Raw genomic sequence first — 72,089 nt, forward strand, 5'->3', positions numbered from 1 at the left:
CTATGGGCTGCCAAATATCGCTTTCCCAATTCCACAAGAACAGCCTTAGCGAAAGGTTTCTTGAAGGGAAAGATGTAACTCTGTGAGATGAATTAACATAACACAGAGCAGTTTCTCAGAAAGCTTCTTTCCAGTTTTGAACGGAAGATATTTCCTTTTTCACCGTAGCCCTCTAGGGTATTCCAAATATCCCTTTTCCAATTCCACAAAAACAGCCTTAGCGAAAGGCTTCTTGAAGAGAAAGAAGTAACTCCATGAGATGAATTAACAGAACACAGAGGAGTTTCTCAGAAAGCTTCTTTCCAGTTTTGAAAGGAAGATATTTCCTTTTTCACCATAGCCCTCTATGGGCTTCCAAATATCCCTTTGCCAAGACCACAAGAACAGCCTTATTGAAAGGTTTCTTGAAGGGAAAGATGTAACTCTGTGAGATGAATTAACATAACACAGAGCAGTTTCTCAGAAAGCTTCTTTCCAGTTTTGAACGGAAGATATTTCCTTTTTCACCATAGCCCTCTAGGGTCTTCCAAGTATCCCTTTGCCAATTCCACAAGAACAGACTTAGCGAACGGCTTCTTGAAGGGAAAGATGTAACTCTGTGAGATGAATTAACAGAACACAGAGCAGTTTCTCAGAAAGCTTCTTTCCGGTTTTGAACGGAAGGTATTTCCTTTTTCACCATAGCCCACTATGGGCTTCCAAATATCCCTTTGCCAATTCCACAAGAACATCCTTAGCGTAAGGCTTCTTCAAGGGAAAGATGTAACTCTGTGAGATGAATTAACAGAACACAGAGCAGTTTTCCAGAAAGCTTCTTTCCAGTTTTGAACGGAAGATATTTCCTTTTTCATCGTAGCCCTCTATGGGCTTCCAAATATCCCTTTGCCAATTCCACAAGAACAGACTTAGCGAAAGGGTTCTTGAAGGGAAAGATGTAACTCTGTGAGATGAATTAACAGAACACAGAGCAGTTTCTCAGAAAGCTTTTTTCCACTTTTGAACAGAAGATATTTCCTTTTTCACCATAGCCATCTAAGGGCTTCCAAATATCCCTTTGCCAATTCTACAAGAACAGCCTTAGAGAAAGGGATCTTGAAGGGAAAGATGTAACTTCGTGAGATGAATTAACAGAACACAGAGCACTTTCTCAGAAAGCATCTTCACTGTCTTGAACGGAAGTTATTTCCTTTTTCACCATAGCCCTCTAAGGGCTTCCAATTATCCCTTTGCCAATTCCACCAGAACAGCCTTAGCGAAAGGCTTCTTGAAGGGAAAGATGTAACTCTGTGAGATGAATTAATAGAACACAGAGCAGTTTCTCAGAAAGCTTCTTTCCAGTTTTCAACGGAATATATTTCCTTTTTCACCATAGCCCTCTATGGGCTTCCAAATATCCCTTTCCCAATTCCTTAAGAACAGCCGTAGCGAAAGGCTTCTTGAAGGGAAAGATGTAACTCCCTGAGATGAGTTAAGAGAACACAGAGCAATTTCTCAGAAAGCTTCTTTCCAGTTTTCAACGGAAGATATTTCCTTTTTCACCATAGCCCTCTATGGGCTTCCAAATATCCCTTTGCCAATTCCACAAGAAGAGCCTTAGCGAAAGGCTTATTGAAGGCAAAGATGTAACTCTGTGAGATGAATTAACAGAACACAGAGCAGTTTCTCAGAAAGCTTCTTCCCAGTTTTGAACGGAAGTTATTTCCTTTTTCACCATAGCCCTCTAAGGGCTTCCAAATATCCCTTTGCAAATACCACCAGAACAGCCTTAGCGAAAGACTTCTTGAAGGGAAAGATGTAACTCTGTGAAATGAATTAACAGAACACAGAACAGTTTCTCAGAAAGCTTCTTTCCAGTTTTGAACTGAAGATATTTCCTTTTTCCCCATAGCCCTGTATCGGCTTCCAAAATCCCTTTGCCAATTCCACAAGAACAGCCTTAGCGAAAGTCTTCTCGAAGGGAAAGATGTAACTCTGTGAGATGAATTAACAGAACACAGAACAGTTTCTCAGAAAGCCTCTTTCCAGTTTTGAACGGAAGATATTTCCTTTTCCCCATAGCCCTCTATGGGCTGCCAAATATCGCTTTCCCAATTCCAGAAGAACAGCCTTAGCGAAAGGGTTCTTGAAGGGAAAGATGTAACTCTGTGAGATGAATTAACAGAACACAGAGCAGTTTCTCAGAAAGCTTCTTTCCAGTTTTGAACGGAAGATATTTCCTTTTTCACCATAGCCCTCTAGGGTCTTCCAAATATCCCTTTGCCAATTCCACAAGAACAGCCTTAGCGAAAGGCTTCTTGAAGGGAAATATGTAACACTCTGAGATGAATTAACAGAACACAGAGCAGTTTCTCAGAAAATTTCTCTCCAGTTTTGAACGGAAGATATTTCCTTTTTCACCATAGCCCTCTATGGGCTTCCAAATATCCCTTTGCCAATTCCACAAGAACAGCCTTACCGAAAGGTTTCTTGAAGGGAAAGATGTAACTCTATGAGATGAATTAACAGAACACAGAGCAGTTTCTCAGAAATCTTCTTTCCAGTTTTGAACGGAAGATATTTCCTTTTTCACCATAGCCCTCTAAGGGCTTCAAATATCCCTTTGACAATTCCACAAGAACAGCCTTAGCGAAAGGCTTCGTGAAGGGAAAGATGTAACTCTGTGAGATGAATTAACAGAACACAGAGCAGTTTCTCAGAAAGATTCTTTACAGTTTTGAACGGAAGATATTTCCTTTTTCACCATAGCCCTCGATGGGCTTCCAAATATCCCTTTGCCAATTCCACAAGAGCAGCCTTTTCGAAAGGCTTCTTGAAGGGAAAGATGTAATTCCGAGAGATGAATTAACAGAACACAGAGCAGTTTCTCAGAAAGCTTCTTTCCAGTTTTGAACGGAAGTTATTTCCTTTTTCATCATAGCCCTCTATGGGCTTCCAAATATCCCTTTGCCAATTCCTCAAGAACAGCCGTAGCGAAAAGCTTCTTGAAGGGAAAGATGTAACTCCGTGAGATGAGTTAAGAGAACACAGAGAAATTTCTCAGAAAGCTTCTTTCCAGTTTTGAACGGAAGATATTTCCTTTTTCACCATAGCCCTCTATCGGCTTCCAAAAATCCCTTTGCCAATTCCACAAGAACAGCCTTAGCGAAAGGCTTCTTGAAGAGAAAGAAGTAACTCCATGAGATGAATTAACAGAACAAAGAGGAGTTTCTCAGAAAGCTTCTTTCCAGTTTTGAAAGGAAGATATTTCCTTTTTCACCATAGCCCTCTATGGGCTTCCAAATATCCCTTTGCCAATTCCACCAGAACAACCTTAGCGAAAGGCTTCTTGAAGGGAAAGATGTAACTCTGTGGGATGAATTAACAGATCACAGAGCAGTTTCTCACAAAGCTTCTTTCCAGTTTTGATCGGAAGGTATTTACTTTTTCACCATAGCCCTCTACGGGCTTCGAAATATCACTTTGCCAATTCCACAAGAACAGCCTTAGCGAAAGGCTTTTTGAAGGTAAAGATGTAACTCTGTGAGATGAATTAACAGAACACAGAGCAGTTTCTCAGAAAGCTTCTTTCTAGTTTTGAGCGGAAGATATTTCCTTTTTCACCATAGCCCTCTATAGGATTCCAAATATCCCTTTGCCAATTTCACAGTAACAGCCTTAGCGAAACGGTTCTTGAAGGGAAAGATGTAACTCTGAGAGATGAATTAACAGAACACAGAGCAGTTTCTCAGAAAGCTTCTTTCCAGTTTTGAATTGAAGATATTTCCTTTTTCACCACAGCCGTCTAATCGCTTCCAAATATCCCTTTGCCAATTCCACAAGAACAGCCTTAGCGAAAGCCTTCTAGAAGTGAAAGATGTAACTCCGTGAGATGAGTTAAGAGTACACAGAGCAATTTCTCAGAAAGCTTCTTTCCAGTTTTGAACGGAAGATATTTCCTTTTTCACCATAGGCCTCTATGGGCTTCCAAATATCCCTTTGCCAATTCCACAATAACAGCCTTAGCGAAAGGCTTCTTGAAGGGAAAGATGTAACTCTGTGAGATGAATTAACAGAACACAGAACAGTTTCTCATTAAGCTTCTTTCCAGTTTTGAACAGAAGATATTTCCTTTTTCACCAAAGCCCTCTATCGGCTTCCAAAAATCCCTTTGCCAATTCCACAAGAACAGCCTTAGCGAAAGTCTTCTTGAAGGGAAAGATGTAACTCTGTGAGATGAATTAACAGAACACAGAGCAGTTTCTCAGAAAGCCTCTTTCCAGTTTTGAACGGAAGATATTTCCTTTTCCCCTTAGCCCTCTATGGGTTGCCAAATATCGCTTTCCCAATTCCACAAGAACAGCCTTAGCGAAAGGCTTCTTGAAGGGAAAGATGTAACTCTGTGAGATGAATTAACAGAACACAGAGCAGTTTCTCAGAAAGCTTCTTTCTAGTTTTGAACGGAAGATATTTCCTTTTTCACCATAGCCCTCTAGGGTCTTCCCAGTATCCCTTTGCCAATTCCACAAGAATAGCCTTAGCGAAAGGCTTCTTGAAGGGAAAGATGTAACTCTGTGAGATGAATTAACAGAACACAGAGCAGTTTCTCAGAAAGCTTTTTTCCACTTTTGAACAGAAGATATTTCCTTTTTCACCATAGCCATCTAAGGGCTTCCAAATATCCCTTTGCCAATTTCACAAGAACAGCATTTGCGAAAGGCTTCTTGAAGGGAAAGAAGTAACTCCGTGAGATGAATTAACAGAACACAGAGCAGTTTCTCAGAAAGTTTCTTTCCAGTTTTGAACGGAAGATATTTCCTTTATCACCATACCCTCTAGGGGCTTCCAAATATCCCTTTGCCAATTCCACAAGAACAGCCTTTGCGAAAGGCTTCTTGAAGGGAATGATGTAACTCTGTGAGATGAATTAACAGAACACAGAGCAGTTTCTCAGAAAGCTTCTTTCCAGTTTTGAACGGAAGATATTTCCTTTTTCACCATAGCCCTCTATGGGCTTCCAAATATCCCTTTGCCAATTCCACAAGAACAGCCTTAGCGAAAGGCTTCGTGAAGGGAAAGATGTAACTCTGTGAGATGAATTAACAGAACACAGAACAGTTTCTCAGAAAGCTTCTTTCCAGTTTTGAACGGAAGATATTTCCTTTGGCCCCATAGCCCTATATCGGCTTCCAAAATCCCTTTGCCAATTCCACAAGAACAGCCTTAGCGAAAGTCTTCTCGAAGGGAAAGATGTAACTCTGTGAGATGAATTAACAGAACACAGAGCAGTTTCTCAGAAAGACTCTTTCCAGTTTTGAACGGAAGATATTTCCTTTTCCCCATGGCCCTCTATGGGTTGCCAAATATCGCTTTCCCAATTCCACAAGAACAGCCTTAGCGAAAGGCTTCTTGAAGGGAAAGATGTAACTCTGTGAGATGAATTAAGAGTACACAGAGCAGTTTCTCTGAAAGCTTCTTTCCAGTTTTCAACGGAAGATATTTCCTTTTTCACCATAGCCCTCTAGGTTCTTCCAAATATCCCTTTGCCAATTCCACAACAACAGTCTTAGCGAAAGGCTTCTTGAAAGGAAAGATGTAACTCTGTGAGATGAATTAACAGAACACAGAGCAGTTTCTCAGAAAGCTTCTTTCCAGTTTTGAACGGAAGATATTTCCTTTTCCTCTTAGCCCTGTATGGGTTGCCAAATATCGCTTTCCCAATTCCACAAGAACAGCCTTAGCGAAAGGCTTCTTGAAGGGAAAGATGCAACTCTGTGAGATGAATTAACAGAACACAGAGCAGTTTCTCAGAAAGATTCTTTCCAGTTTTGAACGGAAGGTATTTCCTTTTTCACCATAGCCCTCTATGGGCTTCCAAATATCCCTTTTCCAATTCCACAAGAACAGCCTTAGCGAAAGGCTTCTTGAAGGGAAAGAAGTAACTCCGTGAGATGAATTAACAGAAAACAGAGCAGGTTGTCAGAAAGCTTCTTTCCAGTTTTGAACGGAAGATATTTCCTTTTTCAACATAGCCCTCTATGGGCTTGCAAATATCCCTTTGGCAATTCCTCAAGAACAGCCGTAGCGAAAGGCTTCTTGAAGGGAAAGATGTAACTCTGTGAGATGAATTAACAGAACACAGAGCAGTTTCTCAGAAAGCTTCTTTCCAGTTTTGAACGGAAGGTATTTCCTTTTTCACCATAGCCCTCTATGGGCTTCCAAATATCCCTTTGCCAATTCCACAAGAACGGACTTAGCGAAAGGCTTCTTGAAGGGAAAGATGTATCTCTGTGAGATGAATTAAGAGAACACAGAGCAGTTTCTCAGAAAGCTTCTTTCCAGTTTTGAACGGAAGATATTTCCTTTTTCATCATAGCCCTCTAGGGTCTTCCAAATATCCCTTTGTCAATTCCACAACAACAGCCTTAGCGAAAGGCTTCTTGAAGGGAAAGATGTAACTCTGTAAGATGAATTAACAGAACACAGAGCAGTTTCTCAGAAAGCTTCTTTCCAGTTTTGAACGGAAGATATTTCCTTTTCACCATAGCCCTCTATAGGCTCCCAAATATCCCTTTGCCAATTCCACAAGAACAGCCATAGCGAAAAGCTTCTTGAAGGGAAAGATGTAACTCTGTGAGATGAATTAACAGAACACAGAGCAGTTTCTCTTAAAGCTTTTTTCCAGTTTTGAACGGAAGATATTTCCTTTTTCACCATAGCCCTCTAAGGTCTTCCAAATATCCCTTTGCCAATTCCACAAGAACAGCCTTAGCGAAAGGCTTCTTGAAGGGAAAGAAGTTCCTCCGTGAGATGAATTAACAGAACACAGAGCAGTTTCTCAGAAAGCTTCTTTCCAGTTTTGAACGGAAGATATTTCCTTTTTCACCATAGCCCTCTATGGGCTTCCAAATATCCCTTTGCCAGTTCCACAAGAACAGCCTTAGCGAAAGGCTTCTTGAAGGGAAAGATGTAACTCTGTGAGATGAATTAACAGAACACAGAGCAGTTTCTCAGAAAGCTTCTTTCCAGTTTTGAACGGAAGATATTTACTCTTTCACCATAGCCCTCTATGGGCTTCCAAATATCCCTTTGCCAATTCCACAAGAACAGCCTTAGCGAAAGGCTTCGTGAAGGGAAAGATGTAACTCTGTGAGATGAATTAACAGAACACAGAGCAGTTTCTCACAAAGCTTCTTTCCAGTTTTGAACGGAAGGTGTTTACTTTTTCACCATTGCCCTCTACGGGCTTCCAAATATCACTTTGCCAATTCCACAAGAACAGCCTTAGCGAAAGGCTTCTTGAAGGGAAAGATGTAATTCTGAGAGATGAATTAACAGAACACAGAGCAATTTCTCTGAAAGCTTCTTTCCAGTTTTGAACGGAATATATTTCCTTTTTCACCATAGCCCTCTATGGGCTTCCAAATATCCCTTTGCCAATTCCTCAAGAACAGCCGTAGCGAAAGGCTTCTTGAAGGGAAAGATGTAACTCCGTGAGATGAGTTAAGAGAACACAGGGCAATTTCTCAGAAAGCTTCTTTCCAGTTTTGAACGGAAGATATTTCCTTTTCACCATAGCCCTCTAGGGTCTTCCAAATATCCCTGTGCCAATTCCACTGCAACAGCCTTAGCGAAAGGATTCTTGAAAGGAAAGATGTAACTCTGTGAGATGAATTAACAGAACACAGAGCAGTTTCTCAGGAAGCTTCTTTCCAGTTTTGAACGGAAGATATTTCCTTTTTCACCATAGCCCTCTATGGGCTTCCAAATATCCCTTTGCCAATTCCACAAGAACAGCCTTAGCGAAAGGCTTCTTGAAGGGAAAGATGTAACTCTGTGAGATGAATTAACAGAACACAGAGCAGTTTCTCAGAAAGCTTCTTTCCAGTTTTGAACAGAAGATAGTTCCTTTTTCACCATAGCCCTCTATCGGCTTCCAAAAATCCCTTTGCCAATTCCACAAGAACAGCCTTAGCGAAAGTCTTCTTGAAGGGAAAGATGTAACTCTGTGAGATGAATTAACAGAACACAGAGCAGTTTCTCACAAAGCTTCTTTCTAGTTTTGAACGGAAGGTATTTACTTTTTCACCATAGTCCTCTACGGCCTTCCAAATATCACTTTGCCAATTCCACAAGAACAGCCTTAGCGAAAGGCTTCTTGAAGGGAAAGATGTAATTCTGAGAGAAGAATTAACAGAACACAGAGCAGTTTCTCAGAAAGCTTCTTTCCAGTTTTGAACGGAAGATATTTCCTTTTTCACCATAGCCCTCTAAGGTCTTCCAAATATCCCTTTGCCAATTCCACAAGAACAGCCTTAGCGAAAGGCTTCTTGAAGGGAAAGAAGTTCCTCCGTGAGATGAATTAACAGAACACAGAGCAGTTTCTCAGAAAGCTTCTTTCCAATTTTGAACGGAAGATATTTCCTTTTTCACCATAGCCCTCTATGGGCTTCCAAATATCCCTTTGCCAATTCCACAAGAACAGCCGTAGCGTTAGGCTTCGTGAAGGGAAAGATGTAACTCTGTGAGATGAATTAAAAGTACACAGAGCAGTTTCTCACAAAGCTTCTTTCCAGTTTTGAACGGAAGGTATTTACTTTTTCACCATAGTCCTCTACGGGCTTCCAAATATCACTTTGCCAATTCCACAAGAACAGCCTTAGCGAAAGGCTTCTTGAAGGGAAAGATGTAATTCTGAGAGAAGAATTAACAGAACACAGAGCAGTTTCTCAGAAAGCTTCTTTCCAGTTTTGAACGGAAGATATTTCCTTTTTCACCATAGCCCTCTATGGGCTTCCAAATATCCCTTTGCCAATTCCTCATGAACAGCCGTAGCGAAAGGCTTCTTGAAGTGAAAGATGTAACTCCGTGAGATGAGTTAAGAGTACACAGAGCAATTTCTCAGAAAGCTTCTTTCCAGTTTTGAACGGAAGATATTTCCTTTTTCACCATAGCCCTCTATGGGCTTCCAAATATCCCTTTGCCAATTCCACAAGAACAGCCTTAGCGAAGGGCTTCTTGAAGGGAAAGATGTAACTCTGTGAGATGAATTAACAGAACACAGAGCAGTTTCTCAGAAAGCTTCTTTCCAGTTTTGAACGGAAGATATTTCCTTTTTCACCATAGCCCTCTATGGGCTTCCAAATATCCCTTTGCCAATTCCACAAGAACAGCCTTAGCGAAAGTCTTCTTGAAGGGAATGATGTAACTCTGTGAGATGAATTAACAGAACACAGAGCAGTTTCTCAGAAATCTTCTTTCCAGTTTTGAACGGAAGATATTTCCTTTTTCACCATAGCCCTCTATGGGCTTCCAAATATCCCTTTGCCAATTCCACAAGAACAGCCTTAGCGAAAGGCTTCGTGAAGAGAAATATGTAACTCTGTGAGATGAATTAGCAGAACACAGAGCAGTTTCTCCCAAAGCTTCTTTCTAGTTTTGAACCGAAGTTATTTACTTTTTCACCATAGTCTTCTACGGGCTTCCAAATATCACTTTGCCAATTCCACAAGAACAGCCTTAGCGAAAGGCTCCTTGAAGGGAAAGATGTAATTCTGAGAGAAGAATTAAAAGAACACAGAGCAGTTTCTCAGAAAGCTTCTTTCCAGTTTTGAACGGAAGGTATTTCCTTTTCACCATAGCCCTCTAAGGTCTTCCAAATATCCCTTTGCCAATTCCACAATAACAGCCTTAGCGAAAGGCTTCTTGAAGGGAAAGAAGTAACTCCGTGAGATGAATTAACAGAACACAGAGCAGTTTCTCAGAAAGCTTCTTTCCAGTTTTGAACGGAAGATATTTCCTTTATCACCATACCCTCTAGGGGCTTCCAAATATCCCTTTGCCAATTCCAAAATAACAGTCTTAGCGAAAGGCTTCTTGAAGGGAAAGATGTAACTCTGTGAGATGAATTAACAGAACACAGAGCAGTTTCTCAGAAAGCTTCTTTCCAGTTTTGAATGGAAGATATTTACTTTTTCACCATAGCCCTCTACGGGCTTCCAAATATCCCTTTGCCAATTCCACAAGAACAGCCTTAGCGAAAGGCTTCGTGAAGGGAAAGATGTAACTCTGTGAGATGAATTAACAGAACACAGAGCAGTTTCTCACAAAGCTTCTTTCCAGTTTTGAACGGAAGGTGTTTGCTTTTTCACCATTGCCCTCTACGGGCTTCCAAATATCACTTTGCCAATTCCACAAGAACAGCCTTAGCGAAAGGCTTCTTGAAGGGAAAGATGTAATTCTGAGAGAAGAATTAACAGAACACAGAGCAGTTTCTCAGAAAGCTTCTTTCCAGTTTTGAACGGAAGATATTTCCTTTTTCACCATAGCCCTCTATGGGCTTCCAAATATCCCTTTGCCAATTCCTCATGAACAGCCGTAGCGAAAGGCTTCTTGAAGTGAAAGATGTAACTCCGTGAGATGAGTTAAGAGTACACAGAGCAATTTCTCAGAAAGCTTCTTTCCAGTTTTGAACGGAAGATAGTTCCTTTTTCACCATAGCCCTCTATGGGCTTCCAAAAATCCCTTTGCCAATTCCACAAGAACAGCCTTAGCGAAAGGCTTCTTGAAGGGAAAGATGTAACTCTGTGAGATGAATTAACAGAACACAGAGCAGTTTCTCAGAAAGCTTCTTTCCAGTTTTGAACAGAAGATATTTCCTTTTTCACCATAGCCTTCTATCGGCTTCCAAAAATCCCTTTGCCAATTCCACAAGAACAGCCTTAGCGAAAGTCTTCTTGAAGGGAAAGATGTAACTCTGTGAGATGAATTAACAGAACACAGAGCAGTTTCTCACAAAGCTTCTTTCTAGTTTTGAACGGAAGGTATTTACTTTTTCACCATAGTCCTCTACGGGCTTCCAAATATCACTTTGCCAATTCCACAAGAACAGCCTTAGCGAAAGGCTTCTTGAAGGGAAAGATGTAATTCTGAGAGAAGAATTAACAGAACACAGAGCAGTTTCTCAGAAAGCTTCTTTCCAGTTTTGAACGGAAGATATTTCCTTTTTCACCATAGCCCTCTAAGGTCTTCCAAATATCCCTTTGCCAATTCCACAAGAACAGCCTTAGCGAAAGGCTTCTTGAAGGGAAAGAAGTTCCTCCGTGAGATGAATTAACAGAACACAGAGCAGTTTCTCAGAAAGCTTCTTTCCAATTTTGAACGGAAGATATTTCCTTTTTCACCATAGCCCTCTATGGGCTTCCAAATATCCCTTTGCCAATTCCACAAGAACAGCCGTAGCGAAAGGCTTCGTGAAGGGAAAGATGTAACTCTGTGAGATGAATTAAAAGTACACAGAGCAGTTTCTCACAAAGCTTCTTTCCAGTTTTGAACGGAAGGTATTTACTTTTTCACCATAGTCCTCTACGGGCTTCCAAATATCACTTTGCCAATTCCACAAGAACAGCCTTAGCGAAAGGCTTCTTGAAGGGAAAGATGTAATTCTGAGAGAAGAATTAACAGAACACAGAGCAGTTTCTCAGAAAGCTTCTTTCCAGTTTTGAACGGAAGATATTTCCTTTTTCACCATAGCCCTCTATGGGCTTCCAAATATCCCTTTGCCAATTCCTCATGAACAGCCGTAGCGAAAGGCTTCTTGAAGTGAAAGATGTAACTCCGTGAGATGAGTTAAGAGTACACAGAGCAATTTCTCAGAAAGCTTCTTTCCAGTTTTGAACGGAAGATATTTCCTTTTTCACCATAGCCCTCTATGGGCTTCCAAATATCCCTTTGCCAATTCCACAAGAACAGCCTTAGCGAAAGGCTTCTTGAAGGGAAAGATGTAACTCTGTGAGATGAATTAACAGAACACAGAGCAGTTTCTCAGAAAGCTTCTTTCCAGTTTTGAACAGAAGATATTTCCTTTTTCACCATAGCCCTCTATCGGCTTCCAAAAATCCCTTTGCCAATTCCACAAGAACAGCCTTAGCGAAAGGCTTCTTGAAGGGAAAGATGTAACTCTGTGAGATGAATTAACAGAACACAGAGCAGTTTCTCAGAAAGCTTCTTTCCAGTTTTGAACAGAAGATATTTCCTTTTTCACCATAGCCCTCTATCGGCTTCCAAAAATCCCTTTGCCAATTCCACAAGAACAGCCTTAGCGAAAGTCTTCTTGAAGGGAAAGATGTAACTCTGTGAGATGAATTAACAGAACACAGAGCAGTTTCTCAGAAAGCCTCTTTCCAGTTTTGAACGGAAGATATTTCCTTTTCCACATAGCCCTCTATGGGTTGCCAAATATCGCTTTCCAAATTCCACAAGAACAGCCTTAGCGAAAGGCTTCTTGAAGGGATAGATGTAACTCTGTGAGATGAATTAACAGAACACAGAGCAGTTTCTCAGAAAGCTTCTTTCCAGTTTTGAACGGAAGGTATTTACGTTTTCACCGTAGCCCTCTATGGGCTTCCAAATATCCCTTTGCCAATTCCACAAGAACAGACTTAGCGAAAGGATTCTTGAAGGGAAAGATGTAACTCTGTGAGATGAATTAACAGAACACAGAGCAGTTTCTCAGAAAGCTTCTTTCCAGTTTTGAACGGAAGATATTTCCTTTTTCACCATAGCCCTCTATGGGCTTCCAAATATCCCTTTGCCAATTCCACAAGAACAGCCTTAGCGAAAGTCTTCTTGAAGGGAAAGATGTAACTCTGTGAGATGAATTAACAGAACACAGAGCAGTTTCTCAGAAATCTTCTTTCCAGTTTTGAACGGAAGATATTTCCTTTTTCACCATAGCCCTCTATGGGCTTCCAAATATCCCTTTGCCAATTCCACAAGAACAGCCTTAGCGAAAGGCTTCGTGAAGAGAAATATGTAACTCTGTGAGATGAATTAGCAGAACACAGAGCAGTTTCTCCCAAAGCTTCTTTCTAGTTTTGAACGGAAGTTATTTACTTTTTCACCATAGTCTTCTACGGGCTTCCAAATATCACTTTGCCAATTCCACAAGAACAGCCTTAGCGAAAGGCTCCTTGAAGGGAAAGATGTAATTCTGAGAGAAGAATTAAAAGAACACAGAGCAGTTTCTCAGAAAGCTTCTTTCCAGTTTTGAACGGAAGATATTTCCTTTTCACCATAGCCCTCTAAGGTCTTCCAAATATCCCTTTGCCAATTCCACAATAACAGCCTTAGCGAAAGGCTTCTTGAAGGGAAAGAAGTAACTCTGTGAGATGAATTAACAGAACACAGAGCAGTTTCTCAGAAAGCTTCTTTCCAGTTTTGAACGGAAGATATTTCCTTTATCACCATACCCTCTAGGGGCTTCCAAATATCCCTTTGCGAATTCCACAAGAACAGCCTTAGCGAAAGGCTTCTTGAAGGGAAAGAAGTAACTCCGTGAGATGAATTAACAGAACACAGAGCAGTTTCTCAGAAAGCTTCTTTCCAGTTTTGAACGGAAGATATTTCCTTTATCACCATACCCTCTAGGGGCTTCCAAATATCCCTATGCCAATTCCAAAATAACAGCCTTAGCGAAAGGCTTCTTGAAGGGAAAGATGTAACTCTGTGAGATGAATTAACAGAACACAGAGCAGTTTCTCAGAAAGCTTCTTTCCAGTTTTGAACGGAAGATATTTCCTTTTTCACCATAGCCCTCTATGGGCTTCCAAATATCCCTTTGCCTATTCCTCATGAACAGCCGTAGCGAAGGCCTTCTTGAGGTGAAAGATGTAACTCCGTGATATGAGTTAAGAGTACACAGAGCAATTTCTCAGAAAGCTTCTTTCCAGTTTTGAACGGAAGATATTTCCTTTTTCACCATAGGCCTCTATGGGCTTCCAAATATCCCTTTGCCAATTCCACAAGAACAGCCTTAGCGAAAGGCTTCTTGAAGGGAAAGATGTAACTCTGTGAGATGAATTAACAGAACACAGAGCAGTTTCTCAGAAAGCTTCTTTCCAGTTTTGAACAGAAGATATTTCCTTTTTCACCATAGCCCTCTATCGGCTTCCAAAAATCCTTTTGCCAATTCCACAAAAACAGCCTTAGCGAAAGTCTTCTTGAAGGGAAAGATGTAACTCTGTGAGATGAATTAACAGAACACAGAGCAGTTTCTCAGAAAGCCTCTTTCCAGTTTTGAACGGAAGATATTTCCTTTTCCCCATAGCCCTCTATGGGTTGCCAAATATCGCTTTCCCAATTCCACAAGAACAGCGATAGCGAAAGGCTTCTTGAAGGGAAAGATGTAACTCTGTGAGATGAATTAAGAGAACACAGAGCAGTTTCTCTGAAAGCTTCTTTCCAGTTTTGAACGGAAGATATTTCCTTTTTCACCATAGCCCTCTAGGGTCTTCCAAATATCCCTTTGCCAATTCCACAAGAACAGCCTTAGCGAAAGGCTTCTTGAAGGGAAAGATGTAACTCTGTGAGATGAAATAACAGAACACAGAGCAGTTTCTCAGAAAGATTCTTTCCAGTTTTGAACGGAAGATATTTCCTTTTTCACCATAGCCCTCTATGGGCTTCCAAATATCCCTTTGCCAATTCCACAAGAACAGACTTAGCGAAAGGCTTCTTGAAGGGAAAGATGTAACTCTGTGAGATGAATTAACAGAACACAGAGCAGTTTCTCAGAAAGCTTCTTTCCAGTTTTGAACGGAAGATATTTCCTTTTTCACCATAGCCCTCTATGGGCTTTCAAATATCCCTTTGCCAATTCCTCAAGAACAGCCGTAGCGAAAGGCTTCTTGAAGGGAAAGATGTAACTCCGTGAGATGAGTTAAGAGAACACAGAGCAATTTCTCAGCAAGCTTCTTTCCAGTTTTGAACGGAAGATATTTCCTTTTTCACCATAGCCTTCTATGGGCTTCCAAATATCCCTTTGCCAATTCCACAAGAAGAGCCTTAGCGAAAGGCCTCTTGAAGGGAAAGATGTAACTCTGTGAGATGAATTAACAGAACACAGAAGAGTTTCTCAGAAACCTTCTTTCCAGTTTTGAACGGAAGATATTTCCTTTTTCACCATAGCCGACTATCGGCTTCCAAAATCCCTTTGCCAATTCCACAAGAACAGCCTTAGCGAAAGTCTTCTTGAAGGGAAAGATGTAAATCTGTGAGATGAATTAACAGAACACAGAGCTGTTTCTCAGAAAGCCTCTTTCCAGTTTTGAACGGAAGATATTTCCTTTTCCCCATAGCCCTCTATGGGCTGCCAAATATCGCTTTCCCAATTCCACAAGAACAGCCTTAGCGAAAGGCTCCTTGAAGGGAAAGATGTAACTCCGTGAGATGAGTTAAGAGAACACAGAGCAATTTCTCCGAAAGCTTCTTTCCAGTTTTGAACGGAAGGTATTTCCTTTTTCACCATAGCCCTCTAGGGTCTTCCAAATATCCCTTTGCCAATTCCACAACAACAGCCTTGGCGAAAGGCTTCTTGAAGGGAAAGATGTAACCCTGTAAGATGAATTAACAGAACACAGAGCAGTTTCTCAGAAAGCTTCTTTCCAGTTTTGAACAGAAGATATTTCCTTTTTCACCATAGCCCTCTATAGGCTTCCAAATATCCCTTTGCCAATTCCACAAAAACAGCCATAGCGAAAAGCTTCTTGAAGGGAAAGGTGTAACTCTGTGAGATGAATTAACAGAACACAGAGCAGTTTCTCTTAAAGCTTTTTTCCAGTTTTGAAGGGAAGATATTTCCTTTTTCACCATAGCCCTCTAAGGTCTTCCAAATATCCCTTTGCCAATTCCACAAGAACAGCCTTAGCGAAAGGCTTCTTCAAGGGAAAGGAGTTCCTCCGTGAGATGTATTAACAGAACACAGAGCAGTTTCTCAGAAAGCTTCTTTCCAGTTTTGAACGGAAGATATTTCCTTTTTCACCATAGCCCTCTATGGGCTTCCAAATATCCCTTTGCAAATTCCACAAGAACAGCCTTAGCGAAAGGCTTCTTGAAGGGAAAGATGTAACTCTGTGAGATGAATTAACAGAACACAGAGCAGATTCTCAGAAATCTTCTTTCCAGTTTTGAAAGGAAGATATTTCCTTTTTCACCATAGCCCTCTATGGGCTTCCAAATATCCCTTTGCCAATTCCACAAGAACAGCCTTAGCGAAAGGCTTCGTGAAGGGAAAGATGTAACTCTGTGAGATGAATTAACAGAACACAGAGCAGTTTCTCACAAAGTTTCTTTCTAGTTTTGAACGGAAGGTATTTACTTTTTCACCATAGTCCTCTACGGGCTTCCAAATATCACTTTGCCAATTCCACAAGAACAGCCTTAGCGAAAGGCTTCTTGAAGGGAAAGATGTAATTCTGAGAGAAGAATTAACGGAACACAGAGCAGTTTCTCAGAAAGCTTCTTTCCAGTTTTGAACGGAAGATATTTCCTTTTTCACCATAGCCCTCTATGGGCTTCCAAATATCCCTTTGCCAATTCCTCATGAACAGCCGTCGCGAAAGGCTTCTTGAAGTGAAAGATGTAACTCCGTGAGATGAGTTAAGAGTACACAGAGCAATTTCTCAGAAAGCTTCTTTCCAGTTTTGAACGGAAGATATTACCTTTTTCACCATAGCCCTCTATGGGCTTAAAAAATATCCCTTTGCCAATTCCACAAGAACAGCCTTAGCGAAAGGCTTCTTGAAGGGAAAGATGTAACTCTGTGAGATGAATTAACAGAACACAGAGCTGTTTCTCAGAAAGCTTCTTTCCAGTTTTGAACAGAAGATATTTCCTTTTTCAACATAGCCCTCTATCGGCTTCCAAAAATCCCTTTGCCAATTCCACAAGAACAACCTTAGCGAAAGTCTTCTTGAAGGGAAAGATGTAACTCTGTGAGATGAATTAACAGAACACAGAGCAGTTTCTCAGAAAGCCTCTTTCCAGTTTTGAACGGAAGATATTTCCTTTTCCCCATAGCCCTCTATGGGTTGCCAAATAACTCTTACCCAATTCCACAAGAACAGACTTAGCGAAAGGCTTCTTGAAGGGAAAGATGTAACTCTGTGAGATGAATTAACAGAACACAGAGCAGTTTCTCTGAAAGCTTCTTTCCAGTTTTGAACGGAAGATATTTCCTTTTTCACCATAGCCCTCTAGGGTCTTCCAAATATCCCTTTGCCAATTCCACAACAACAGCCTTAGCGAAAGGCTTCTTGAAAGGAAAGATGTAACTCTGTGAGATGAATTAACAGAACACAGAGCAGTTTCTCAGAAAGCTTCTTTCCAGTTTTGAACGGAAGATATTTCCTTTTCCCCTTAGCCCTCTAAGGGTTGCCAAATATCGCTTTCCCTATTCCACAAGAACAGCCTTAGCGAAAGGCTTCTTGAAGGGAAATATGTAACTCTGTGAGATGAATTAACAGAACACAGAGCAGTTTCTCTGAAAGCTTCTTTCCAGTTTTGAACGGAAGATATTTCCTTTTTCACCATAGCCCTCTAGGGTCTTCCAAATATCCCTTTGCCAATTCCACAACAACAGCCTTAGCGAAAGGCTTCTTGAAAGGAAAGATGTAACTCTGTGAGATGAATTAACAGAACACAGAGCAGTTTCTCAGAAAGCTTCTTTCCAGTTTTGAAAGGAAGATATTTCCTTTTTCACCATAGCCCTCTATGGGCTTTCAAATATCCCTTTGCCAATTCCTCAAGAACAGCCGTAGCGAAAGGCTTCTTGAAGGGAAAGGTGTAACTCCGTGAGATGAGTTAAGAGAACACAGAGCAATTTCTCAGAAAGCTTCTTTCCAGTTTTGAACGGCAGATATTTCCTTTTTCACCATAGCCCTCTACGGGCTTCCAAATATCCCTTTGCCAATTCCACAAGAACAGCCTTAGCGAAAGGCTTCTTGAAGGGAAAGATGTAACTCTGTGAGACGAATTAACAGAACACAGAGCAGTTTCCCAGAAAGCTTCTTTCCAGTTTTGAACGGAAGATATTTCCTTTTTCACCATAGCCCTCTATGGGCTTCCAAATATCCCTTTGCCAATTCCACAACAACAGCCTTAGCGAAAGGATTCTTGAAAGGAAAGATGTAACTCTGTGAGATGAATTAACAGAACACAGAGCAGTTTCTCAGAAAGCTTCTTTCCAGTTTTGAACGGAAGATATTTCCTTTTCCCCTTAGCCCTCTAAGGGTTGCCAAATATCGCTTTCCCTATTCCACAAGAACAGCCTTAGCGAAAGGCTTCTTGAAGGGAAATATGTAACTCTGTGAGATGAATTAACAGAACACAGAGCAGTTTCTCTGAAAGCTTCTTTCCAGTTTTGAACGGAAGATATTTCCTTTTTCACCATAGCCCTCTAGGGTCTTCCAAATATCCCTTTGCCAATTCCACAACAACAGCCTTAGCGAAAGGCTTCTTGAAAGGAAAGATGTAACTCTGTGAGATGAATTAACAGAACACAGAGCAGTTTCTCAGAAAGCTTCTTTCCAGTTTTGAACGGAAGATATTTCCTTTTTCACCATAGCCCTCTATGGGCTTTCAAATATCCCTTTGCCAATTCCTCAAGAACAGCCGTAGCGAAAGGCTTCTTGAAGGGAAAGATGTAACTCCGTGAGATGAGTTAAGAGAACACAGAGCAATTTCTCAGAAAGCTTCTTTCCAGTTTTGAACGGCAGATATTTCCTTTTTCACCATAGCCTTCTATGGGCTTCCAAATATCCCTTTGCCAATTCCACAAGAAGAGCCTTAGCGAAAGGCCTCTTGAAGGGAAAGATGTAACTCTGTGAGATGAATTAATAGAACACAGAAGAGTTTCTCAGAAACCTTCTTTCCAGTTTTGAACGGAAGATATTTCCTTTTTCACCATAGCCCTATATCGGCTTCCAAAATCCCTTTGCCAATTCCACAAGAACAGCCTTAGCGAAAGTCTTCTTGAAGGGAAAGATGTAAATCTGTGAGATGAATTAACAGAACACAGAGCTGTTTCTCAGAAAGCCTCTTTCCAGTTTTGAACGGAAGATATTTCCTTTTCCCCATAGCCCTCTATGGGCTGCCAAATATCGCTTTCCCAATTCCACAACAACAGCCTTAGCAAAAGGCTTCTTGAAGGGAAAGATGTAACCCTGTAAGATGAATTAACAGAACACAGAGCAGTTTCTCAGACAGCTTCTTTCCAGTTTTGAACGGAAGATATTTCCTTTTCACCATAGCCCTCTATAGGCTTCCAAATATCCCTTTGCCAATTCCACAGGCACAGCCATAGCGAAAAGCTTCTTGAAGGAAAAGATGTAACTCTGTGAGATGAATTAACAGAACACAGAGCAGTTTCTCTTAAATCTTTTTTCCAGTTTTGAACGGAAGATATTTCCTTTTTCACCATATCGCTCTAAGGTCTTCCAAATATCCCTTTGCCAATTCCACAAGAACAGCCTTAGCGAAAGGCTTCTTGAAGGGAAAGAAGTTCCTCCGTGAGATGAATTAACAGAACACAGAGCAGTATCTCAGAAAGCTTCTTTCCAGTTTTGAACGGAAGATATTTCCTTTTTCACCATAGCCCTCTATGGGCTTCCAAATATCCCTTTGCCAATTCCACAAGAACAGCCTTAGCGAAAGGCTTCTTGAAGGGAAAGATGTAACTCTGTGAGATGAATTAACAGAACACAGAGCAGTTTCTCAGAAATCTTCTTTCCAGTTTTGAACGGAAGATATTTCCTTTTTCACCATAGCCCTCTATGGGCTTCCAAATATCCCTTTGCCAATTCCACAAGAACAGCCTTAGCGAAAGGCTTCGTGAAGGGAAAGATGTAACTCTGTGAGATGAATTAACAGAACACAGAGCAGTTTCTCACAAATCTTCTTTCTAGTTTTGAACGGAAGGTATTTACTTTTTCACCATAGTCTTCTACGGGCTTCCAAATATCACTTTGCCAATTCCAGAAGAACAGCCTTAGCGAAAGGCTCCTTGAAGGGAAAGATGTAATTCTTAGAGAAGAATTAACAGAACACAGAGCAGTTTCTCAGAAAGCTTCTTTCCAGTTTTGAAAGGAAGATAATTCCTTTTTCACCATAGCCCTCTATGGGCTTCCAAATATCCCTTTGCCAATTCCTCATGAGCAGCCGTAGCGAAAGGCTTCTTGAAGTGAAAGATGTAACTCCGTGAGATGAGTTAAGAGTACACAGAGCAATTTCTCAGAATGCTTCTTTCCAGTTTTGAACGGAAGATATTTCCTTTTTCACCATAGCCCTCTATGGGCTTCCAAATATCCCTTTGCCAATTCCACAAGAACAGCCTTAGCGAAAGGCTTCTTGAAGGGAAAGATGTAACTCTGTGAGATGAATTAACAGAACACAGAGCAGTTTCTCAGAAAGCTTCTTTCCAGTTTTGAACAGAAGATATTTCCTTTTTCACCATAGCCCTCTATCGGCTTCCAAAAATCACTTTGCCAATTCCACAAGAACAGCCTTAGCGAAAGTCTTCTTGAAGGGAAAGATGTAACTCTGTGAGATGAATTAACAGAACACAGAGCAGTTTCTCTTAAAGCTTCTTTCCAATTTTGAACGGAAGATATTTCCTTTTTCACCATAGCCCTCTAAGGTCTTCCAAATATCCCTTTACCAATTCCACAAGAACAGCCTTAGCGAAAGGCTTCTTGAAGGGAAAGAAGTAACTCCGTGGGATGAATTAACAGAACACAGAACAGTTTCTCAGAAAGCTTCTTTCCAGTTTTGAACGAAAGATATTTCCTTTTTCACCATACCCTCTAGGGGCTTCCAAATATCCCTTTGCCAATTCCACAAGAACAGCCTTAGCGAAAGGCTTCTTGAAGGGAAAGATGTAACTCTGTGAGATGAATTAACAGAACACAGAGCAGTTTCTCAGAAAGCTTCTTTCCAGTTTTGAACGGAAGATATTTCCTTTTTCACCATAGCCCTCTATGGGCTTCCAAATATCCCTTTCCCAATTCCTCAAGAACAGCCGTAGCGAACGGCTTCCTGAAGGGAAAGATGTAACTCCGTGAGATGAGTTAAGAGAACACAGAGCAATTTCTAAGAAAGCTTCTTTCCAGTTTTGAACGGAAGGTATTTCCTTTTTCACCATAGCCCTCTAGGGTCTTCCAAATATCCCTTTGCCAATTCCACAACAACAGCCTTGGCGAAAGGCTTCTTGAAGGGAAAGATGTAACCCTGTAAGATGAATTAACAGAACACAGAGCAGTTTCTCAGAAAGCTTCTTTCCAGTTTTGAACAGAAGATATTTCCTTTTTCACCATAGCCCTCTATAGGCTTCCAAATATCCCTTTGCCAATTCCACAAGAACAGCCATAGCGAAAAGCTTCTTGAAGGGAAAGATGTAACTATGTGAGATGAATTAACAGAACACAGAGCAGTTTCTAAGAAAGCTTCTTTCCAGTTTGGAACGGAAGATATTTCCTTTTTCACCATAGCCCACTAAGGTCTTCCAAATATCCCTTTGCCAATTCCACAAGAACAGACTTAGCGAAAGGCTTCTTGAAGGGAAAGAATTTCCTCCGTGAGATGAATTAACAGAACACAGAGCAGTTTCTCAGAAAGCTTCTTTCCAGTTTTGAACGGAAGATATTTCCTTTTTCACCATAGCCCTCTATGGGCTTCCAAATATCCCTTTGCCAATTCCACAAGAACAGCCTTAGCGAAAGGCTTCTTGAAGGGAAAGATGTAATTCTGAGAGAAGAATTAACGGAATACAGAGCAGTTTCTCAGAAAGCTTCTTTCCAGTTTTGAACGGAAGATATTTCCTTTTTCACCATAGCCCTCTATGGGCTTCCAAATATCCCTTTGCCAATTCCTCATGAACAGCCGTAGCGAAAGGCTTCTTGAAGTGAAAGATGTAACTCCGTGAGATGAGTTAAGAGAACACAGAGCAATTTCTCAGAAAGCTTCTTTCCAGTTTTGAACGGAAGATATTTCCTTTTTCACCATAGCCCTCTATGGGCTTCCAAATATCCCTTTGCCAATTCCACCAGAACAACCTTAGCGAAAGGCTTCATGAAGGGAAGATGTAACTCTGTGTGATGAATTAACAGAACATAGAGCAGTTTCTCAGAAAGGTTCTTTCCAGTTTCGTACGGAAGGTATTTACTTTTTCACCATAGCTCTCTACGGGCTTCGAAATATCACTTTGCGAATTCCACAAGAACAGCCTTAGCGAAAGGCTTCTTGAAGGTAAAGATGTAACTCTGTGAGATGAATTAACAGAACACAGAGCAGTTTCTCAGAAAGCTTCTTTCCAGTTTTGAATGGAAGATATTTCCTTTTTCTCCATAGCCGTCTAATCGCTTCCAAATATCCCTTTGCCAATTCCACAAGAACAGCCTTAGCGAAAGGCTTCTTGAAGGGAAAGATGTAACTCTGTGAGATGAATTAACAGAACACAGAGCAGTTTCTCAGAAAGCCTCTTTCCAGTTTTGAACGGTAGATATTTCCTTTTCCCCATAGCCCTCTATCGGCTGCCAAATATCGCTTTCCCAATTCCACAAGAACAGCCTTAGCGAAAGGCTTCTTGAAGGGAAAGATGTAACTCTGTGAGATGAATTAACAGAACACAGAGCAGTTTCTCAGAAAGCTTCTTTCTAGTTTTGAACGGAAGATATTTCCTTTTTCACCATAGCCCTCTAGGGTCTTCCAAGTATCCCTTTGCCAATTCCACAAGAACAGCCTTAGCGAAAGGCTTCTTGAAGGGAAAGATGTAACTCTGTGAGATGAATTAACAGAACACAGAGCAGTTTCTCTGAAAGCTTCTTTCCAGTTTTCAACGGAAGGTTTTTCCTTTTTCACCATAGCCCACTATGGGCTTCCAAATATCCCTTTGCCAATTCCACAAGAACAGCCTTAGCGTAAGGCTTCTTTAAGGGAAAGATGTAACTCTGTGAGATGAATTAACAGAACACAGAGCTGTTTCTCAGAAAGCTTCTTTCCAGTTTTGAACGGAAAATATTTCCTTTTTCACCGTAGCCCTCTATGGGCTTCCAAATATCCCTTTGCCAATTCCACAAGAACAGACTTAGCGAAAGGGTTCTTGAAGGGAAAGATGTAACTATGTGAGATGAATTAACAGAACACAGAGCAGTTTCTCAGAAAGCTTTTTTCCACTTTTGAACAGAAGATATTTCCTTTTTCACCATAGCCATCTAAGGGCTTCCAAATATCCCTTTGCCAATTCCACAAGAACAGCCTTAGAGAAAGGGTTCTTGAAGGGAAAGATGTAACTCCGTGAGATGAATTAACAGAACACAGAGCAGTTTCTCAGAAAGCTTCTTTCCAGTTTTGAACGGAAGACATTTCTTTTTCACCATAGCCCTCTATGGGCCTCCAAATATCCCTTTGCCAATTCCACAAGAACAGCCTTAGCGAAATGCTTGTTGAAGGCAAGGATGTAACTCTGTGAGATGAATTAACAGAACACAGAGCAGTTTCTCAGAAAGCTTCTTCCCAGTTTTGAACGGAAGTTATTTCCTTTTTCACCATAGCCCTCTAAGGGCTTCCAAATATCCCTTTGCCAATTCCACCAGAACAGCCTTAGCGAAAGGCTTCTTGAAGGGAAAGATGTAACTCTGTGAGATGAATTAATAGAACACAGAGAAGTTTCTCAGAAAGCTTCCTTCCAGTTTCGTACGGAAGGTATTTACTTTCTCACCAGAGCCCTCTACGGGCTTCCAAATATCACTTTGCCAATTCCACAAAACAGCCTTAGCGAAAGGCTTCTTGAAGGGAAAGATGTAACTCTGTGAGATGAATTAACAGAACACAGAGCAGTTTCTCAGAAAGCTTCTTTCCAGTTTTGAACGGAAGATACTTCCTTTTTCACCATAGCCCTCTAGGGGCTTCCAAATATCCCTTTGCCAATTCCACAAGAACAGCCATAGCGAAAAGCTTCTTGAAGGGAAAGATGTAACTCTGAGAGATGAATTAACAGAACTCCGAGCAGTTTCTCTGAAAGCTTCTTTCCAGTTTTGAACGGAAGATATTTCCTTTTTCACCATAGCCCTCTATGGGCTTCCAAATATCCCTTTGCCTATTCCACAAGAAAAGCCTTAGCGAAAGGCTTGTTGAAGGCAAAGATGTAACTCTGTGAGATGAATTAACAGAACACAGAGCAGTTTCTCAGAAAGCTTCTTCCCAGTTTTGAACGGAAGTTATTTCCTTTTTCACCATAGCCCTCTAAGGGCTTCCAAATATCCCTTTGCCAATTCCACCAGAACAGCCTTAGGGAAAGGCTTCTGGAAGGGATAGATGTAACTCTGTGAGATGAATTAATAGAACACAGAGCAGTTTCTCAGAAAGCTTCTTTCCAGTTTCGAACGGATGATATTTCCTTTTTCACCATAGCCCTCTATGGGCTTCCAAATATCCCTTTGCAATTCCACCAGAACAACCTCAGCGAAAGGCTTCTTGAAGGGAAAGATGTAACTCTGTGGGATGAATTAACAGATCACAGAGCAGTTTCTCACAAAGCTTCTTTCCAGTTTTGATCGGAAGGTATTTACTTTTTCACCATAGCCCTCTATGGCCTTCCAAATATCCCTTTGCCAATTCCACAAGAACAGCCTTAGCGAAAGGCTTCTTGAAGGGAAAGATGTAACTCTGTGAGATGAATTAACAGAACACAGAGCAGTTTCTCAGAAAGCTTCTTTCCAGTTTTGAACGGAAGATATTACTTTTTCACCATAGCCCTCTATGGGCTTCAAAATATCCCTTTGTCAATTCCACAAGAACAGCCTTAGCTAAAGGGTTGTTGAAGGGAAAGATGTAACTCTGTGAGATGAATTAACAGAACACAGAGCAATTTCTCAGAAAGCTTCTTCCCAGTTTTGAACGGAAGATATTTCCTTTTTCACCATAGCCCTCTATGGGCTTCCAAATATCCCTTTGCCAATTCCACCAGAAGAGCCTTAGCGAAAGGCTTCTTGAAGGGAAAGATGTAACTCTGTGATGTGAATTAACAGAACACAGAGCGATTTCTCAGAAAGCTTCTTTCCAGTTTCGAACGGAAGATATTTCCTTTTTCACCATGGCCCTCTAAGGGCTTCCAAATATCCCTTTGCCAATTCCACAAGAACAGCCGTAGCGAAAGGCTTCTGCAAGGGAAAGATGTAACTCTGTGAGATGAATTAACAGAACACAGAGCAGTTTCTCAGAAAGCTTCTTTCCAGTTTTGAACGGAAGATATTCCCTTTTTCACCATAGCCCTCTATGGGCTTCCAAATATCCCTTTGCCAATTCCCAAGAACAGCCTTAGCGAAAGGCTTCTTGAAGGGAAAGATGTAATTCTGTGAGATGAACTAACAGAACACAGAGCAGTTTCTCAGAAAGCTTCTTTCCAGTTTTGAACGGAAGATATTTCCTTTTTCACCATAGCCCTCTATGGGCTTCCAAATATCACTTTGCCAATTCCACAAGAACATTCTTAGCGAAAGACTTCTTGAAGGGAAAGATGTAACTCTGTGAGATGAATTAACAGAACACAGAGCAGTTTCTCAGAAAGCTTCTTTCCAGTTTTGAAAGGAAGATATTTCTTTTTCACCATAGCCCTCTAGGGGCTTCCAAATATAACTTTGCCAATTCCACAAGAACAGCCTTAGCGAAAGGCTTCTTGAAATGAAAGATGTAACTCTGTGAGATGAATTAACAGAACACAGAGCAGTTTCTCAGAAAGCTTCTTTCCAGTTTTGATCGGAAGATATTTCCTTTTTCACCATAGCCTTCTATAGGCTTCCAAATATCCCTTTGCCAATTCCACAAGAACAGCCTTAGCGAAAAGCTTCTTGAAGGGAAAGATGTAACTCTGTGAGATGAATTAACAGAACACAGAGCAGTTTCTCAGAAAGCTTCTTTCCAGTTTTGAACGGAAGATATTTCCTTTTTACCAAAGCCCGCTATGGGGTTCCAAATATCCCTTTGCCAATTCCACAACAACAGCCTAAGCGAAAGGCTTATTGAAGAGAAAGATGTAACTCTGTGAGATGAATTAACAGAACACAGAGCAGTTTCTCAGAAAGCTTCTTTCCAGTTTTGAACGGAAGGTATTTACTTTTTCACCATAGCCCTCTAAGCGCTTCCGCATATCACTTTGCCAATTCCACAAGAACAGCCTTAGCGAAAGGCTTCTTGAAGGGAAAGATGTAACTATTTGAGATGACTTAACAGAACACAGAGCAGTTTCTTAGAAAGCTTCTTTCCAGTTTTGAACGGAAGATATTTCCTTTTTCACCATAGCCCTTTATAGGATTCGAAATATCCCTTTGCCAATTCCACAAGAACAGCCTTAGCGAAAGGCTTCTTGAAGGGAAATATGTAACTCTGTGAGATGAATTAACAGAACACAGAGCAGTTTCTCAGAAAGCCTCTTTCCAGTTTTGAACGGAAGATATTTCCTTTTTCACCGTAGCCCTCTATGAGCTTCCAAATATCCCTTTGCCAATTCCACAAGAACAGACTTAGCGAAAGGGATCTTGAAGGGAAAGATGTAACTCTGTGAGATGAATTAACAGAACACAGTGCAGTTTCTCAGAAAGCTTTTTTCCACTTTTGAACAGAAGATATTTCATTTTTCACCATAGCCATCTAAGGGCTTCCAAATATCCCTTTGCCAATTCCACAAAAACAGCCTTAGAGAAAGGGTTCTTGAAGGGAAAGATGTAACTCCGTGAGATGAATTAACAGAACACAGAGCAGTTTCTCAGAAAGCTTCTTTCCAGTTTTGAACGGAAGATATTTCCTTTTTCACCATAGCCCTCTATGGGCTTCCAAATATCCCTTTGCCAATTTCACAAGAACAGCCTTAGCGAAAGGCTTGTTGAAGGCAAAGATGTAACTCTGTGAGATGAATTAACAGAACACAGAGCAGTTTCTCAGAAAGCTTCTTCCCAGTTTTGAACGGAAGTTATTTCCTTTTTCACCATAGCCCTCTAAGGGCTTCCAAATATCCCTTTGCCAATTCCACCAGAACAGCCTTAGCGAAAGGCTTCTTGAAGGGAAAGATGTAACTCTGTGAGATGAATTAATAGAACACAGAGCAGTTTCTCAGAAAGCTTCTTTCCAGTTTCGTACGGAAGGTATTTACTTTCTCACCATAGCCCTCTACGGGCTTCAAAATATCACTTTGCCAATTCCACAAAACAGCCTTAGCGAAAGGCTTCTTGAAGGGAAAGATGTAACTCTGTGAGATGAATTAACAGAACACAGAGCAGTTTCTCAGAAAGCTTCTTTCCAGTTTTGAACGGAAGATATTTCCTTTTTCACCATAGCCCTCTACGGGCTTCCAAATATCCCTTTGCCAATTCCACAAGAACAGCCTTAGCGAAAAGCTTCTTGAAGGGAAAGATGTAACTCTGTGAGATGAATTAACAGAACTCAGAGCAGTTTCTCAGAAAGCTTCTTTACAGTTTCGAACGGAAGATATTTCCTTTTTCACCATAGCCCTCTACGGGCTTCGAAATATCACTTTGCCAATTCCACAAGAACAGCCTTAGTGAAAGGCTTCTTGAAGGTAAAGATGTAACTCTGTGAGATGAATTAACAGTACACAGAGCAGTTTCTCAGAAAGCTTCTTTCTAGTTTTGAACGGAAGATATTTCCTTTTTCACCATAGCCCTCTATAGGCTTCCAAATATCCCTTTGCCAATTTCACAAGAACAGCCTTAGCGAAAGGGTTCTTGAAGGGAAAGATGTAACTCTGAGAGATGAATTAACAGAACACAGAGCAGTTTCTCAGAAAGCTTCTTTCCAGTTTTGAATGGAAGATATTTCCTTTTTCACCATAGCTGTCTAATCGCTTCCAAATATCCCTTTGCCAATTCCACAAGAACAGCCTTAGCGAAAGCCTTCCTGAAGGGAAAGATGTAACTCTGTGAGATGAATTAACAGAACAGAGAGCAGTTTCTCTGAAAGATTCTTTCCAGTTTTGAACGGAAGATATTTCCTTTTTCACTGTAGCCCTCTATGGCCTTCCAAATATCCCTTTGCCAATTCCACAAGAACAGCCTTAGTGAAAGGCTTCTTGAAGGGAAAGATGTAACTCTGTGAGATGAATTAACAGAACACAGAGCCGTTTCTCAGAAAGCTTCTTTCCAGTTTTGAACGGAAGATATTACTTTTTCACCATAGCCCTCTATGGGCTTCCAAATATCCCTTTGTCAATTCCACAAGAACTGCCTTAGCTAAAGGGTTGTTGAATGGAAAGATATAACTCTGTGAGATGAATTAACAGAACAAAGAGCAATTTCTCAGAGAGCTTCTTCCCAGTTTTGAACGGAAGATATTTACTTTTTCACCATAGCCCTGTAGGGGCTTCGAAATATCCCTTTGCCAATTCCACAAGAACAGCCTTAGCGAAAGGCTTCTTGAACGGAAAGATGTAACTCTGTGAGATGAATTAACAGAACACAGAGTAGTTACTCAGAAAGCTTCTTTCCAGTTTCGAACGGAAGATATTTCCTTTTTCACCATAGCCCTCTATGGGCTTCCAAATATCCCTTTGCCAATTCCACAAGAAGTGCCTTAGCGAAAGGCTTCTTGAAGGGAAAGATGTAACTCTGTGATGTGAATTAACAGAACACAGAGCGATTTCTCAGAAAGCTTCTTTCCAGTTTCGAACGGAAGATATTTCCTTTTTCACCATAGCCCTCTAAGGGCTTCCAAATATCCCTTTGCCAATTCCACAAGAACAGCCGTAGCGAAAGGCTTCTTGAAGGGAAAGATGTAACTCTGTGAGATGAATTTACAGAACACAGAGCAGTTTCTCAGAAAGCTTCTTTCCAGTTTTGAACGGAAGATATTTCCTTTTTCACCATAGCCCTCTATGGGCTTCCAAATATCCCTTTGCCACTTCCACAAGAACAGCCTTAGAGAAAGGCTTCTTGAAGGGAAAGATGTAACTCTGTGAGGTGAATTAACAGAACACAGAGCAGTTTCTCAGAAAGCTTCTTTCCAGTTTTGAATGGAAGATATTTCCTTTTTCACCATAGACCTCTATGGGCTTAAATATATCCCTTTGCCAATTCCACAAGAACAGCCTTAGCGAAAGGCTTCTTGAAGGGAAATATGTAACTCTCTGAGATGAATTAACAGAACACAGAGCAGTTTCTCAGAAAGCTTCTCTCCAGTTTTGAACGGAAGATATTTCCTTTTTCACCGTAGCCCTCTATGGGCTTCCAAATATCCCTTTGCCAATTCCACAAGAACAGCCTTAGCGAAAGGCTTCTTGAAGGGAAAGATGTAACTCTGTGAAATGAATTAACAGAAGACAGAGCAGTTTCTCAGAAAGCTTCTTTCCAGTTTCGAACGGAAGATATTTCCTTTTTCACCATGGCCCTCTATGGGCTTCCAAATATCCCTTTGCCAATTCCACCAGAACAGCCTTAGCGAAAGACTTCTTGAAGGGAAAGATGTAACTCTGTGAGATGAATTAACAGAACACAGAGCAGTTTCTCAGAAAGCTTCTTTCCAGTTTCCTTCGGAAGGTATTTACTTTTTCACCATAGCCCTCTACGGGCTTCCAAATATCCCTTTGCCTATTCCACAAGAACAGACTTAGCGAAAGGCTTCTTGAAGGGAAAGATGTAACTCTGTGAGATTAATTAACAGAACACAGAGCAGTTTCTCTTAAAGCTTTTTTCCAATTTTGAACGGAAGATATTTACTTTTTCACCACAGCCCTCTAAGGTCTTCCAAATATCCCTTTGCCAATTCCACAAGAACAGCCTTAGCGAAAGGATTCTTGAAGGGAAAGAAGTTACTCCGTGAGATGAATTAACAGAACACAGAGCAGTTTCTCAGAAAGTTTCTTTCCAGTTTTGAACGGAAGATATTTTGTTTTTCACCATAGCCCTCTATGGGCTTCCAAATATCCCTTTGCCAATTCCACAAGAACAGGCTTAGCGAAAGGCTTCTTGAAGGGAAAGATGTAACTCGGTGAGATGAATTAACAGAACACAGAGCAGATTCACAGAAAACTTCTTTCCAGTTTTGAACGGAAGATATTTCTTTTCACCATAGTCATCTAGGGGCTTCCAAATATCCCTTTGCCAATTCCACAAGAAGAGCCTTAGCGAAAAGCTTGTTGATGAGAAAGATGTAACTCTGTGAGATGAATTAACAGAACACAGAGCAGTTTCTCAGAAAGCTTCTTTCCAATTTCGAACGGAAGTTATTTCCTTTTTCACCATAGCCCTCTATGGGCTTCCAAATATCCCATTGCCAATTCCACAAGAACAGTATTAGCGAAAGGCTTCTTGAAGGGAAAGATGTAACTGTGTGAGATGAATTAACAGAACACAGAGCAGTTTCTCACAAAGCGTCCTTCCAGTTTTGAACGGAAGGTATTTAGTTTTTCACCAGAGCCCTCTACGGGCTTCCAAATATCACTTTGCCAATTCCACAAGAACAGCCTTAGGGAAAGTCTTCTTGAAGGGAAAGATGTAATTCTGAGAGATGAATTAACAGAACACAGAGCAGTTTCTCTGAAAGCTTGTTTCCAGTTTTGAACGGAAGATATTTCCCTTTTCACCATAGCCCTCGATGGGCTTAAAAGTATCCCTTTGCCAATTCCTCAAGAGCAGCCGTAGCGAAAGGCTACTTGAAGGGAAAGATGTAACTCCATGAGATGAATTAACAGAACACAGAGCAGTTTCTCAGAAAGCTTCTTTCCAGTTTTGAACTGAAGATATTTCCTTTTTCACCACAGCCCTCTATGGGCTTCCAAATATCCCCTGGACAATTCCACAGAAACAGCCTTAGCGAAACGCTTCTTGAAATGAAAGATGTAACTCTGTGAGATGAATTAACAGAACACAGAGCAGTTTCTCAGAAAGCTTCTTTCCAGTTTTGAACGGAAGATATTTCCTTTTTCACCATAGCCCTCTATAGGCTTCCAAATATGCCTTTGCCAATTCCACAAGAACAGCCTTAGCGAAAAGCTTCTTGAAGGGAAAGATGTAACTCTGTGAGATGAATTAACAGAACACAGAGCAGTTTCTCTGAAAGCTTCTTTCCAGTTTTGAACGGAAGATATTTCCTTTTTCACCAAAGCGCGCTATGGGCTTCCAAATATCCCTTTGCCAATTCCACAAGAACAGCCTTAGCGAAAGGGTTCTTGAAGGGAAAGATGTAACTCTGTGAGATGAATTAACAGAACACAGAGCAGTTTCTCAGTAACCTTCTTTCCAGTTTTGAACGGAAGATATTTCCTTTTTCAACCTAGCCCTCTACGGGCTTCCAAATATCCCTTTGCCAATTCCAGAAGAACAGCCTTAACGAAAGGCTTCTTGAAGGGAAAGATGTAACTCTGTGACATGAATTAACAGAACACAGAGCAGTTTCTCAGAAAGCTTCTTTCCAGTTTTGAACGGAAGATATTTCCTTTTTCACCATAGCCCTCTATGGGCTTCCAAATATCCCTTTGCCAATTCCACAAGAACAGCCTTAGCGAAAGGCTTCTTGAAGGGAAAGATGTAAATCTGAGAGATGAATTAACAGAACACAGAGCAGTTTCTCAGAAAGCTTCTTTCCAGTTTTGAACTCAAGATATTTCCTTTTTCACCATAGCCCTCTATGGGCTTTAAAATATCCCTTTGCCAATTCCACAAGAACAGCCTTAGCGAAAGGCTTCTTGAAGGGAAAGATGTAACTCTGTGAGATGAATTAACAGAACACAGAGCAGTTTCTCAGAAAGCTTCTTTCCAGTTTTGAACGGAAGTTATTTCCTTTTTCACCATAGCCGTTTGGGGCTTCCAAATATCCCTTTCCCAATTCCACAAGAACAGCCTTAGGGAAAGGCTTCTTGAAGGGAAAGATGTAATTCTGTGAGATGAATTAACGGAACACAGAGCAGTTTCTCAGAAAGCTTCTTTCCAGTTTTGAACGGAAGATATTTCCTTTTTCACCATAGCCCTCTATAGGCTTCCAAATATCCCTTTGCCAATTCCACAAGAACAGCCTTAGCGAAAGGCTTCTTAAAGGGAAAGATGTAACTCTGAGAGATGAATTAACAGAACACAGAGCAGTTTCTCAGAAAGCTTCTTTCCAGTTTTGAACGGAAGTTATTTCCTTTTTCACCATAGCCCTCTATGGGCTTCCAAATATCCCTTTGCCAATTCCACAAGAACAGTATTAGCGAAAGGCTTCTTGAAGGGAAAGATGTAACTCTGTGAGATGAATTAACAGAACACAGAGCAGTTTCTCAGAAAGCTTCTTTCCAGTTTTGAACGGAAGATATTTCCTTTTTCACCATAGCCGTTTATAGGCTTCCAAATTTCCCTTTCCCAATTCCACAAGAACAGCCGTAGCGAAAGGCTTCTTGAAGGGAAAGATGTAATTCCGTGAGATGAATTAACAGAACACAGAGCAGTTTCTCAGAAAGCTTCTTCCAGTTTTGAACGGAAGATATTTCCTTTTTCACCGTAGCCCTCTATGGGCTTCCAAATATCCCTTTCCACATTCCAGAAGAACAGCCTTAGCGAAAGGGTCCTTGAAGGGAAACATGTAACTCTGTGAGATGAATTAACAGAACACAGAGCAATTTCTCAGAAAGCTTATTTCCAGTTTTGAACGGAAGATATTTCTTTTTCACCATAGCTATCTAGGGGCTTCCAAATATCCCTTTGCCAATTCCACAAGAACAGCCTTAGCGAAAGGCTTGTTGATGGGAAAGATGTAACCCTGTGAGTTGAATTAACAGAACACAGAGCAGTATCTCAGAAAGCTTCTTTCCAGTTTAGAACGGAAGTTATTTCCTTTTCCACCATAGCACTCTAAGGGCTTCCAAATATCCCTTTGCCAATTCCACAAGAACAGCCTTAGCGAAAGGCTTCTTGAAGGGAAAGATGTAACTCTGTGAGATGAATTAACAGAACACAGAGCAGATTCTCAGAAAGCTTCTTTCCAGTTTTGAAAGGAAGATATTTCTTTTTCACCATAGCCCTCTAGGGGCTTCCAAATATCCCTTTGCCAATTCGACAAGAACAGCCTTAGCGAAAGGCTTCTTAAAATGAAAGATGTAACTCTGTGAGATGAATTAACAGAACACAGAGCAGTTTCTCAGAAAGCTTCTTTCCAGTTTTGATCGGAAGATATTTCCTTTTTCACCATAGCCTTCTATAGGCTTCCAAATATCCCTTTGCCAATTCCACAAGAACAGCTTTAGCGAAAAGCTTCTTGAAGGGAAAGATGTAACTCTGTGAGATGAATTAACAGAACACAGATCAGTTTCTCAGAAAGCTTCTTTCCAGTTTTCAACGGAAGATATTTCCTTTTCACCAAAGCCCGCTATGGGCTTCGAAATATCCCTTTGCCAATTCCACAACAACAGCCTAAGCGAAAGGCTTATTGAAGGGAAAGATGTAACTCTGTGAGATGAATTAACAGAAAACAGAGCAGTTTCTCAGAAAGCTTCTTTCCAGTTTTGAACGGAAGATATTTCCTTTTTCACCATAGCCCTATATGGGCTTCCAAATATCCCCTGGCCAATTCCACAAGAACAGCCTTAGCGAAACGCTTCTTCAAATGAAAGATGTAACCCTGTGAGATGAATTAACAGAACACAGAGCAGTTTCTCAGAAAGCTTCTTTCCAGTTTTGAACGGAAGATATTTCCTTTTTCACCATAGCCCTCTATAGGCTTCCAAATATGCCTTTGCCAATTCCACAAGAACAGCCTTAGCGAAAAGCTTCTTGAAGGGAAAGATGTAACTCTGTGAGATGAATTAGCAGAACACAGAGCAGTTTCTCTGAAAGCTTCTTTCCAGTTTTGAACGGAAGATATTTCCTTTTTCACCAAAGCCCGCTATGGGCTTCCAAATATCCCTTTGCCAATTCCACAAGAACAGCCTTAGCGAAAGGGTTCTTGAAGGGAAAGATGTAACTCTGTGAGATGAATTAACAGAACACAGAGCAGTTTCTCAGTAAGCTTCTTTCCAGTTTTGAACGGAAGATATTTCCTTTTTCAACATAGCCCTCTACGGGCTTCCAAATATCCCTTTGCCAATTCCAGAAGAACAGCCTTAACGAAAGGCTTCTTGAAGGGAAAGATGTAACTCTGTGACATGAATTAACAGAACACAGAGCAGTTTCTCAGAAAGCTTCTTTCCAGTTTTGAACGGAAGATATTTCCTTTTTCACCATAGCCCTCTATGGGCTTCCAAATATCCCTTTGCCAATTCCACAAGAACAGCCTTAGCGAAAGGCTTCTTGAAGGGAAAGATGTAAATCTGTGAGATGAATTAACAGAACACACAGCAGTTTCTCAGAAAGCTTCTTTCCAGTTTTGAACTGAAGATATTTCCTTTTTCACCATAGCCCTCTATGGGCTTCCAAATATCCCTTTGCCAATTCCACAAGAACAGCCTTAGCGAAAGGCTTCTTGAAGGGAAAGATGTAACTATGTGAGATGACTTAACAGAACACAGAGCAGTTTCTCAGAAAGCTTCTTTCCAGTTTAGAACGGAAGATATTTCCTTTTTCACCATAGCCGTTTATAGGCTTCCAAATATCCCTTTCCCAATTCCACAAGAACAGCCGTAGCGAAAGGCTTCATGAAGGGAAAGATGTAATTCCGTGAGATGAATTAACAGAACACAGAGCAGTTTCTCAGAAAGCTTCTTTCCAGTTTTGAACGGAAGATATTTCCTTTTTCACCATAGCCCTCTATGGGCTTCCAAATATCCCTTTCGAAATTCCAGAAGAACAGAATTAGCGAAAGGCTTGTTGATGGGAAAGATGTAACTCTGTGAGTTGAATTAACAGAACACAGAGCAGTATCTCAGAAAGCTTCTTTCCAGTTTCGAACGGAAGTTATTTCCTTTTTCACCATAGCCCTCTACGGGCTTCCAAATATCCCTTTGCCAATTCCACAAGAACAGCCGTAGCGAAAGGGTTCTTGAAGGGAAAGATGTAACTCTGTGAGATGAATTAACAGAACACAGAGCAGTTTCTCAGAAAGCTTCTTTCCAGTTTTGAACGGAAGATATTTCCTTTTTCACCATAGCCCTCTATTGGTTTCCAAATATGCCTTTGCCAATTCCACTAGAACAGCCTTAGTGAAAGGCTTCTTGATGGGAAAGATGTAATTCTGTGAGATGACTTAACAGAACACAGAGCAGTTTCTCAGAAAGCTTCTCTCCGGTTTTGAAAAAAGATATTTCCTTTTTCACCATAGCCCTCTATGGGCTTCCAAAAATCCCTTTGCCAATTCCACAAGAACAGCCTTGGCGAAGGGCTTCTTGAAGGGAAAGATGTAACTCTGTGATATGAATTAACAGAACACTGAGCAGTTTCTCAGAAAGCTTCTTTCCAGTTTTGAACGGAAGGTATTTCCTTTTTCACCATAGCCTTCTATGGGCTTCCAAATATCCCTTTGCCAATTCCACAAGAACAGCATTAGCGAAAGGCTACTTGAAGGGAAAGATGTAACTCTGTGAGATGAATTAACAGAATACAGAGCAGTTTCTCAGAAAGCTTCTTTCCAGTTTTGAACGGAAGATATTTCCTTTTTCACCATAGCCCTCTATGGGCTTCCAAATATCACTTGGCCAATTCCAGAAGAACAGCTGTAGCGAAAGGGTTCTTGAAGGGAAAGATGTAACTCTGTGAGATGAATTAACAGAACACAGAGCAGTTTCTCAGAAAGCTTCTTTCCAGTTTTGAAAGGAAGATATTTCTTTTTCACCATAGCCCTCTAGGGGCTTCCAAATATCCCTTTGCCAATTCCACAAGAACAGCCTTAGCGAAAGGCTTCTTGAAATGAAAGATGTAACTCTGTGAGATGAATTAACAGAACACAGAGCAGTTTCTCAGAAAGCTTCTCTCCAGTTTTGATCGGAAGATATTTCCTTTTTCACCGTAGCCCTCTATAGGCTTCCAAATATCCCTTTGCCAATTCCACAAGAACAGCCTTAGAGAAAAGCTTCTTGAAGGGAACGATGTAACTTTGTGAGATGAATTAACAGAACACAGAGCAGTTTCTCAGAAAGCTTCGTTCCAGTTTTGATCGGAAGATAATTCCTTTTTCACCATAGCCCTCTATAGGCTTCCAAATATCCCTTTGCCAATTCCACAAGAACAGCCTTAGCAAAAAGCTTCTTGAAGGGAAAGATGTAACTCTGTGAGATGAATTAACAGAAGACAGGGCAGTTTCTCAGAAAGCTTCTTTCCAGTTTTGAACGGAAGATATATCCTTTTTCACCATAGCCCTCAAAGGGCTTCCAAATATCCCTTTGCCAATTCCACAAGAACAGCCGTAGCGAAAGGCTTCTTGAAGGGAAAGATGTAACTCTGTGAGATGAATTAACAGAACACAGAGCAGTTTCTCAGAAAGCTTCTTTCCAGTTTCGAACGGAAGATATTTCCTTTTTCACCATGGCCCTCTATGGGCTTCCAAATATCCCTTTACCAATTCCACCAGAACAGCCTTAGCGAAAGACTTCTTGAAGGGAAAGATGTAACTCTCTGAGATGAATTAACAGAACACAGAGCAGTTTCTCAGAAAGCTTCTTTCCAGTTTTGAACGGAAGATATTTCCTTTTTCACCACAGCCCTCTATGGGCTTCGAAATATCCCTTTCCTAGTTTCACAAGAACAGCCTTAGCGAAAGGGTTCTTGAAGGGAAAGATGTAACTCTGTGAGATGAATTAACAGAACACAGAGCAGTTTCTCAGAAAGCTTCTTTCCAGTTTTGATCGGAAGATATTTCTTTTTCACCATAGCCCTCTAGGGGCTTCCAAATATCCCTTTCAAAATTCCACAAGAACAGCCTTAGCGAAAGGGTTCCTGAAGGGAAAGTTGTAACTCTGTGAGATGAATTAACAGAACACAGAGCAGTTTCTCAGAAAGATTCTTTCCAGTTTTGAACGGAAGGTATTTACTTTTTCACCGTAGCCCTCTACGGGATTCCAATTATCACTATGCCAATTCCACAAGAACAGCCTTAGCGAAAGGCTTCTTGAAGGGAAAGATGTAACTCTGTGAGATGACTTAACAGAACACAGAGCAGTTTCTCAGAAAGCTTCTCTCCAGTTTTGAAAGAAAGATATTTCCTTTTTCACCATAGCCCTCTATGGGCTTCCAAAAATCCCTTTGCCAATTCCACAAGAACAGCCTTAGCTAAGGGCTTCTTGAAGGGAAAGATGTAACTCTGTGAGATGAATTAACAGAACACAGAGCAGTTTCTCAGAAAGCTTCTTTCCAGTTTTGAACGGAAGATATTTCCTTTTTCACCATAGCCCTCTAGGGGCTTCCAAATATCCCTTGGCCAGTTCCACAAGAACAGCCGTAGCGAAAGGCTTCTTGAAGGGAAAGATGTAACTCTGTGAGATGAATTAACAGAACACAGAGCAGTTTCTCAGAAAGCTTCTTTCCAGTTTAGAACGGAAGATATTTCCTTTTTCACCATAGCCCTCTATGGGCTTCCAAATATCCCTTTGCCAATTCCACCAGAACACCCTTAGCGAAAGGCTTCTTGAAGGGAAAGATGTAACTCTGTGAGATGAATTAACAGAACACAGAGCAGTTTCTCAGAAAGCTTCTTTCCAGTTTTGATCGGAAGATATTTCCTTTTTCACCGTAGCCCTCTATAGGCTTCCAAATATCCCTTTGCCAATTCCACAAGAACAGCCTTAGCGAAAAGCTTCTTGAAGGGAAAGATGTAACTCTGTGAGATGAATTAACAGAACACAGGGCAGTTTCTCAGAAAGCTTCTTTCCAGTTTTGAAAGGAAGGTATTTCCTTTTTCACCATAGCCCTCTATGGGCTTCGAAATATCCCTTTGCCAATTCCACAGGAACAGCCTTAACGAAAGGCTTCTTGAAGGGAAAGATGTAACTCTGTGAGATGAATTAACAGAACACAGAGCAGTTTCTCAGAAAGATTCTTTCCAGTTTCGAACGGAAGATATTTCCTTTTTCAACATGGCCCTCTATGGGCTTCCAAATATCCCTTTGCCAATTATACCAGAACAGCCTTAGCGAAAGACTTCTTGAAGGGAAAGATGTAACTCTATGAGATGAATTAACAGAACACAGAGCAGTTTCTCAGAAAGCTTCTTTCCAGTTTCGTACGGAAGGTATTTACTTTTTCACCATAGCACTCTACGGGCTTCCAAATATCCCTTTGCCAATTCCACAAAAACAGCCTTAGCGAAAGGCTTCTTGAAGGGAAAGATGTAACTCTGTGAGATGAATTAACAGAACACAGAGCAGTTTCTCAGAAAGCTTCTTTCCAGTTTTGAACGGAAGATATTTCGTTTTTCACCATGGCCCTCTATGCGCTTCCAAATATCCCTTTGCCAATTCCACCAGAACAGCCTTAGCGAAAGACTTCTTGAAGGGAAAGATGTAACTCTGTGAGATGAATTAACAGAACACAGAGCAGTTTCTCAGAAAGCTTCTTTCCAGTTTCGTACGGAAGGTATTTACTTTTTCACCATAGCCCTCTACGGGCTTCCAAATATCACTTTGACAATTCCACAAGAACAGCCTTAGCGAAAGGCTTCTTGAAGGGAAAGATGTAACTCTGTGAGATGAATTAACAGAACACAGAGCAGTTTCTCTTAAAGCTTTTTTCCAGTTTTGAACGGAAGATTTTTCCTTTTTCACCATAGCCCTCTATGGGCTTCCAAATATCCCTTTGCCAATTCCACAAGAACAGCCTTAGTGAAAGGCTACTTGAAGGGAAAGATGTAACTCTGTGAGATGAATTAACAGAACACAGAGTAGTTTCTCACAAAGCTTCTTTCCAATTTTGAACGGAAGATATTTCCTTTTTCAGCATAGCCCTCTACGGGCTTCCAAATATCACTTTGCCAATTCCACCAGAACAGCCTTAGCGAAAGGCTTCTTGAAGGGAAAGATGTCATTATGAGAGATGAATTAACAGAACACAGAGCAGTTTCTCAGAAAGCCTCTTTCCAGTTTTGAACGGAAGATATTTCCTTTTCCCCATAGCCCTCTATGGGCTGCCAAATATCGCTTTCCCAATTCCAAAAGAACACCCTTAGCGAAAGGCTTCTTGAAGGGAAAGATGTAACTCTGTGAGATGAATTAACAGAACACAGAGCAGTTTCTCAGAAAGCTTCTTTCCAGTTTTGAACGGAAAGTATTTCCTTTTTCACCATCGCCCTCTATGGGCTTCCAAATATCCCTTTGCCAATTCCACCAGAACAGCCTTAGCGAAATGCTTCTTGAAGGGAAAGATGTAACTCTGTGAGATGAATTAACGGAACACATGGCAGTTTCTCAGAAAGCTTCTTTCCAGTTTCGAACGGAAGGTATTTACTTTTTCACCGTAGCCCTCCATGGGCTTCCAAATATCACTATGCCAATTCCACAAGAACAGCCTTAGCGAAAGGCTTCTTGAAGGGAAAGATGTAACTCTGTGAAATGAATTAACAGAACACAGAGCAGTTTCTCAGAAAGCTTCTTCCCAGTTTTGAACGGAAGATATTTCCTTTTTCACCATAGCCCTCTATGGGCTTCCAAATATCCCTTTGCCAATTGCACAAGAACAGCCTTAGCGAAAGGCTTCTTGAAGGGAAAGATGTAACTCTGTGAGATGAATTAACAGAACACAGAGCAGTTTATCACAAAGCTCCTCTCCAGTTTTTAACGGAAGATATTTCCTTTTTCACCATAGCCTTCTATGGGCTTCCGAATATTCCTTTACCAATTCCACAAGAACAGCCTTAACTAAAGGCTTCTTGAAGGGAAAGATGTAACTCTGTGAGATGAATTAACAGAACACAGAGCAGTTTCTCAGAAAGCTCCTCTCCAGTTTTTAACGGAAGATATTTCCTTTTCCCCATAGAACTCTATGGGCTGCCAAATATCGCTTTCCCAATTCCACAAGAACACCCTTAGCGAAAGGCTTCTTGAAGGGAAAGATGTAACTCTGTGAGATGAATTAACAGAACACAGAGCAGTTTCTCAGAAAGCTTCTTTCCAGTTTTGAACGGAAGGTATTTCCTTTTTCACCATAGACCTCTATGGGCTTCCAAATATCCCTTTGATAATTCCACCAGAACAGCCTTAGCGAAAGGCTTCTTGAAGGGAAAGATGTAACTCTGTGAGATGAATTAACAGAACACAGGGCAGTTTCTCAGAAAGCTTCTATCCAGTTTTGAACGGAAGATATTTCCTTTTTCACCATAGCCTTGTAGGGGCTACCAAATATCCCTTTGCCAATTCCACAAGAACAGCCTTAGCCAAACGCTTCTTGAAGGGAAAGATGTAACTCTGTGAGATGAATTAACAGAACTCAGAACAGTTTCTCTGAAAGCTTCTTTCCAGTTTTGAACGGAAGATATTTCCTTTTTCACCATAGCCCTCTAAGGGCTCTCCAAATATCCCTTTGCCAATTCCACAAGAACAGCCGTAGCGAAAGGCTTCTTGAAGGGAAAGATGTAACTCCGTGAGATGAATTAACAGAACACAGAGCAGTTTCCCTGAAAGCCTCTTTCCAGTTTTCATCGGAATATATCTCCTTTTTCACCATATCCCTCTATGGGCTTCCAAATATCCCTTTGCCAATTCCACAAGAAGAGCGTTACCGAAAGGCTTCTTGAAGAGAAAGATCTAACTCTGTGAGATGAATTAACAGAACACAGAGCAGTTTCTCAGAAAGCTTCTTTCCAGTTTTGAACGGAAGATATTTCCTTTTTCACCGTAGCCCTCCATTTTCTTCCAAATATCCCTTTGCCAATTCCACAAGAACAGACTTAGCGAAAGGTTTCTTGAAGGGAAAGATGTAACTCTGTGAGATGAATTAACAGAACACAGAGCAGTTTCTCATAAAGCTTCTTTCCAGTTTTGAACCGAAAATATTTCTTTTTCACCATAGCCCTCTAGGGGCTTCCAAATATCCCTTTGCCAATTCCACAAGAACAGCCGTATCGAAAGGCTTGATGAAGGGAATGATGTAACTCTGTGAGATGAATTAACAGAACACAGAGCAGTTTCTCAGAAAGCTTCTATCCAGTTTCGAACGGAAGATATTTCCTTTTTCACAATAGCCCTCTAGGGGCTTCCAAATATCCCTTTGCCAATTCCACCAGAACAGCCTTAGCGAAAGGCTTCTTAAAGGGAAAGATGTAACTCTGTGAGATTAATTAACAGATCACAGAGCAGTTTCTCACAAAGCATCTTTCCAGTTTTGAACGGAGGCTGTTTACTTTTTCACCATAGCCCTCTACGGGCTTCCAAATATCACTTTGTCAATTCCACAAGAACAGCCTTAGCGAAAGGCTTCTTGAAGGTAAAGATGTAACTCTGTGAGATGAATTAACAGAACACAGAGCAGTTCTCAGAAAGCTTCTTTCCAGTTTCTAACGGAAGATATTTCCTTTTTCACCATAGCCCTCTATGGGCTTCCAAATATCCCTTTGCCAATTCCACCAGAACAGCCTTAGCGAAAGGCTTCTTGAAGGGAAAGATGTAACTCTGTGAGATGAATTAACAGAACACAGAGCAGTTTCTCAGAAAGCTTCTTTCCAATTTTGAACGGAAGATATTTCCTTTTTCACCATAGCCCTGTATGGGCTTCCAAATATCCCCTTGCCAATTCCACAAGAACAGCCTTAGCGAAAGGCTTCTTGAAGGGAAAGATGTAACTCTGTGAGATGAATTAACAGAACACAGAGCAGTTTCTCAGAAAGCTTCTTTCCAGTTTTGAACGGAAGATATTTCCTTTTTCACCATAGCCCTCTAAGCGCTTCCAAATATCCCTTTGCCAATTCCACAAGAACAGCCGTAGCGAAAGGCTTCTTGAAGGGAAAGATGTAACTCGGTGAGATGAATTAACAGAACACAGAGCAGTTTCTCACAAAGCTTCTTTCCAGTTTTGAACGGCAGGTATTTACTTTTTCACCATAGCCCTCTATGGGCTTCCAAATATCACTTTGCCAATTCCACAAGAACAGAAAGATGTAACTCTGTGAGATGAATTAACAGAACACAGAGCAGTTTCTCAGAAAGCTTCTTTCCAGTTTTGAACGGAAAATATTTCTTTTTCACCATAGCCCTCTAGGGGCTTCCAAATATCCCTTTGCCAATTCCACAAGAACAGCCGTATCGAAAGGCTTGTTGAAGGGAATGATGTAACTCTATGAGATGAATTAACAGAACACAGAGCAGTTTCTCAGAAAGCTTCTATCCAGTTTCGAACGGAAGATATTTCCTTTTTCACAATAGCCCTCTAGGGGCTTCCAAATATCCCTTTGCCAATTCCACCAGAACAGCCTTAGCGAAAGGCTTCTGAAGGGAAAGATGTAACTCTGTGAGATGAATTAACAGAACACAGAGCAGTTTCTCAGAAAGCTTCTTTCCAATTTTGAACGGAAGATATTTCCTTTTTCACCATAGCCCTGTATGGGCTTCCAAATATCCCTTTGCCAATTCCACAAGAGCAGCCTTAGCGAAAGGCTTCTTGAAAGGAAAGATGTAACTCTGAGAGATGAATTAACAGAACACAGAGCAATTTCTCTGAAAGCTTCTTTCCAGTTTTGAACGGAAGATATTTCCTTTTTCACCGTAGCCCTCTATGGGCTTCCAAATATCCCTTTGCCAATTCCACCAGAACAGCCTTAGCGAAAGGCTTCTTGAAGGGAAAGATGTAACTCTGTGAGATGAATTAACAGAACACAGAGCAGTTTCTCAGAAATCTTCTTTTCAGTTTCGAACGGAAGATATTTCCTTTTTCACCATAGCCCTCTATGGGCTTCCAAATATCCCTTTGCCAATTCCAAAAGAACAGCCTTAGCGAAAGGCTTCTTGAAGGGAAAGATGTAACTCTGTGAGATGAATTAACTGAACACAGAGCAGTTTCTCAGAAAGCTTCTTTTCAGTTTCGAACGGAAGATATTTCCTTTTTCACCATAGCCCTCTATGGGCTTCCAAATATCCCTTTGCCAATTCCACAAGAACAGCCTTAGCGAAAGGCTTCTTGAAGGGAAAGATGTAACTCTCTGAGATGAATTAACATAACACAGAGCAGTTTCTCAGAAAGCTTCTTTCCAGTTTTGAACGGAAGATATTTCCTTTTTCACCGTAGCCTTCCATAGGCTTCCAAATATCCCTTTGCCAATTCCACCAGAACAGCCATAGCGAAAGGCTTCTTGAAGGGAAAGATGTAACTCTGAGAGATGAATTAACGGGACACAGAGCAGTTTCTCTGAAAGCTTCTTTCCAGTTTTGAACGGAAGATATTTCCTTTTTCACCATAGCCCTCTATGGGCTTCCAAATATCCCTTTGCCAATTCCACAAGAACAGCCTTAGCGAAAGTCTTCTTGAAGGGTAAGATGTAACTCTGTGAGATGAATTAACAGAACACAGAGCAGTTTCTCAGAAAGCTTCTTGCAGTATTGAACGGAAGATATTCCTTTTTCACCATAGCCCTCCATGGGCTTCCAAATATCCCTTTGCCAATTCCACCAGAACAGCCTTAGCGAAAGGCTTCTTGAAGGGAAAGATGTCATTATGAGAGATGAATTAACAGAACACAGAGCAGTTTCTCAGAAAGCCTCTTTCCAGTTTTGAACGGAAGATATTTCCTTTTCCCCATAGCCCTCTATGGGCTGCCAAATATCGCTTTCCCAATTCCAAAAGAACACCCTTAGCGAAAGGCTTCTTGAAGGGAAAGATGTAACTCTGTGAGATGAATTAACAGAACACAGAGCAGTTTCTCAGAAAGCTTCTTTCCAGTTTTGAACGGAAAGTATTTCCTTTTTCACCATCGCCCTCTATGGGCTTCCAAATATCCCTTTGCCAATTCCACCAGAACAGCCTTAGCGAAATGCTTCTTGAAGGGAAAGATGTAACTCTGTGAGATGAATTAACGGAACACATGGCAGTTTCTCAGAAAGCTTCTTTCCAGTTTCGAACGGAAGGTATTTACTTTTTCACCGTAGCCCTCCATGGGCTTCCAAATATCACTATGCCAATTCCACAAGAACAGCCTTAGCGAAAGGCTTCTTGAAGGGAAAGATGTAACTCTGTGAAATGAATTAACAGAACACAGAGCAGTTTCTCAGAAAGCTTCTTCCCAGTTTTGAACGGAAGATATTTCCTTTTTCACCATAGCCCTCTATGGGCTTCCAAATATCCCTTTGCCAATTGCACAAGAACAGCCTTAGCGAAAGGCTTCTTGAAGGGAAAGATGTAACTCTGTGAGATGAATTAACAGAACACAGAGCAGTTTATCACAAAGCTCCTCTCCAGTTTTTAACGGAAGATATTTCCTTTTTCACCATAGCCTTCTATGGGCTTCCGAATATTCCTTTACCAATTCCACAAGAACAGCCTTAACTAAAGGCTTCTTGAAGGGAAAGATGTAACTCTGTGAGATGAATTAACAGAACACAGAGCAGTTTCTCAGAAAGCTCCTCTCCAGTTTTTAACGGAAGATATTTCCTTTTCCCCATAGAACTCTATGGGCTGCCAAATATCGCTTTCCCAATTCCACAAGAACACCCTTAGCGAAAGGCTTCTTGAAGGGAAAGATGTAACTCTGTGAGATGAATTAACAGAACACAGAGCAGTTTCTCAGAAAGCTTCTTTCCAGTTTTGAACGGAAGGTATTTCCTTTTTCACCATAGACCTCTATGGGCTTCCAAATATCCCTTTGATAATTCCACCAGAACAGCCTTAGCGAAAGGCTTCTTGAAGGGAAAGATGTAACTCTGTGAGATGAATTAACAGAACACAGGGCAGTTTCTCAGAAAGCTTCTATCCAGTTTTGAACGGAAGATATTTCCTTTTTCACCATAGCCTTGTAGGGGCTACCAAATATCCCTTTGCCAATTCCACAAGAACAGCCTTAGCCAAACGCTTCTTGAAGGGAAAGATGTAACTCTGTGAGATGAATTAACAGAACTCAGAACAGTTTCTCTGAAAGCTTCTTTCCAGTTTTGAACGGAAGATATTTCCTTTTTCACCATAGCCCTCTAAGGGCTCTCCAAATATCCCTTTGCCAATTCCACAAGAACAGCCGTAGCGAAAGGCTTCTTGAAGGGAAAGATGTAACTCCGTGAGATGAATTAACAGAACACAGAGCAGTTTCCCTGAAAGCCTCTTTCCAGTTTTCATCGGAATATATCTCCTTTTTCACCATATCCCTCTATGGGCTTCCAAATATCCCTTTGCCAATTCCACAAGAAGAGCGTTACCGAAAGGCTTCTTGAAGAGAAAGATCTAACTCTGTGAGATGAATTAACAGAACACAGAGCAGTTTCTCAGAAAGCTTCTTTCCAGTTTTGAACGGAAGATATTTCCTTTTTCACCGTAGCCCTCCATTTTCTTCCAAATATCCCTTTGCCAATTCCACAAGAACAGACTTAGCGAAAGGTTTCTTGAAGGGAAAGATGTAACTCTGTGAGATGAATTAACAGAACACAGAGCAGTTTCTCATAAAGCTTCTTTCCAGTTTTGAACCGAAAATATTTCTTTTTCACCATAGCCCTCTAGGGGCTTCCAAATATCCCTTTGCCAATTCCACAAGAACAGCCGTATCGAAAGGCTTGATGAAGGGAATGATGTAACTCTGTGAGATGAATTAACAGAACACAGAGCAGTTTCTCAGAAAGCTTCTATCCAGTTTCGAACGGAAGATATTTCCTTTTTCACAATAGCCCTCTAGGGGCTTCCAAATATCCCTTTGCCAATTCCACCAGAACAGCCTTAGCGAAAGGCTTCTTAAAGGGAAAGATGTAACTCTGTGAGATTAATTAACAGATCACAGAGCAGTTTCTCACAAAGCATCTTTCCAGTTTTGAACGGAGGCTGTTTACTTTTTCACCATAGCCCTCTACGGGCTTCCAAATATCACTTTGTCAATTCCACAAGAACAGCCTTAGCGAAAGGCTTCTTGAAGGTAAAGATGTAACTCTGTGAGATGAATTAACAGAACACAGAGCAGTTCTCAGAAAGCTTCTTTCCAGTTTCTAACGGAAGATATTTCCTTTTTCACCATAGCCCTCTATGGGCTTCCAAATATCCCTTTGCCAATTCCACCAGAACAGCCTTAGCGAAAGGCTTCTTGAAGGGAAAGATGTAACTCTGTGAGATGAATTAACAGAACACAGAGCAGTTTCTCAGAAAGCTTCTTTCCAATTTTGAACGGAAGATATTTCCTTTTTCACCATAGCCCTGTATGGGCTTCCAAATATCCCCTTGCCAATTCCACAAGAACAGCCTTAGCGAAAGGCTTCTTGAAGGGAAAGATGTAACTCTGTGAGATGAATTAACAGAACACAGAGCAGTTTCTCAGAAAGCTTCTTTCCAGTTTTGAACGGAAGATATTTCCTTTTTCACCATAGCCCTCTAAGCGCTTCCAAATATCCCTTTGCCAATTCCACAAGAACAGCCGTAGCGAAAGGCTTCTTGAAGGGAAAGATGTAACTCGGTGAGATGAATTAACAGAACACAGAGCAGTTTCTCACAAAGCTTCTTTCCAGTTTTGAACGGCAGGTATTTACTTTTTCACCATAGCCCTCTATGGGCTTCCAAATATCACTTTGCCAATTCCACAAGAACAGAAAGATGTAACTCTGTGAGATGAATTAACAGAACACAGAGCAGTTTCTCAGAAAGCTTCTTTCCAGTTTTGAACGGAAAATATTTCTTTTTCACCATAGCCCTCTAGGGGCTTCCAAATATCCCTTTGCCAATTCCACAAGAACAGCCGTATCGAAAGGCTTGTTGAAGGGAATGATGTAACTCTATGAGATGAATTAACAGAACACAGAGCAGTTTCTCAGAAAGCTTCTATCCAGTTTCGAACGGAAGATATTTCCTTTTTCACAATAGCCCTCTAGGGGCTTCCAAATATCCCTTTGCCAATTCCACCAGAACAGCCTTAGCGAAAGGCTTCTGAAGGGAAAGATGTAACTCTGTGAGATGAATTAACAGAACACAGAGCAGTTTCTCAGAAAGCTTCTTTCCAATTTTGAACGGAAGATATTTCCTTTTTCACCATAGCCCTGTATGGGCTTCCAAATATCCCTTTGCCAATTCCACAAGAGCAGCCTTAGCGAAAGGCTTCTTGAAAGGAAAGATGTAACTCTGAGAGATGAATTAACAGAACACAGAGCAATTTCTCTGAAAGCTTCTTTCCAGTTTTGAACGGAAGATATTTCCTTTTTCACCGTAGCCCTCTATGGGCTTCCAAATATCCCTTTGCCAATTCCACCAGAACAGCCTTAGCGAAAGGCTTCTTGAAGGGAAAGATGTAACTCTGTGAGATGAATTAACAGAACACAGAGCAGTTTCTCAGAAATCTTCTTTTCAGTTTCGAACGGAAGATATTTCCTTTTTCACCATAGCCCTCTATGGGCTTCCAAATATCCCTTTGCCAATTCCAAAAGAACAGCCTTAGCGAAAGGCTTCTTGAAGGGAAAGATGTAACTCTGTGAGATGAATTAACTGAACACAGAGCAGTTTCTCAGAAAGCTTCTTTTCAGTTTCGAACGGAAGATATTTCCTTTTTCACCATAGCCCTCTATGGGCTTCCAAATATCCCTTTGCCAATTCCACAAGAACAGCCTTAGCGAAAGGCTTCTTGAAGGGAAAGATGTAACTCTCTGAGATGAATTAACATAACACAGAGCAGTTTCTCAGAAAGCTTCTTTCCAGTTTTGAACGGAAGATATTTCCTTTTTCACCGTAGCCTTCCATAGGCTTCCAAATATCCCTTTGCCAATTCCACCAGAACAGCCATAGCGAAAGGCTTCTTGAAGGGAAAGATGTAACTCTGAGAGATGAATTAACGGGACACAGAGCAGTTTCTCTGAAAGCTTCTTTCCAGTTTTGAACGGAAGATATTTCCTTTTTCACCATAGCCCTCTATGGGCTTCCAAATATCCCTTTGCCAATTCCACAAGAACAGCCTTAGCGAAAGTCTTCTTGAAGGGTAAGATGTAACTCTGTGAGATGAATTAACAGAACACAGAGCAGTTTCTCAGAAAGCTTCTTGCAGTATTGAACGGAAGATATTCCTTTTTCACCATAGCCCTCCATGGGCTTCCAAATATCCCTTTGCCAATTCCACAAGAACAGCCTTAGCGTAAGGCTTCTTGAAGGGAAACATGTAACTCTGTGAGATGAATTAACAGAACACAGAGCAGTTTCTCAGAACGCTTCTTTCCAGTTTCGAACGGAAGATATTTCCTTTTTCACCATAGACCTCTATGGGCTTCCAAATATCCCTTTGCCAATTCCACCAGAACAGCCTTAGCGAAAGGCTTCTTGAAGGGAAAGATGTAACTCTGTGAGATGAATTAACAAATCACAGAGCAGTTTCTCACAAAGATTCTTTCCAGTTTTGAACGGTAGCTGTTTACTTTTTCACCATAGCCCTCTACGGGCTTCCAAATATCACTTTGCCAATTCCACAAGAACAGCCTTAGCGAAAGGCGTCTTGAAGATAAAGATGTAACTCTGTGAGATGAATTAACGAAACACAAAGCAGTTTCTCAGAAATCTTCTTTCCAGTTTTGAACGGAAGATATTTCCTTTTTCACCATAGCCCTCTATAGGCCTCCAAATATCCCTATGACAATTCCACAAGAACAGCCTTAGCGAAAGGCTTCTTTAAGGGAAAGATGTAACTCTGAGAGATGAATTAACAGAACCCAGAGGAGTTTCTCTGAAAGCTTCTTTCAGTTTTGAATGGAAGATATTTCCTTTTTCACCACAGCCCTCTATGGGCTTCCAAATATCCCTTTGCCAATTCCAGAAGAACAGACTTAGCGAAAGGCTTCTTGAAGGGAAAGTTGTAACTCTGAGAGATGAATTAACAGAACACAGAGCAGTTTCTCAGAAAGCTTCTCTCCAGTTTTGAACGGAAGATATTTCCTTTTTCACCATAGCCCTCTATGGGCTTCCAAATATCTCTTTAACAATTCCACAAGAACAGAGTTAGCGAAAGGGTTCTTGAAGGGAAAGATGTAACTCTGTGAGATGAATTAACGGAACACAGAGCCGTTTCTCAGAAAGCTTCTTTCTAGTTTTGAACTGAAAATATTTCTTTTTCACCATAGCCCTCTAAGGGCTTCCAATATCCCTTTGCCAATTCCACAAGAACAGCCTTAGCGAAAGTCTTGTTGAACTGAAAGATGTAACTCTGAGAGATGAATTAACAGAACACAGAGCAGTTTCTCTGAAAGCTTCTTTCCAGTTTTGAACGGAAGATATTACCTTTTTCACCGTAGCCCTCTTTGGCCTTCTAAATATCCCTTTGCCAATTCCACAAGAACAGCCTTAGCGAAAGGCTTCTTGAAGGGAAAGATGAAACTCTGTGAGATGAATTAACAGAACACAGAGCAGTTTCTCAGAAAGCTTCTTTTCAGTTTCGAACTGAAGATATTTCCTTTTTCACCACAGCCCTCTATGGGCTTCCAAATATCCCTTTGCCAATTCCACAAGAACAGCCTTAGCGAAAGGCTTCTTGAAGGGAAAGATGTAACTCTGTGAGATGCATTATCAGAACACAGAGCAGTTTCTCTGAAAGCTTCTATCCAGTTTTTAACGGAAGATATTTCCTTTTTCACCTTAGCGCTCTATGGGCTTCCAAATATCCCTTTGCCAATTCCACAAGAACAGACTTAGCGAAAGGGTTCTTGAAGGGAAAGATGTAACTCTGTGAGATGAATTAACAGAACACAGAGCAGTTTCTCACAAAGCTACTTTCCAGTTTTGAACGGAAGATATTTTTTTTCACCGTAGCCCTCTATGGGCTTCCAAATATCCCTTTGCCAATTCCACAAGAACAGCCTTAGCGAAAGGCTTGTTGAAAGGAAACATGTATCTCTGTGAGATGAATTAAGAGAACACAGAGCAGTTTCTCAGAAAGCTTCCTTCCAGTTTTGAACGGAAGATATTTCCTTTTTCACAATAGCCCCCTATGGGCTTCCAAATATCCCTTTGCCAATTCCACAAGAACAGCCTTAGAGAAAGGGTACTTGAAGGGAATGATGTAACTCTGTGAGATGAATTAACAGAACACAGAGCAGTTTCTCAGAAAGCTTCTTTCCAGTTTTGAAGGGAAGATATTTCCTTTTTCTCCATAGCCCTCTATGGGCTTCCAAATATCACTTTCCCAATTTCACAAGAACCGCCTTAGCGAAAGGGTTCTTGAAGGGAAAGATGTAATTGTGTGAGATGAATTAACAGAAGACAGAGCAGTTTCTCAGAAAGCTTCTTTCCAGTTTCGAACGGAAGGTAGTTACTTTTTCACCACAGGCCTCTACGGGCTTCCAAATATCACTTTGCCAATTCCACAAGAACAGCCTTATCAAAAAGCTTCTTGAAGGGAAAGATGTAACTCTGTGAGATGAATTAACAGAACACAGAGCAGTTTCTCAGAAAGCTTCTTTCCAGTTTTGAACGGAAGATATTTCCTTTTTCACCATAGCCCTCTATGGGCTTCCAAATATCCCTTTCCCAATTCCACAAGAGCAGCCTTAGCGAAAGGCTTCTTGAAGGGAAAGATGTAACTCGGTGAGAGGAATTAACGGAACACAGAGCAGTTTCTCAGAAAGCTTCTTTCCAGTTTTGAACGGAAAATATTTCTTTTTCACCATAGCCCTCTAGGGGCTTCCAAATATTCCTTTGCCAATTCCACCAGAACAGCCGTATCGAAAGGCTTGTTGAAGGCAATGATGTAACTCTGTGAGATGAATCAACAGAACACAGAGCAGTTTCTCAGAAAGCTTCTTTCCAGTTTCGAACGGAAGATATTTCCTTTTTCACCATAGCCCTCTAGGGGCTTCCAAATATTCCTTTGCCAATTCCACAAGAACAGCCTTAGCGAAAGGCTTCTTGAAGGGAAAGATGTAACTCTGTGAGATGAATTAACAGATCACAGAGCAGTTTCTCACAAAGCTTCTTTCCAGTTTTGAACGGAAGCTGTTTACTTTTTCACCATAGCCCTCTACGGGCTTCAAAATATCACTTTTCCAATTCCACAAGAACACCCTTAGCGAAAGGCTTCTTGAAGGGAAAGATGTAACTCTGTGAGATGAATTAACAGAACACAGAGCAGTTTCTCTGAAAGCTTCTTTCCGGTTTTGAATGGAAGATATTTCCTTTTTCACCACAGCCCTCTATGGGCTTCCAAATATCCCTTTGCCAATTCCAGAAGAACAGCCTTAGCGAAAGGCTTCTTGAAGGGAAAGATGTAACTCTGTGAGTTGAATTAACAGAAAAGAGAGCAGTTTGTCTGAAAGCTTCTTTCCGGTTTTGAACGGAAGATATTTCCCTTTTTCACCATAGCCCTCTATGGCCTTCCAAATATCCCTTTGCCAATTCCACAAGAACAGCCTTAGCGAAAGGCTTCTTGAAGGGAAAGATGTAACTCTGTGAGGTGAATTAACAGAACACAGAGCAGTTTCTCAGAAAGCTTCTTGCAGTATTGAACGGAAGATATTTCCTTTTCCACCATAGCCCTCTATGGGTTTCCAAATATCCCCTTGCCAATTCCAAAAGAACAGCCTTAACGAAAAGCTTCTTGAAGGGAAACATGTAACTCTGTGAGAAGAATTAACAGAACACAGAGCAGTTTCTCAGAAAGCTTCTTTTCGGTTTCGAACGGAAGATATTTCCTTTTTCACCATAGCCCTCTATGGGCTTCCAAATATCCCTTTGCCAATTCCACCAGAACAGCCTTAGCGAAAGGCTTCTTGAAGGGAAAGATGTAACTCTGTGAGATGAATTAACAGAACACAGAGCAGTTTCTCAGAAAGCTTCTTTTCACTTTAGAACGGAAGATATTTCCTTTTTCACCATAGCCCTCTATGGGCTTCCAAATATCCCTTTGCCAATTCCACCAGAACAGCCTTAGCGAAAGGCTTCTTGAAGGGAAAGATGTAACTCTGTGGGATGAATTAACAGAACACAGAGCAGTTTCTCAGAAAGCTTCTTTCCAGTTTTGAACGGAAGATATTTCCTTTTTCACCATAGCCCTCTATAGGCTTCCAAGTATCCCTTTGCCAATTCCACAAGAACAGCCTTAGCAAAAAGCTTCTTGAAGGGAAAGATGTAACTCTGTGAGATGAATTAACAGAACACAGAGCAGTTTCTCTGAAAGCTTCTTTCCAGTTTTGAACGGAAGATATTTCCTTTTTCACCATAGCCCTCTAAGGGCTTCCAAATATCCCTTTGCCAATTCCACAAGAACAGCCGTAGCGAAAGGCTTCTTGAAGGGAAAGATGTAACTCGGTGAAATGAATTAACAGAACACAGAGCAGTTTCTCACAAAGATTCTTTCCAATTTTGAACGGAAGGTATTTACTTTTTCACCACAGCCCTCTAGGGGTTTCCAAATATCACTTTGCCAATTCCACAAGAACAGCCTTAGCGAAAGGCTTCTTGAAGGGAAAGATGTAAATCTGTGAGATGAATTAACAGAACACAGAGCAGTTTCTCAGAAAGCTTGTTTCCAGTTTTGAACGGAAGATATTTCCTTTTTCACCACAGCCTTCCATAGGCTTCCAAATATCCCTTTGCCAATTCCACCAGAACAGCCTTAGCGAAAGGCTTCTTGAAGGGAAAGATGTAACTCTGAGAGATGAATTAACAGAACACAGAGCAGTTTCTCTGAAAGCTTCTTTCCAGTTTTGAACGGAAGATATTTCCTTTTTCACCATAGCCCTCTATGGGCTTCCAAATATCCCTTTCCCAATTCCACAAGAACAGCCTTAGCGAAAGGCTTCTTGAAGGGAAAGATGTAAATCGGTGAGATGAATTAACAGAACACAGAGCAGTTTCTCAGAAAGCTTCTTTCCAGTTTTGAACGGAAGACATTTCCTTTTTCACCATAGCCCTCAATGGGCTTCCAAATATCCCTTTTCCTATTCCACAAGAGCAGACTTAGCGAAAGGGTTCTTGAAGGGAAAGATGTAATCTTTGAGATGAATTAAGAGAACACAGAGCAGTTTCTCAGAAAGCTTCTTTAGAGTTTTTAACGGAAGATATTTCCTCTTTCACCATAGCCCTCCAGGGGCTTCCAAATGTCCTTTTGCCAATTCCACAAGAACAGCCTTAGCGAAAGGGTTCTTGAACAGCAAGATGTAACTCTGTGAGGTGAATTAACAGAACACAGAGCAGTTTCTCAGACAGCTTCTTGCAGTATTGAACGGAAGATATTTCCTTTTTCACCATAGCCATCCATGGGCTTCCAAATACCCTTTGCCAATTCCACAAGAGCAGCCTTAGTGAAAGGCTTCTTGAAAGGAAAGATGTAACTCTGTCAGATGCATTAACAGAACACAGAGCAGTTTCTCAGAAAGCTTCTTTCCAGTTTTGAACGGAAGATATTTCCTTTTTCACCATAGCCCTCTATGGGCTTCCAAATATCGCTTTGCCAATTCCACCAGAACAGCCTTAGCGAAAGGCTTCTTGAAGGGAAAGATGTAACTCTGTGAGATGAATTAACAGATCACGGAGCAGTTTCTCACAAAGCTTCTTTCCAGTTTTGAACGGAAGCTGTTTACTTTTTCACCATAGCCCTCTACGGGCTTCCAAATATCACTTTGCCAATTCCACCAGAACAGCCTTAGCGAAAGGATTCTTGAAGGGAAAGATGTAACTCTGTGCGACGAATTTACAGAACACAGAGCACTTTCTCAGAAAGATTTTTTCCAGTTTTGAACGGAAGATATTTCCTTTTTCACCATAGCCCTCTAAGGGCTTCCAAATATCCCTTTCCCAATTCCAGAAGAACAGCCTTAGCGAAATTGTTCTTGAAGGGAAAGATGTAACTCTGTGAGATGAATTAACAGAACACAGAGCAGTTTCTCAGAAAGCTTCTTTCCAGTTTTGAACGGAAGATATTTCCTTTTTCACAATAGCCCTCTATGGGCTTCCAAATATCCCTTTGCCAATTCCACAAGAACAGCCTTAGAGAAAGGGTACTTGAAGGGAATGATGTAACTCTGTGAGATGAATTAACAGAACACAGAGCAGTTTCTCAGAAAGCTTCTTTCCAGTTTTGAACGGAAGATATTTCCTTTTTCACCATAGCCCTCTATGGGCTTCCAAATATCCCTTTCCCAATTCCACAAGAACCGCCTTAGCGAAAGGGTTCTTGAGGGGAAAGATGTAATTGTGTGAGATGAATAAACAGAAGACAGAGCAGTTTCTCAGAAAGCCTCTTTCCAGTTTGGAACGGAAGGTAGTTACTTTTTCACCACAGGCCTCTACGGGCTTCCAAATATCACTTTGCCAATTCCACAAGAACAGCCTTAGCGAAAGGCTTCTTGAAGGGAAAGATGTAACTCTGAGAGATGAATTAACAGAACACAGAGCAGTTTATCTGAAAGCTTCTTTCCGGTTTTGAATGGAAGATATTTCCTTTTTCACCACAGCCCTCTATGGGCTTCCAAATATCCCTTTGCCAATTCCAGAAGAACAGCCTTAGCGAAAGGCTTCTTGAAGGGAAAGATGTAACTCTGTGAGATGAATTAACAGAACACAGAGCAGTTTCTCTGAAAGCTTCTTTCCAGTTTTGAACGGAAGATATTTCCTTTTTCACCATAGCCCTCCATGGGCTTCCAAATATCCCTTTGCCAATTCCAAAAGAACAGCCTTAGCGAAAGGCTTCTTGAAGGGAAAGATGTAACTCTATGAGATGAATTAACAGAACACAGAGCAGTTTCTCAGAAAGCTTCTTTCCAGTTTTGAACGGAAAATATTTCTTTTTCACCATAGCCCTCTAGGGGCTTCCAAATATCCCTTTGCCAATTCCACAAGAACAGCCGTATCGAAAGGCTTGTTGAAGGGAATGATGTAACTCTGTGAGATGAATTAGCAGAACACAGAGCAGTTTCTCAGAACGCTTCTTTCCAGTTTCGAACGGAAGATATTTCCTTTTTCACCATAGCCCTCTAGGGGCTTCCAAATATCCCTTTGCCAATTCCACCAGAACAGCCTTAGCGAAAGGCTTCTTGAAGGGAAAGATGTAACTCTGTGAGATGAATTAACAGATCACAGAGCAGTTTCTCACAAAGCTTCTTTCCAGTTTTGAACGGAAGCTGTTTACTTTTTCACCATAGCCCTCTACGGGCTTCCAAATATCACTTTGCCAATTCCACAAGAACAGCCTTAGCGAAAGGCTTTTTGAAGGTAAAGATGTAACTCTGTGAGATGAATTAACGGAACACAGAGCAGTTTCTCTGAAAGCTTCTTTCCAGTTTTGAACGGAAGATATTTCCTTTTTCACCATAGCCCTCTATAGGCTTCCAAATATCCCTTTGTCAATTCCACAAGAACAGCCTTAGCGAAAGGCTTCTTGAAGGGAAAGATGTAACTCTCAGAGATGAATTAACAGAACACAGAGCAGTTTCTCTGAAAGCTTCTTTCCGGTTTTGAATGGAAGATATTTCCTTTTTCACCACAGCCCTCTATGGGCTTCCAAATATCCCTTTGCCAATTCCACAAGAACAGCCTTAGCGAAAGGCTTCTTGAAGGGAAAGATGTAACTCTGTGATATGAATTAACAGAACACAGAGCAGTTTCTCAGAAAGCTACTTTCCAGTTTTGAACGGAAAGTATTTACTTTTTCACCATAGCCCTCTACGGGCTTACAAATATCACTTTGCCAATTCCACAAGAACAGCCTTAGCGAAAGGCTTCTTGAAGGTAAAGATGTATCTCTGTGAGATGAATTAACGGAACACAGAGCAGTTTCTCAGAAAGCTTCTTTCCAGTTTTGAACGGAAGATATTTCCTTTTTCACCATAGCCCTCTATAGGCTTCCAAATATCCCTATGCCAATTCCACAAGAACAGCCTTAGCGAAAGGCTTCTTGAAGGGAAAGATGTAATTCTGAGAGACGAATTAACAGAACACAGAGCAGTTTCTCAGAAAGCTTCTCTCCAGTTTTGAACGGAAGATATTTCCTTTTTCACCATATCCCTCTATGGGCTTCCAAATATCACTTTAACAATTCCACAAGAACAGACTTAGCGAAAGGGTTCTTGAAGGGAAAGATGTAACTCTGTGAGATGAATTAACGGAACACAGAGCCGTTTCTCAGAAAGCTTCTTTCCAGTTTTGAACGGAAAATATTTCTTTTTCACCATAGCCCTCTAGGGGCTTCCAAATATCCCTTTGCCAATTCCACAAGAACAGCCTTAGCGAAAGTCTTGTTGAAATGAAAGATGTAACTCTGAGAGATGAATTAAGAGAACACAGAGCAGTTTCTCAGAAAGCTTCTTTCCAGTTTTGAACGGAAGATATTTCCTTTTTCGCCGTAGCCCTCTACGGGCTTCCAAATATCCCTTTGCCAATTCCTCATGAACAGCCTTAGCGAAAGGCTTCTTGAAGGGAAAGATGTAACTCTGTGAGATGAATTAACAGAACACAGAGCAGTTTCTCAGAAAGCTTCTTTTCAGTTTCGAACGGAAGATATTTTCTTTTTCACCATAGCCCTCTATAGGCTTCCAAATATCCCTTTGCCAATTCCACAAGAACAGCCTTAGCGAAAGGCTTCTTGAAGGAAAAGATGTAACTCTGTGAGATGAATTAACAGAACACAGAGCAGTTTCTCAGAAAGCTTCTTTTCAGTTTCGAACGGAAGATATTTCCTTTTTCACCATAGCCCTCTACGGGCTTCCAAATATCCCTTTGCCAATTCCACCAGAACAGCCTTAGCGAAAGGCTTCTTGAAAGGAAAGATGTAACTCTGTGAGATGAATTAACAGAACACAGAGCAGTTTCACAGAAAGCTTCTTTCCAGTTTTGAACGGAAGATATTTCCTTTTTCAACATAGCCCTCTATAGGCTTCCAAATATCCCTTTGCCTATTCCACAAGAACAGCCTTAGCGAAAGGCTTCTTGAAGGGAAAGATGTAACTCTGTGAGATGAATTAACAGAACACAGAGCAGTTTCTCTGAAAGCTTCTTTCCAGCTTTGAACGGAAGATATTTCCTTTTTCACCATAGCCCTCTAAGGGCTTCCAAATATCCCTTTGCCAATTCCAAAAGAACAGCCGTAGCGAAAGGCTTCTTGAAGGGAAAGATATAACTCGGTGAGATGAATTAACAGAACACAGAGCAGTTTCTCACAAAGCTTCTTTCCAGTTTTGAACGGAAGGTATTTACTTTTTCACCATAGCCCTCTAGGGGCTTCCAAATATCACTTTGCCAATTCCACAAGAACAGCCTTAGCGAAAGGCTTCTTGTAGGGAAAGATGTAATTCTGTGAGATGAATTAACAGAACACAGAGCAGTTTCTCTGAAAGCTTCTCTACAGTTTTGAACGGAAGATATTTCCTTTTTCACCATAGCCCTCTATGGGCTTCCAAATATCCCTTTGCCAATTCCACAAGAACAGCCTTAGCGAAAAGCTTCTGGAAGGGAAAGATGTAACTCTGTGAGATGAATTATCAGAACACAGAGCAGTTTCTCTGAAAGCTTCTTTCCAGTTTTGAACGGAAGATATTTCCTTTTTCACCATAGCCCTCTAAGGGCTTCCAAATATCCATTTGCCAATTCCACAAGAACAGCCGTAGCGAAAGCCTTCTTGAAGGGAAAGATGTAACTCGGTGAGATGAATTAACAGAACACAGAGCAGTTTCTCAGAAAGCTTCTTTCCAGTTTTCAACGGAAGATATTTCCTTTTTCACCATAGCCCTCTATGGGCTTCCAAATATCCCTTTGCCAATTCCACAAGAACAGCCTTAGCGAAAGGCTTCTTGAAGGGAAACATGTAACTCTGTGAGATGAATTAACAGAACACAGAGCAGTTTCTCAGAACGTTTCTTTCCAGGTTCGAACGGAAGATATTTCCTTTTTCACCATAGACCTCTATGGGCTTCCAAATATCCCTTTGCCAATTCCACCAGAACAGCCTTAGCGAAAGGCTTCTTGAATGGAAAGATGTAACTCTGTGAGATGAATTAACAGATCACAGAGCAGTTTCTCACAAAGCTTCTTTCCAGTTTTGAACGGAAGCTGTTTACTTTTTCACCATAGCCCTCTACGGGCTTCCAAATATCACTTTGCCTATTCCACAAGAACAGCCTTACCGAAAGGCTTCTTGAAGGGAAAGATGTAACTCTGTGAGATGAATTAACAGAACACAGAGCAGTTTCTCAGAAAGCTTCTTTCCAGTTTTGAACGGAAGATATTTCCTTTTTCACCATAGCCCTCTATAGGCTTCCAAATATCCCTTTGCCAATTCCACAAGAACAGCCTTAGCGAAAGGCTTCTTGAAGGGAAAGATGTAACTCTGTGATATGAATTAACAGAACACAGAGCAGTTTCTCAGAAAGCTACTTTCCAGTTTTGAACAGAAAGTATTTACTTTTTCACCATAGCCCTCTATGGACTTCCAAATGTCCCTTTGCCAATTCCACAAGAACAGCCTTAGCGAAAGGGTTCTTGAAGAGAAAGATGTAACTCTGTGAGGTGAATTAACAGAACACAGAGCAGTTTCTCAGAAAGCTTCTTTCCAGTTTTGAACGGAAGTTATTTCCTTTTTCACCATAGCCCTCCATGGGCTTTCAAATATCCCTTTGCCAATTCCACAAGAGCAGCCTTAGCGAAAGGCTTCTTGAAGGGAAAGATGTAACTCTGTGAGATGAATTAACAGAACACAGAGCAGTTTCTCAGAAAGCTTCTTTCCACTTTCGAACGGAAGATATTTCCTTTTTCACCTTAGCCCTCTATGGGCTTCCAAATATGCCTTTGCCAATCCCACAAGAACAGCCTTAGCCAAAGGCTTCTTCAAGGGAAAGATGTAACTCTGTGAGATGAACTAACAGAACACAAAGCAGTTTCTCAGAAAGCTTCTTGCCAGTTTTTAAAGGAAGATATTTCCTTTATCACGACAGCCCTCTATGGGCTTCCAAATATCACTTTGCCAATTCCACAAGACCAGCCTTAGCGAAAGGCTTCTTGAAGGGAAAGATGTAACACTGGGAAATGAATTGACAGAACCAAAAGCAGTTTCTCAGAAAGTTTCTTTCCAATTTTTACCGGAAGATATTTCCTTTTTCACCATAACCCTCTATGTACTTCCAAATATCACTTTGCCAATTCCACAAGAACAGCCTTAGCGAAAGGCTTCTTGAAGGGAAAGCTGTGACTCTCTGAGACGAAATAACAGAACACAAAGGAGTTTCTCAGAAACCTTCCTTCCAGGTTTTAACGGAAGATATGTCGTTTTTCACCGTAGCCCTCTATGGGCTTCCAAATATCACTTTGCCAATTCCAAAAGAAGAGCCTTAGAGAAAGGCTTCTTTAAGGGAAAGACGTAACACTCTGAGATGAAATAACACAACACAAAGCAGTTTCTCAGAAAGCTTCTTTCCAGTTTTTAACGGAAGGTAATTCCTTTTTCACCATAGTCCTTATGGGCTTCCAAATATCACTTTGCAATTCCATTAGAACAGCCTTAGAGAAAGGCTTCTTGAAGGGAACGATGTAACTCTGTGAGATGAATTAACAGAACGCAAAGCAGTTTCACAGAAAGCTTCTTTCCAGCTTTTAAGAGAAGATATTGCCTTTTTCACCATAGCCCTCTCTGGGCTTCCAAATATCCCTTTGCCAATTCCACAAGAACAGCCTTAGCGAAAGGCTTCTTGAAGGGAAAGATGTAACTCTGTGAGATGAATTCACAGAACACAAAGCAGTTTCTCAGAAAACTTCTTTCCAGTTTTTAACGGAAGATATTTTCTTTTTCACCATAGCCCTCTATGGACTTCCAAATATCACTTTGCAAATCAAACAAGAACAGCCTTAGCAAAAGGGTTCTTGAAGGGAAAGATGTAACTCTGTGAGATGAATTAACAGAACACAAAGCAGTTTATCAGAAAGCTTCTTTCCAGTTTTTAAGGTAAGATATTGCCTTTTTCACCATAACCCTCTATGGGCTTCCAAATATCACTTTTCCAATACCACAAGAACAGCCTTAGCGAAAGGCTTCTTGAAGGAAAGATGTAACTCTGTGAGATGAATTAACAGAACACAAAACAGTTTCTCAGAAAGCTTCTTTCGAGTTTTTAACGGAAGATATTTCCTTTTTCACCATAGCCCTCTATGGGCTTCCAAACATCACTTGGCCAATTCCACAAGAACAGCCTTAGCGAACGACTTCTTGAAGGGAAAGATGTAACTCTGTGAGATGAATTAACAGAACACAAAGCAGTTTCTCAGAAAGCTTCTTTCCAGTTTTGAACGGAAGATATTTCCTTTTTCACCATAGACCTCTAGGGGCTTCCAAATATCACTTTTCCAATTTCACAAGAACAGCCTTAGCGAAAGGTTTCTTGAAGTGAAAGATGTAACTCAGTGAGATGAATTAAGAGAACACAAAGCAGTGTCTCAGAAAGCTTCTTTCCAGTTTTGATCGGAAGGTGTTTCCTTTTTCACCATAGCCCTCTATAGGCTTCCAAATATCCCTTTGCCAATTCCACAAGAACAGCCTTAGAGAAAGGCTTCTTGAAGGGAAAGATGTAACTCTGAGAGATGAATTAACAGAACACAGAGAAGTTTCTCTGAAAGCTTCTTTCCAGTTTTGAACGGAAGATATTTACTTTTCCACCGTAGCCCTCTATGGGCTTCCAAATATCCCTTTGCCAATTCCACAAGAACAGCCTTAGCGAAAAGGTTCTTGAAGGGAAAGATGTAACTCTGTGAGATGAATTAACAGTACACAGAGCAGTTTCTCAGAAAGCTTCTTTCCAGTTTTGAACGGAATATATTTCCTCTTTCACTGTCGCCCTCTATGGGCTTCCAAATGTCCCTTTGCCAATTCCACAAGAACAGCCTTAGCGAAAGGGTTCTTGAAGAGAAAGATGTAACTCTGTGAGGTGAATTAACAGAACACAGAGCAGTTTCTCAGAAAGCTTTTTTCCAGTTTTGAACGGAAGATATTTCCTTTTTCACCATAGCCCTCTAAGGGCTTCCAAATATCCCTTCCCCAATTCCACAAGAACAGCCTTAGCGAAAGGGTTCTTGAAGGGAAAGATGTAACTGTGTGAGATGAATTAACAGAACACAGAGCAGTTTCTCAGAAAGCTTCTTTCCAGTTTTGAACGGAAGATATTTCTTTTTCACCGTAGCCCTCTATGGGCTTCCAAATATCCCTTTGCCAATTCCACAAGAACAGTCTTAGCGAAAGGCTTGTTTAAGGGAAACATGTAAATCTGTGATATGAATTAACAGAACACAGAGCAGTTTCTCAGAAAGCTTCTTTCCATTTTTGAACGGAAGGTATTTCCTTTTTCACCATAGCCCTCTATGGGCTTCCAAATATCCCTTTTCCAATTCCACAAGAACAGCCTTAGTGAAAGGCTTCTTGAAGGGAAAGATGTAACTCTGTGAGATGAATTACCAGAACACAGAGCAGTTTCTCAGAAAGCTTCTTTCCAGTTTTGAACGGAAGATATTTATTTTTTAACCATAAACCTCTATGGGCTTCCAAATATCCCTTTGCCAATTCCACAAATACAGCCTTAGAGAAAGGGTTCTTGAAGGGAAACATGTAACTCTGTGAGATGAATTAACAGAACACAGAGCAGTCTCTCAGAGAGCTTCTTTCCAGTTTTGAACGGATTTTTTCCTTTTTGACCATAGCCCTGTATGGGCTTCCAAATATCCCTTTCCCAATTCCACAAGAACAGCCTTAGCGAAATGCTTCTTGAAAGGAAAGATGTAACACTGTGAGATGAATTAACAGAACACAGAGCAGTTTCTCAGAAAGCTTCTTTCCAGTTTGGAGCGGAAGGTATTTACTTTTTCACCGTATGCCCATACGGGCTTCCAAATATAACTTTGCCAATTCCACAAGAACAGACTTAGCGAAAGGTTTCTTGAAGGGAAAGATGTAACTCTGTGAGATGATTTAACAGAACACAGAGCAGTTTCTCAGAAAGCTTCTTTCCAGTTTTGAACGGAAGATATTTCGTTTTTCACCATAGCCCTCTATAGGCTTCCAAAAATCCCTTTGCCAATTCCACAAGAACAGCCTTAGCGAAAAGCTTCTTGAAGGGAAAGATGTAACTCAGTGAGATGAATTAACAGAACACAGAGCAGTTTCTCTGAAAGCTTCTTTCCAGTTTCGAACGGAAGATATTTCCTTTTTCACCATAGCCCTCTAAGGGCTTCCAAATATCCCTTTGCCAATTTCACAAGAACAGCGTTAGCGAAAGGCTTCTTGAAGGGAAAGATGTAACTCTGTGAGATGAATTACCAGAACACAGAGCAGTTTCTCAGAAAGCTTCTTTCCAGTTTTCAACGGAAGATATTTCCTTTTTCACCATAGCCCTCTATGGGCTTCCAAATATCCCTTTTCCAATTCCACAAGAACAGCCTTAGCGAAAGGCTTCTTGAAGGGAAATATGTAACTCTGTGAGATGAATTACCAGAACACAGAGCAGTTTCTGAGAAAGCTTCTTTCCAGTTTTGAACATAAGATATTTCCTTTTTCACCATAGACTTCTGTGGGCTTCCAAATATCCCTTTGAGAATTCCACAAATACAGCCTTAGAGAAAGGGTTCTTGAAGGGAAAGATGTAACTCTGTGAGATGAATTAACAGAACACAGAGCAGTTTCTCAGAAAGCTTCTTTCCAGTTTTGAACGGATTTTTTCCTTTTTGACCATAGCCCTGTATGGGCTTCCAAATATCCCTTTCCCAATTCCACAAGAACAGCCTTAGCGAAAGGGTTCTTGAAGGGAAAGATGTAACTCTGTGAGATGAATTAACAGAACACAGAGCAGTTTCTAAGAAAGCTTCTTTCCAGTTTTGAACGGAAGATATTTCTTTTTCACCATAGCCCTCTATGGGCTTCCAAATATCCCTTTGCCAATTCCACAAGAACAGCCTTAGCGAAAGGGTTTTTGAAGGGAAAGATGTAACTCTGTTAGATGAATTTACAGAACACAGAGCAGTTTCTCAGAAACCTTCTTCCCAGTTTTGAACGGAAGATATTTCCTTTTTCACCATAGACCTCTATGGGCTTCCAAATATCCCTTTGCCAATTCCACAAGAACACCCTTAGCGAAAGGCTTCTTGAAGGTAAAGATGTAACTCTGTGAGATGAATTAACAGAACACAGAGCAGTTTCTCAGAAAGCTTCTTTCCAGTTTTGAACGGAAGATATTTCGTTTTTCACCATAGCCCTCTATAGGCTTCCAAATATCCCTTTGCCAATTCCACAAGAACAGCCTTAGCGAAAGACTTCTTGAAGGGAAAGATGTAACTCTGTGAGATGAATTAACAGTACACAGAGCAGTTTCTCAGAAAGCTTCTTTCCAGTTTTGAACTGAATATATTTCCTCTTTCACTGTCGCCCTCTATGGGCTTCCAAATGTCCCTTTGCCAATTCCACAAGAACAGCCTTAGCGAAAGGGTTCTTGAAGAGAAAGATGTAACTCTGTGAGGTGAATTAACAGAACACAGAGCAGTTTCTCAGAAAGCTTTTTTCCAGTTTTGAACGGAAGATATTTCCTTTTTCACCATAGCCCTCTAAGGGCTTCCAAATATCCCTTCCCCAATTCCACAAGAACAGCCTTAGCGAAAGGGTTCTTGAAGGGAATGATGTAACTCTGTGAGATGAATTAACAGAACACAGAGCAGTTTCTCAGAAAGCTTCTTTCCAGTTTTGAACGGAAGATATTTCTTTTTCACCGTAGCCCTCTATGGGCTTCCAAATATCCCTTTGCCAATTCCACAAGAACAGCCTTAGCGAAAGGCTTGTTTAAGGGAAACATGTAAATCTGTGATATGAATTAACAGAACACAGAGCAGTTTCTCAGAAAGCTTCTTTCCATTTTTGAACGGAAGATATTTCCTTTTTCACCATAGCCCTCTATGGGCTTCCAAATATCCCTTTTCCAATTCCACAAGAACAGCCTTAGTGAAAGGCTTCTTGAAGGGAAAGATGTAACTCTGTGAGATGAATTACCAGAACACAGAGCAGTTTCTCAGAAAGCTTCTTTCCAGTTTTGAACGGAAGATATTTATTTTTTAACCATAAACCTCTATGGGCTTCCAAATATCCCTTTGCCAATTCCACAAATACAGCCTTAGAGAAAGGGTTCTTGAAGGGAAACATGTAACTCTCTGAGATGAATTAACAGAACACAGAGCAGTCTCTCTTAGAGCTTCTTTCCAGTTTTGAACGGATTTTTTCCTTTTTGACCATAGCCCTGTATGGGCTTCCAAATATCCCTTTCCCAATTCCACAAGAACAGCCTTAGCGAAATGCTTCTTGAAAGGAAAGATGTAACACTGTGAGATGAATTAACAGAACACAGAGCAGTTTCTCAGAAAGCTTCTTTCCAGTTTGGAGCGGAAGGTATTTACTTTTTCACCTTGTGCCCATACGGGCTTCCAAATATCACTTTGCCAATTCCACAAGAACAGACTTAGCGAAAGGTTTCTTGAAGGGAAAGATGTAACTCTGTGAGATGATTTAACAGAACACAGAGCAGTTTCTCAGAAAGCTTCTTTCCAGTTTTGAACGGAAGATATTTCGTTTTTCACCATAGCCCTCTATAGGCTTCCAAAAATCCCTTTGCCAATTCCACAAGAACAGCCTTAGCGAAAAGCTTCTTGAAGGGAAAGATGTAACTCAGTGAGATGAATTAACAGAACACAGAGCAGTTTCTCTGAAAGCTTCTTTCCAGTTTCGAACGGAAGATATTTCCTTTTTCACCATAGCCCTCTAAGGGCTTCCAAATATCCCTTTGCCAATTTCACAAGAACAGCGTTAGCGAAAGGCTTCTTGAAGGGAAAGATGTAACTCTGTGAGATGAATTACCAGAACACAGAGCAGTTTCTCAGAAAGCTTCTTTCCAGTTTTCAACGGAAGATATTTCCTTTTTCACCATAGCCGTTTATGGGCTTCCAAATATCCCTTTTCCAATTCCACAAGAACAGCCTTAGCGAAAGGCTTCTTGAAGGGAAATATGTAACTCTGTGAGATGAATTACCAGAACACAGAGCAGTTTCTGAGAAAGCTTCTTTCCAGTTTTGAACGGAAGATATTTCCTTTTTCACCATAGACTTCTATGGGCTTCCAAATATCCCTTTGAGAATTCCACAAATACAGCCTTAGAGAAAGGGTTCTTGAAGGGAAAGATGTAACTCTGTGAGATGAATTAACAGAACACAGAGCAGTTTCTCAGAAAGCTTCTTTCCAGTTGTGAACGGATTTTTTCCTTTTTGACCATAGCCCTGTATGGGCTTCCAAATATCCCTTTCCCAATTCCAGAAGAACAGCCTTAGCGAAAGGGTTCTTGAAGGGAAAGATGTAACTCTGTGAGATGAATTAACAGAACACAGAGCAGTTTCTCAGAAAGCTTCTTTCCAGTTTTGAACGGAAGATATTTCTTTTTCACCATAGCCCTCTATGGGCTTCCAAATATCCCTTTGCCAATTCCACAAGAACAGCCTTAGCGAAAGGGTTTTTGAAGGGAAAGATGTAACTCTGTGAGATGAATTTACAGAACACAGAGCAGTTTCTCAGAAACCTTCTTCCCAGTTTTGAACGGAAGATATTTCCTTTTTCACCATAGACCTCTAAGGGCTTCCAAATATCCCTTTGCCAATTCCACAAGAACAGCCTTAGCGAAAGGCTTCTTGAAGGTAAAGATGTAACTCTGTGAGATGAATTAACAGAACACAGAGCAGTTTCTCAGAAAGCTTCTTTCCAGTTTTGAACGGAAGATATTTCGTTTTTCACCATAGCCCTCTATAGGCTTCCAAATATCCCTTTGCCAATTCCACAAGAACAGCCTTAGCGAAAGACTTCTTGAAGGGAAAGATGTAACTCTGTGAGATGAATTAACAGAACACAGAGCAGTTTCTCTGAAAGCTTCTTTCCAGTTTTGAACGGAAGATATTTACTTTTTCACCATAGCCCTCTAAGGGCTTCCAAATATCCGTTTGCCAATTCCACAAGAACAGCCGTAGCGAAAGGCTTCTTGAAGGGAAAGATGTAACTCGGTGAGATGAATTAACAGAACACAGAGCAGTTTCTCACAAAGCTTCTTTCCAGTTTTGAACGGAAGGTATTTACTTTTTCACCATTGCCCTCTAGGGGCTTCCATATATCCCTTTGCCAATTCCACAAGAACAGCCGTTGCGAAAGGCTTCTTGAAGGGAAAGATGTAACTCTGTGAGATGAATTAACAGAACACAGAGTAGTTTCTCAGAAAGCTTCTTTCCAGTTTTGAACGGAAGATATTTCCTTTTTCACCATAGCCCTCTATGGGCTTCCAAATATCCCTTGCCCAATTAAAAAAGAACAGCCTCAGCGAAAGGCTTCTTGAAGGGAAAGATGTAACTCTGTGAGATGATTTAACAGAACACAGAGCAGTTTCTCAGAAAGCTTCTTTCCAGTTTTGAACGGAAGTTATTTCCTTTTTCACCATAGCCCTCTATGGACTTCCAAATGTCCCTTTGCCAATTCCACAAGAACAGCCTTAGCGAAAGGCTTCTTGAAGAGAAAGATGTAACTCTGTGAGGTGAATTAACAGAACACAGAGCAGTTTCTCAGAAAGCTTCTTTCCAGTTTTGAACGGAAGTTATTTCCTTTTTCACCATAGCCCTCCATGGGCTTTCAAATATCCCTTTGCCAATTCCACAAGAGCAGCCTTAGCGAAAGGCTTCTTGAAGGGAAAGATGTAACTCTGTGAGATGAATTAACAGAACACAGAGCAGTTTCTCAGAAAGCTTCTTTCCAGTTTTGAACAGAAGATATTTCCTTTTTCACCTTAGCCCTCTATGGGCTTCCAAATATCCCTTTGCCAATCCCACAAGAACAGCCTTAGCCAAAGGCTTCTTCAAGGGAAAGATGTAACTCTGTGAGATGAATTAACAGAACTCAGAGCAGTTTCTCAGAAAGCTTCTTTCCAGTTTTGAACGGAAGATATTTCCTTTTCACCATAGCCCTCTATGGGCTTCCAAATATCCCTTTGCCAATTCCAGCAGAACAGCCTTAGCGAAAGGCTTCTTGAAGGGAAAGATGTAACTCTGTGAGATGAATTAACAGAACACAGAGCAGTTTCTCAGAAAGCTTCTTTCCAGTTTTGAACAGAAGTTATTTCCTTTTTCACCACAGCCTTCTATAGGCTTCCAAATATCACTTTGCCAATTCCACAAGAACAGCCTTAGGGAAAAGCTTCTTGAAGGGAAAGATGTAACTCTGCAGATGAATTAACAGAACACAGAGCAGTTTCTCTGAAAGCTTCTTTCCAGTTTTGAACGGAAGATATTTCCTTTTTCACCATAGCCCTATAAGGGCTTACAAATATCCCTTTGCCATTTCCACAAGAACAGGCTTAGCGAAAGGGTATTGAAGGGAAAGATGTAACTCTGTGAGATGAATTAACAGAACACAGAGCAGTTTCTCAGAAAGCTTCTTTCCAGTTTTGAACGTAAGATATTTGTTTTTCAAAATAGCCCTCTAGGGGCCACCGAATATCTCTTTGCCAATTCCACAAGAACAGCCTTAGTGAAAAGGTTGTTGAAGGGAAAGATGTAATTCTGTGAGATGAATTAACAGAACACAGAGCAGTTTCTCGGAAAGCTTCTTTCCAGTTTTGAACGGAAGATATTTCCTTTTTCACCATAGCCCTCTATGGGCTTCCAAATATCCCTTTGCCAATTCCACCAGAACAGGCTTAGCGAAAGCCTTCTTGAAGGAAAAGATGTAACTCTCTGAGATGAATTAACAGAACACAGAGCAGTTTCTCAGAAAGGTTATTTCCAGTTTCGAACGGTAGATATTTCCTTTTTCACCATAGCCCTCTTTGGGCTTACAAATATCACATTCCAATTCCAAAAGAACCCCCTTAGTGAAAGGCTTCTTGAAGGGAAAGATGTAACTCTGTGAGATGAATTAACAGAACACAAAGCAGTTTCTCAGAAAGCTTCTTTCCAGTTTTTAACGGAAGATATGTCCTTTTTCACCATAGCCCTCTATGGGCTTCCAAATATCACTTTGCAAATTCCACAAGAAGAGTCTTAGCGAAAGGCTTCTTGAAGGGAAAGATGTAACACTGGGAAATGAATTAACAGAACCAAAAGAAGTTTCTCAGAAAGTTTCTTTCCAATTTTTAACGGAAGATATTTCCTTTTTCACCATAGCCCTCTATGTACTTCCAAATATCACTTTGCCAATTCCACAAGAACAGCCGTACCGAAAGGCTTCTTGAAGGGAAAGGTGTAACTCTGTGAGATGAAATGACAGAACACAAAGCAGTTTCTCAGAAAGCTTCTTTCAGGTTTTCAACGGGAGATAATTCCTTTTTCACCATAGCCATCTATGGGCCTCCAAATATCACTTTTCCAATTCCACAAGAACAGCCTTAGCGAAAGGCTTCTTGAAGGGAAAGATGGAACTCTGTGAGATGAATTAACAGAACACAAAGTAGTTTCTCAGAAAGCTTCTTTCCAGTTATTAACGGAAGATATGTCCTTTTTCAAGAAAGCCGTCTATGGGCTTCTAAATATCACTTTGCAAATTCCACAAGAAAAGTCTTAGCGAAAGGCTTCTTGAAGGGAAAGATGTAACTCCGTGACATGAATTAGCAGAACACAAAGCAGTTTCTCAGAAAGCTTCTTTCCAGTTTTAACGGAAGATATGTCCTTTTTCACCATAGACCTCTATGGGCTTCCAAATATCACTTTGCCAATTCCCCAAGAACAGCCGTACCGAAAGGCTTCTTGAAGGGAAAGATGTAACTCTGTGAGATGAATTAACAGAACACAAAGCAGTTTCTCAGAAAGCTTCCTTCCAGTGTTTAACGAAAGATATTTCTTTTTTCTCCATAGCCCTCTATGGGCTTCCAAATATCACTTTGCAAATTCCACATGAACAGTCTTAGCGAATGTCTTCTTGAAGTGAAAGATGTAACTCTGTGAGATTAATTAACAGAACACAAAGCAGTTTCTCAGAAAGTTTCTTTCCAGTTTTTAACGGAAGATATTTCCTTTTTCTCCATAGCCCTCTATGGGCTTCCAAATATCACTTTGCCAATTCCACAAGAACAGCCTTAGCGAAAGCCTTCCCGAAAGGAAAGATGTAGCTCTGGGAGATGATTTAACAGAACACAAAGCAGTTTCTCAGAAAGCTTCTTTCCAGGTTTTAACGGAAAGTATTTCCTTTTTCACCGTAGCCCTCTATGGGCTCCCAAATACCACTTTTCCAATTCCAGAAGAACAGCCTTGGCGAAAGTCTTCTTGAAGGAAAGATGTAACTGTGTGAGATGAATTAACAAAACACAATGCAGTTTCACAGAAAGCTTCTTTCCAGTTTTTAACGGAAGATATGTCCTTTTTCACCATAGCCCACTATGGGCTTCCAAATATCACTTTGCCAATTCCACAAGAACAGCCTTAGCGAAAGGCTTCCTGAACGGAAAGATGTAACTCTGTGAGATGAATTAACAGAACACAAAGCAGTTGCTCAGAAAGCTTCTTTCCAGTTTTTAACAGAAGATATTTCCTTTATCACCATAGCCCTCTATGGGCTTCCAAATATAACTTTGCCAAATCCAAAAGAACAGCTTTTGTGAAAGCCTTCCTGAAAGGAAAGATGTAACTCTGGGAGATGAATTAACAGAACACGAAGCAGTTTCTCAGAAAGCTTCTTTCCAGTTTTTAACGGAATATATTTCCATTTTCACGATAGCCCTCTTTGGGCTTCCAAATATCACTTTTCCAATTCTACAAGAACAGCCTTACCGAAAGGTTTCTTAAATGGAAAGATGTAACTCTGGGAGATGAATTAACAGAACACAAAGCAGTTTCTCAGAAAGCTTCTTTCCAGTTTTTAACAGAAGATATTTCCTTTTTTACCACAGTCTTATATGGGCTTCGAAATATCACTTTGCCCATTCCACAAGAACATTCTTAGTGAAAGGCTTCTTGAAGGGAAAGATGTAACTCTGTGAGATGAATTAACAGAACACAGAGCAGTTTCTCAGAAAGCTTCTTTCCAGGTTTTAAAGGAAGATATTTCCTTTTTCACCATAGCCCTCTTAGGGATTACAAATGTCACTTTGCGCATTCCACAAGAACAGCCTTAGCGAAAGAATGCTTGAAGGGAAAGATGTAACTCTGTGAGATGAATAAACAGAACACAAAGCAGTTGCTCAGAAAGCTTCTTTCCAGTTTTCAACGGGAGATAATTCCTTTTTCACCGTAGCCATCTATGGGCCTCCAAATATCAGTTTGCCAATTCCACAAGAACAGCCTTAGCGAAAGGCTTCTTGAAGGGAAAGATGTAACCCTGTGAGATGAATTAACAGAGCACAAAGCAGTTTCTCAGCAAGCTTCTTTCCAGTTTTTAACGGAAGATATGTCCTTTTTCACCATAGACCTCTATGGGCTTCCAAACATCACTTTGCCAATTCCACAAGAACAGCCTTAGCGAAAGGCTTCTTGAAGGGAATGATGTAATTCTGAGATGAATTAACAGAACACAAAGCAGTTTTTCAGAAAGCTTCTTTCCAGGTTTGAAGGGAAGATATTTCCTTTTTCACCATAGCCCTCTAGGGGCTTCCAAATATCACTTTGCAAATGACACAAGAACAGCCTTAGCGAAAGGCTTCTTGAAAGGAAAGATGTAACTCTGGGAGATGAATTAACAGAACACAAAGCAGTTTCTCAGAAAGCTTCTTTCCAGTTTTAATGGGAAGATATTGCCTTTTTCACCATGGCCCTCTATGGGCTTCGAGATATCACTTTGCGAATTCCACAAGAACAGCCTTAGGAAAAGGCTTCTTGAAGGGAAAGCTGTAATACTGTGAGATGAATTAACAGAACACAAAGCACTTTCTCAGAAAGCTTCTTTCCACTTTTTAACTGGAGATATTTCTTTTTTCCCAAAGCCCTCTATGGGCTTCTAAATAGCACTTTTCCAATTCCACAAGAACAGCCTTAGCGAAAAGCTTCTTGAAAGGAAAGATGTAACTCTGTGACAGGAATTAACAGAACACAGAGCAGTTTCTCAGAAAGCTTCTTTCCAGGTTTTAAAGGAAGATATTTCCTTTTTCTCCATAGACCTCTATGGGCTTCCAAATATCCCTTTGCCAATTCCAAAAGAACAGCCTTAGAGAAAGGCTTCTTGAAGGAAAAGATGTAACTCTGTCAGATGAATTAAAAGAACAAAAAACAGTTTCTCAGAAAGCTTCTTTCCAGTTTTTAACGGAAGATATGTCCTTTTTCACCTTAGCCCTCTAAGGGTTTCTAAATATCACTTTGCCAATTTCACAAGAACAGACTTAGCGAAAGGCTTCTTGAAGGGAAAGATGTAACTCTGTGAGATGAATTAGCAGAACACAAAGCAGTTTCTCCGAAAGCTTCTTTCTAGTTTTTAACGGAAGATATTTCCTTTTTCACCATAGCCCTCTATGGGCTTCCAAACATCACTTTGCCAATTCCACTAGAACAGCCTTAGCGAAAGGCTTCTTGAAGGGAAAGATGAAATTCTGTGAGATGAATTAACAGAACACAAAGCAGTTTCTCAGAAAGCTTCTTTCCAGTTTTTAACGGAAGATATTTCCTTCTTCTCCATAGCCCTCTATGGGCTTCCAAATATCACTTTGCCAATTCCACAAGAACAGCCTTAGCGAAAGGCTTCTTGAAGGGAAAGATGTAACTCTGTGAGATGAATTAACAGAACACAAGGCAGTTTCTCAGAAAGTTTCTTTCCAGTTTTTAACGGACGATATTTCCTTATTCAGCATATCCCTCTATGGGCTTCCAAATATCACTTTGCGAATTCCACGAGAACAGCCGTAGCGAAAGGCTTCTTGAAGGGAAAGATGTAACTCTCTGAGATGAATTAACAGAACACAAAGCAGTTACTCAGAAAACTTCTTTCCAGTTTTTATCGGAACATATTTCCTTTTTCACCATAGCCATCTATGGTCTCCCAAATATCCCTTTGCCAATTCCACAAGAAAAGCCTTACCGAGAGGCTTCTTGAAAGGAAAGATGTAACTCTGTGAGATGAATTAACAGAACACAAACCAGTTTCTCAGAAGGCTTCTTTCCAGTTTTTAACGGCAGATATTTACTTTTTCACCATAGCCCTCTAAGGGCTTCCATATATCACTTTGCCAATTCCACAATAACAGCCTTAGAGAAAGGCTTCTTAAAGGAAACGATGTAACTCTGTCAGATGAATTAACAGAACACAAAGCAGTTTCCCAGAAAGCTTCTTTCCAGTTTTTAACGGAAGGTATTTATTTTTTCACCATA

The sequence above is a fragment of the Chlorocebus sabaeus genome, chromosome 13 (genome assembly GCF_047675955.1).
Source record: "Chlorocebus sabaeus isolate Y175 chromosome 13, mChlSab1.0.hap1, whole genome shotgun sequence".
In the NCBI taxonomy this organism is placed as follows: Eukaryota; Metazoa; Chordata; class Mammalia; order Primates; family Cercopithecidae; genus Chlorocebus; species Chlorocebus sabaeus.